We start from the raw sequence: 72,089 nt of genomic DNA on the forward strand, positions 1-72,089 counted from the left end.
TGATGGAATGCCAGTGCTTGCGGTTCCTATAGATGTGCTCAGATGCCCTGGGTGGAAGTAGTGCCACATGGGTGCATTCAATGGCACCTAGCACTTTGGAGAATTGTGCCACACCATAGAAATCAAGGGCGGCAGCCTGCCTTTCTGCAGGTGTCCTGGGCAAGTATATGTGCCTGCGGACTGATGGGCGTGCAGTGATGATGTTCAAGACCTGGTGTAGGCAGCGTGACTGCGTGGCCTGTGACACCCCACCCACTATGGCACTTGTCCGCTGAAATGATCCTGTGGCCAAGAAGTGCAGTACATTGAGGACCTTTTCCAGGGGGCTGAGTGCTTGGGAGCACAGGGTGGGTGATGTGAGGTCATCCTCCCACTCACTGACCAGGTCCAGTATTATGTGTGGTGGAAAGCTGTACCTCCCATACACCTGGTCATCAGGCATCCCAAAAAGGCTGGTTCTGGGAGTGAAAATTCGGGCCCTCACTATCCTCCTCCTCCTCCTTTGGTAACCCATGGCCACTGCTGCTAGGAACGGTATATTCATCCTGGTGTCTGAGCTTGTTTGTTGCTTGCGCGCACTTTTTTGCTGCGCGGGTCGACGTACGCCTGCTTCATGCTGGCGTACATGTTTCAGGATTGGACCATTTATTTTTTGGCGCGTTGTAGGCGAACGTGTGAATCTTCCCGCCCACCCCAGGAATACACGTAACACGCTCTCCCAGGCCCAGTCGCGAGTAAATATTCCCGCCCACCCCTAGAATACACGTACCCCACTCTCACAGGCCCAGTCACGTGTGGAAGTTCACGCGCACACCGAAATACACGTACCCTGCAAAATCGCATGTGAAACTTCACACGCACCCGTAAATACACGTACCCAGGGCAATCGCGTGTGGAACTTCCCGCGAACCCCGTAATACACGTAGCCTGCTGGTATCGCGTGTGGAAGTTCACGCGGACCCATAATACACTTACCCTGATGGTATCGCATGGGAGACTACCTGCGCACCCCAGGAATACATGTACCCAGGCAAATCGCACGGCTGGGGGGTGGGGGTGATGGGAGACATGAGTGGGGGCCTGGTGGAGGCTGCCCCTGCACTGCTGGGGGGTGGGGGTGGTGGGAGACATGAGTGGGGGCCTGGTGGAGGGTGCCCCTGGATGCTGGGGGGTGGGGGTGCAGGGGGACATGTGTGGGGTCCTGGTGGAGGGTGCCCTGCACTGCTGGGGGGTGGGGGTGGTGGGAGACATGAGTGGGGGCCTGGTGGAGGGTGCCCCTGGATGCTGGGGGGTGGGGGTGATGGGGGACATGAGTTGGACATGAGTGGGGGCCTGGTGGAGGCTGCCCCTGCACTGCTGGGGGGTGGGGTGGTGGGAGACATGAGTGGGGGCCTGGTGGAGGGTGCCCCTGGATGCCGGGGGGTGGGGGTGGTGGGAGACATGAGTGGGGGCCTGGTGGAGGGTGCCCTGCACTGCTGGGGGGTGGGGTTGATGGGTGACATGAGTGGGGGCCTGGTGGAGGGTGCCCCTGGATGCTGGGGGGTGGGGGTGGTGGGAGACATGAGTGGGGGCTGATGGAGGGTGCCCCTGGATGCTGGGGGGTGGGGGTGCTGGGGGACATGAGTTGGACATGAGTGGGGGCCCGGTGGAGGCTGCCCCTGCACTGCTGGGGGGTGGTGGGAGACATGAGTGGGGGCCTGGTGGAGGGTGCCCCTGGATGCTGGGGTGTGGGGGTTCAGGGGGACATGTGTGGGGACCTGGTGGGGGGTGCCCTGCACTGCTGGTGGGTGGGGGTGCTGGGGGACATGAGTGGGGGCCTGGTGGAGGCTGCCCCTGCACTGCTGGGGGGTGGGGGTGGTGGGAGACATGTATGGGGGCCTGGTGGAGGGTGCCCTGCACTGCCGGGGGGTGGGGGTGCAGGGGGACATGAGTGGGGGCCTGGTGGAGGGTGCCCTGCACTGCTGGGGGGTGGGGGTGATGGGTGACATGAGTGGGGGCCTGGTGGAGGGTGCCCCTGGATGCTGGGGGGTAGGGGTGGTGGGAGACATGAGTGGGGGCCTGGTGGAGTGTGCCCCTGGATGCTGGTGGGTGGGGGTGCTGGGGGGACATGAGTTGGACATGAGTGGGGGCCTGGTGGAGGCTGCCCCTGCACTGCTGGGGGGTGGGGGTGGTGGGAGACATGTGTGGGGGCCTGGTGGAGGGTGCCCTGCACTGCTGGGGGGTCGGGGTGGTGGGAGACATGTGTGGGGGCCTGGTGGAGGGTGCCCTGCACTGCTGGGGGTGGGGGTGGTGGGAGACATGTGTGGGGGCCTGGTGGAGGGTGCCCTGCACTGCTGGGGGGTCGGGGTGGTGGGAGACATGTGTGGGGGCCTGGTGGAGGGTGCCCCTGCACTGCTGGGGGGTGGGGTTGGTGGGAGACATGTGTGGGGGCCTGGTGGAGGGTGCCCTGCACTGCTGGGGGGTGGGGGTGCAGGGGGACATGAGTGGGGGCCTGGTGGAGGGTGCCCCTGAACTGCTGGGGTGTGGGGATGATGGGAGACTTGTGTGGGGGCCTGGTGGAGGGTGCCCTGCACTGCTTGGGGGTGGGGGTGATGGGAGACATGAGTGGGGGCCTGGTGGAGGCTGCCCCTGCACTGCTGGGGGGTGGGTGTGGTGGGAGACATGTGTGGGGCCTGGTGGAGGGTGCCCTGCACTGCTGGGGGGTGGGGGTGCAGGGGGACATGAGTGGGGGCCTGGTGGAGGGTGCCCCTGCACTGCTGGGGTTTGGGGGTGGTGGGAGACATGTGTGGGGGCCTGGTGGAGGGTGCCCCTGGATGCTGGGGGGTGGGGGTGTAGGGGGACATGAGTGGGGGCCTGGTGGAGGGTGCCCCTGGATGCTGGGGGGTGGGGGTGCAGGGGGACATGTGTGGGGGCCTGGTGGAGGGTGCCCCTGCACTGCTGGTGGGTGGGGGTGATGGGAGACATGTGTGGGGGCCTGGTGGAGGGTGCCCTATACTGCTGGGGGGTGGGGGTGATGGGAGACATGAGTGGGGGCCTGGTGGAGAGTGCCCCTGCACTGCTGGGGGGTGGGGGTGGTGGGAGACATGTGTGGGGGCCTGGTGGATGGTGCCCTGCACTGCTGGGGGTGGGGGTGATGGGTGACATGAGTGGGGGCCTAGTGGAGGGTGCCCCTGGATGCTGGGGGATGGGGGTGGTGGGAGACATGAGTGGGGGCCTGGTGGAGGGTGCCCCTGGATGCTGGTGGGTGGGGGTGCAGGGGGACATGTGTGGGGGCCTGGTGGAGGGTGTCCTGCACTGCTGGGGGGTTGGGGTGGTGGGAGACATGTGTGGGGGCCTGGTGGACGGTGCCCTGCACTGCTGGTGGGTGGGGGTGCTGGGGGACATGATTGGGGGCCTGGTGGAGGCTGCCCCTGCACTGCTGGGGGTGGGGGTGGTGGGAGACATGTGTGGGGGCCTGGTGGAGGGTGCCCCTGGATGCTGGTGGGTGGGGGTGCTGGGGGAAATGAGTTGGACATGTGTGGGGGCCTGGTGGAGGGTGCCCTGCACTGCTGGGGGGAGGGGGTGATGGGAGACATGAGTGGGGGCCTGGTGGAGGGTGCCACTGCACTGCTGGGGGGTGGGGGTGGTGGGAGACATGTGTGGGGGCCTGGTGGAGGGTGTCCTGCACTGCTGGGGGGTGGGTGTGCAGGGGGACATGAGTGGGGTCCTGGTGGAGGGTGCCCTGCACTGCTGGGGGGTGGGGGTGATGGGAGACATGAGTGGGGGCCTGGTGGAGGCTGCCCCTGCACTGCTGGGGGGTGGGTGTGGTGGGAGACATGTGTGGGGCCTGGTGGAGGGTGCCCTGCACTGCTGGGGGGTGGGGGTGCAGGGGGACATGAGTGGGGGCCTGGTGGAGGGTGCCCCTGCACTGCTGGGGTTTGGGGGTGGTGGGAGACATGTGTGGGGGCCTGGTGGAGGGTGCCCCTGGATGCTGGGGGGTGGGGGTGTAGGGGGACATGAGTGGGGGCCTGGTGGAGGGTGCCCCTGGATGCTGGGGGGTGGGGGTGCAGGGGGACATGTGTGGGGGCCTGGTGGAGGGTGCCCCTGCACTGCTGGTGGGTGGGGGTGATGGGAGACATGTGTGGGGGCCTGGTGGAGGGTGCCCTATACTGCTGGGGGGTGGGGGTGATGGGAGACATGAGTGGGGGCCTGGTGGAGAGTGCCCCTGCACTGCTGGGGGGTGGGGGTGGTGGGAGACATGTGTGGGGGCCTGGTGGAGGGTGCCCTGCACTGCTGGGGGTGGGGGTGATGGGTGACATGAGTGGGGGCCTATTGGAGGGTGCCCCTGGATGCTGGGGGGTGGGGGTGGTGGGAGACATGAGTGGGGGCCTGGTGGAGGGTGCCCCTGGATGCTGGTGGGTGGGGGTGCTGGGGGACATGAGTTGGACATGAGTGGGGGCCTGGTGGAGGGTGCCCCTGCACTGCTGGGGGGTGGGGGTGGTGGGAGACATGAGTGGGGGCCTGGTGGAGGGTGCCCCTGGATGCTGGGGGTGGGGGTGCAGGGGGACATGTGTGGGGGCCTGGTGGAGGGTGTCCTGCACTGCTGGGGGGTTGGGGTGGTGGGAGACATGTGTGGGGGCCTGGTGGACGGTGCCCTGCACTGCTGGTGGGTGGGGGTGCTGGGGGACATGATTGGGGGCCTGGTGGAGGCTGCCCCTGCACTGCTGGGGGTGGGGGTGGTGGGAGACATGTGTGGGGGCCTGGTGGAGGGTGCCCCTGGATGCTGGTGGGTGGGGGTGCTGGGGGAAATGAGTTGGACATGTGTGGGGGCCTGGTGGAGGGTGCCCTGCACTGCTGGGGGGAGGGGGTGATGGGAGACATGAGTGGGGGCCTGGTGGAGGGTGCCCCTGCACTGCTGGGGGGTGGGGGTTGTGGGAGACATGTGTGGGGGCCTGGTGGAGGGTGTCCTGCACTGCTGGGGGGTGGGTGTGCAGGGGGACATGAGTGGGGTCCTGGTGGAGGGTGCCCTGCACTGCTGGGGGGTGGGGGTGATGGGAGACATGAGTGGGGGCCTGGTGGAGGGTGCCCCTGCACTGCTGGGGGGTGGGGGTGGTGGGAGACATGTGTGGGGGCCTGGTGGAGGGTGCCCTACACTGCCGGGGGGTGGGGGTGATGGGTGACATGAGTGGGGGCCTGGTGGAGGGTGCCCCTGGATGCTGGGGGGAGGGGGTGCTGGGAGACATGTGTTGGTGATCAGTAGTGCAAGGTGACATGTGGGTTGGCTGGGGGGCATGGCCATGGTGGATGGGTTGCCTGTGGGACATGAGCAGGGGTGCAGGGTAGTCCCCTGTGGTGTGGGCTGCCTGCAGGGGCCGTGGAGGGTGTAGAGGGAACACCTGGGAGGACCCACACGTGTAGCATTCCCCGGCACCACCGAAATACACGTACCCTGCTGAAATCACGTGTGAATCTTCCCGCGCACCTCGGAATACACGTACCCAGGCCAATCGCGTGTGGAACTTCCCGCGCACCCGAAGTACACGTACCCAGGCCAATCGCGTGTGGAACTTCCCACGCACCCCGAAGTACACGTACCCAGGCCAATCGCGTATGGAACTTCCCGCGCACCCCGAAGTACACGTACCCAGGCCAATCGCGTGTGGAACTTCCTGCGCACCCAGAAACACACGCACACGTTATTTTTCACACAGTGGGTGTCCGTGTTTGTCGGTACCCCTTTGCACCTCATTTGTCCTAGAGGGCCACTGTATGGACCATTCATCATGGCTGTATATGGGTGCTTTTTGTTAGCGCACATTTTGGCGCACATTTATTTCAGGCGCAGGGATGCTACCGCCTGCTTTCTTGTGTCGTACTTGTTTGGCCCTGTGCGCGTCTTTCACCGTGCACTGGTTTGCCCTATTCGATTCCATGAATACGGGTTGTTAGGCGAGCGTGTGGGCGTTCCGCGCACTTGACTCCTGTACTTCCCCCGTGATGCCCATGTTTTCATATGTTATTCCCCATTCCGAGTGTTACGCCCCGTGTTCCGCCTACTTTTGTGATGTGCGCCGCGCTATGTGCAATTTCGCAGTGGCCGTGGCGCACGCTGTTGGATGACCTGTGTGCCGGCGTGCGCGGCGCACTTTTTCAGCGCACATCCAATGTTTTTCTCACGCACAGACTTCCATGAATCGATGTGCGCTGGTTTCCCTGCGATTTTCGCACTTGCACTGCGATTTTCGCACTTTTACTGCGAATCGCACGTTTTGGCACCTCTGCGCGGGAATTTTCGGCACACATTAATTCCATGAATCGACCCCTAAAAAGGAACAATTGGATTTCTTCGTTCCTTACATTTGATACAGGTTGTTCTTTCACCACTAGAGGGCCGTGGATATTTTGCCCTGTCTAACACTAAAAAAGGACTATAGGACCCAGATGTAATACGTTCACTGGGAAAGAAGAGCTAACGAGGGAGAGGACGTCTGGGTAGTTGCTCCGGCGTCCCACTTCAGTTTCGAATCTGTGAGGTCCCGTGCTGAGAGGACGTACAGTAATTTTGGTGTTTTCTCACCCCTACCTATCCAGGTAATGAGTGCTTGTTCATGCGCAGAACTAAACAAACTATTATTGCTTCGCGTGCTTTGGACGAGCTTTGCTATGAACGCTATTTTGAGATGCTCGTTCTCTTTCTCTAGCGATACAGCCGCGTTGTGGAATACTACCCGGAGTATCATTTGTATAACTTGGACCACTACGAGTTAAATATAACTTGAGCCATTTGGGATAAGACGTCCTAAAATTGACCTACCAGAGAAGGTATTTATTAGTGTTTGTATTTTTAAAAGATGTCCTTCATACTAATCATTCTCTCTGAATAGTCTAACTTGATACTAACAACGTTGCCCTAATCTAAGTAAAGCCTCAAGAAGTATTATTAAGTAAACCTTTTGTAAATTCCCAGATTGGTGCGTTTCTCAGATTTTGTCTATGTAATACATAGATTCTACAAGATGGTTGGCTCATGAAAAAGAAATTTCTTTGCAACCTCAGCAGGTTTTCTTAATGAAATAAACCTGACGATCCCCTGGTGACAAATAAAATAATTTGTTGTCCTAGGTGCCATGTTTTGTGGCTGTTCTGAATCAAATTGTATTGTGAATTGGTCCTACAGAGCCCTGGCTCCTGGGCATCTGTCTGATTTTTTTTATATGTATCTCTTTTAGATGAGACTATATTCAAAGTGGAAATATTGAAAATTGGCCGAATGTAGTAATATCTTTGCTTACTGCTGCTGTTTCAAACATTGACCGCTACAAACAGAGGTAATGACAAAAGCATTTACCTATGTTTTGAACAGATTGATACTGTCCCCTAAGAAGTAATTAAGTTTCTGAATTTGGGAATATATGTTTATCTCTCAACAGTTCTTCTGTACAATACACACTGGTTTTAATGCCGTATGGCAAGATTTCGTGTGGCTATTGCAAGTGACGTAGTTGGAAACCCTCCTGAAGAAAGTTCTACACTTATGGAAAAGAACTGAAACATGTCGAGGCAAATGACCAGGACTATTTGAAGACTTAGGTCTTTTTATGAAATTATATCTATAGAATAATAGAGTTTACCTCCATTTGCTGTATTGAGTTAGCATAGGGGTATCCTAGACTGACCAATTTTGGTACTCAGAAAATCGTGACTATTGTTGGTCGATTATGTTTTTTGTGTCACTAGCAGCTTGCCTTTTTACTATCAGCACTTTGTGTGTTTTCTACCATGTTGATTTTTATGATGTTTTTTACAATTGATTGAATACAATGTATACTTTTTATGAGTAATTTTGAAGGACTGTTGTTAGCTATTGTTCTGTTGACCCTGTTCCTTTGTATATGTATCTCTTTTTACCCCAGCTGACAGGGTGTTTGGAAAACTCCTCCTGTGAGTGGTGAGAGTGTCCACTTGGGGTTTCCCTCCATAAGTAGAATGACCTACCTCACCACGCCTCAATGCAGAGAACTGTCCTGGATATCTGCATTATCCAGCCTTCATCGTACTCGTCCAGGTGGGTGTGCACGCTGCCTGCATGAGATTTGCAGATCATTTTTAAGCCACTACAGAGAGTGAGTGATGCCCGATGCCTAGGACACAATAAACAAAACATGGTCTGGCCTGTTTTATAAAAACATACACCCAACAAAGCTACTTTCCTGCTTTTACCTATATAACTCCCTCAATGTGCATGACAGTGGACAAGCTCATTTCTGAGGTGTATTCACACATATTCAACTATATCATGTCGGAGGATGAGATTTCCTCGACAGTTGAAACACCGCCACTCAGAGTACCTCCAGCAATACGTGGTGGATTCCTCTCCCTGCAATTATCAATGGTTTTTGATTTAACGGATACTAGCGATCCATGGCCCTGACGGTCAAAGCGGATTCATGATTTCAATGTATATATAGAGATGCGCTTGGCCTTGGCAGAAGGCTCATCAGTACGTGATATACAGGCTCCCAGAAGACACTGCCAACACCTATGATAGCCTTCAGGCAGCTCAGACTGAGTACTTCACTCCACACACAAATGTGGATTATGAGGCTTATTTCATAACATATCAAAATAAGGCTGAGACCACAGATAGGTTTGTGATGCACCTTCATATGCGCATTATGAATTTCACTGTTGCTAAAAATAACGAAGCTCTCAAATCGTAGCAGACTGAGAATTTTCATTGTTCAGGAAGAAATGATTGCAGAAGTGTCACACGCTGGATGAAATATTAAACATGGCACGAACTGAAATTGCCATGGATTTACAGATTGAAACAATGAATATACTCAAAATAACTACACCTTCAAGGGCAAACATCAATACAATAACATCTAAAATAGCACCTAAGAGACAATCAGGTAGATTATTTTCCCCTGTGGGTATGACTTCCTGCACATTGGGCTATGTCCTGTGATTGGACAAACATGCACTACATGTAGCAGAGAAAATCATTTTTAAGGCACTATGTAGAGCTTTCAGAAACCCCAATTTTGCAACAATGGCCCTCGTTACATGTTTGCTGGAAAAATGCCGGTAATTGCGGCGTGCTGGTAGTACCGTTTCCGGCAGCCAGACCACTGGAATTACTGGCAAATTCTAAGGTCTGTCAGGTGCATGCATACCACCCTGCTGGAAACGGTAGTACTGTTGCAGTGGAATTACCGGCGAAGACTCAAAAATGGTGGTGTTTCCAGCAAAAATGTCACAGAAACAACAATACCGGCACCCAAACAGCTGGAATCACTGGTAGCAGTATTTCTGAAGCAAGAATTTCCGGTGCCGGAATTACCAACTCGGGAAATAGCATCATTGCAGGAATGGGAAGCTCTCAGGTGGCCATTTTGAAAAACTCAATCCTCGTAAAATCACCCACTTCCAGCTGCCATCCACCACACCTGAGGCAGCAGACATGCCAGGAAGTGGAAAATCAAGAGTCCCCGAGGTCCGCCTTTGCAAGCCCCAGTTCACAAAGCCAAAGCAGACTGCCCTAACGGATAATGTGGTGGCAAATGCAGAGGCCCTCTTCAAGGCTGGTAATCATAGGATCAGCCAGAGGAGGAAGATGGCCATCTGGCAGGGGGTGGCCAACAAGATGACAGCAGTACAAGACCCATTGATATTGACAATAACATGTGTGAGTAATGATGCTTAGCAGTGGTGTTGCCTATGACAGTGGAATCTCAATGGTCAGTCTGTGCATGCATGCCCACATGTCGCCCCGGGACGTACATGTCATGGCCTTAGGTGGCCTAATTTACTGGTTCACCTACATTGGAGGGGTGGTGGTGTTGCATTCTGGTACCTGTAGTGCATTGCATGTGGATGTTCTTTTGGGTTTGTAATGGCATGTTCAGTGACAACTACATCTCCAGTCATATGCCACTCCTGTGTGTTGTGGCCTGTCAATTGAGGCGTGTGCTGGTTGATTCTGCATGTGCAGGGTGCTTGTGCGACATGCATTTGCGACATATCCACCCCACCCATGCTGCAATGTAAGTATAAATGTACATGTACTCACCCAATATCTGGGTCCTTTGTCCTCTGTGACATATCATATAAGCCAGTAGGGTGCTGTTCTGCAAGACCATGGATTTGTGAGTTGATCCTGGGAACCGGGCAAAGCAATTTGTGATGGTCTGGTCGGTGTCACATGTCACCTGGACATTGAGGGAACGGTGCAATAAAGAGAAGGGGTACCTGTTTTAAAGTCCCTAGTTCTACAGGTCAATCTAACAAAAATATCACAGGATTTGAACTAGTAGACCAAATGCAAAGGTGACGGAGTACACACTGTTCCTCCTGACCCTATCAGGATAGGAGGTGAGTTGGTTTGTTGTTCTAGTGATTATAGAACACAGCATATTAATATGCAATCAAATAACTTGAAAAGGAGTGACGGGGATACACAATATTCATAGTGTTTTATGTATCTTTCTAGATGGTGTGGCCCATGTCAATACATGTGCCTGAAAAATGGGTTGTTTTGTCCTGAAGAAGGTTGCCATACAAAGAGAGCATTAATGTGGATGCTCGCTGAGAGCAACTGAAACACGTGTCGACGTGAGAACTGTGGGAATAACAGAACACAGACTTGTGTAATACCCCTAATTGGTGGGGATGTGTTTCACAATGAATTGTAAACATATGTAGAGATAACAGATGTTTTTACTGTTTTTTATATACAGACCATTTTTCCAAAGTATGAAGTGTAGAATGAGAGACTGATGAAGAAAGTATAAATGTGAATGAATGAATTAAGAGTATGGGCCACAGAATTATATGAAATGTTGAATATATATATTTTTTGATATAGCATCTTGTGCATAATTAAAGAAAATAAACTTGGGAATTGTAAACCAATCTAAATCCCCTTGTGTACTCCGTCACCTTTGCATTTGGTCTACTAGTTCAAATCCTGTGATATTTTCATTGAGGGAACGGTACTGCTTCCAGGTTCGTGTAGACCTCCTCTGAGGCGTGGAGGGGCACCAGCTCTACGTACATGCAGTCCAATGCTGCCAACACATTGGGCATGCCCACAATCACAAAGATGCTCCTGCACCATGTGCTCGGCCACATGGTGCAGGAGGGCCTCCAGTATCTACACTAGCACTCTGGAGAAGGCAGGCTCTGAAATGTCATGCAGCTGGCTCACAAAGTGCTGGAATATGCCAGTGCCCGGGACGTTCAGGACCAACACCAGCTACAACAGTGGTGGTATGGCTGTCCAGATGCAGATCCTGCTCCTAATGTCATCCTGGATAAGGGTCAGGAGGTCATGAATGGTTTCCCTGTTTAGGCGGTAGAGGGTGTGTATCTGGTTGGCTGTGAGAGCCTAGGGTCTGTTCCTTGCGCAATGGATCATGGTACGCCTATACCTTGCCACCTGCATCACCTGTATTCCCATGCTTATCATCTCCCGCCTCCTTTTGTCTCTGACCTCCTGTCACCACTGCTGCTGCTACAGCACCATCAGCTGCACTTCAACATGCAGCACCTCCAGGTCCATGGAAGCGACAATGAGTGGCAGCCTGGTTGTGTTGGGAAGTGATCTTGGTGTGGCCCTTTAGTACTGTTCCTGTGTGCAATGGGTGCACCTGGGTGGATTGGGTGTACCTGTGGTCTTATTTCCTTCACCTGGGTCCATTTACCGGCAGCTCTGAGGTGGTGGTGTCTCTGGCTTAGATTTGCCTTTTCTACCTGTAAGTCCATGCTAATAATGTGCCGGTGATATCATTGTGCAGGTATTACTGGCACATGTTTCTGGCATTACCGGCATTTCCATTGCCTTTGTTACTAGCACAAGTAATTCCAGGGCAAGGTGTTATCTTTGCCGGAAATTCCGGCAAGTGAGTTCTGTGAAACCCACACTTTGACTGACCTGTAAAAGTGCTGGTAAACAGTATTAGGATCTTTGACGGCATACCAGCAAACTTGTAATGAGCCCCAATTTCTACTTCATCACGGCCTCATAGGAAAGAGAGAGACCTCATCAGAGATCTGACTATTCCAGATACAATACCCCATCCCCGACGTTCCCCACGCCATCGACAGCAATCACCCAAAAACCGCTTACGACAAAGAACATGTCACAAAATCAGATAGACCTTGATGCAAAATCTCAATCAGATAGTGAATCTAGCTTTTCACTGAATACTCACAGAAAGAAAAGATACATATTTGCATTAGGTAATCAATCAGCACTTGATTATAGGCCCACTTTACCATTACAATTAAACAAACATGCCACTGAATTCCTGGTTGATACAGGTGCAACAGCTATCATCATAAGTGAATACATCTACCAGTAATTACTGCATGGAACAGTGTTGGGCCCTTCAGAAGTTGAAATATACCTCTATGCCTCACACACACCTTTACCATGCAAAGGTACTTTTTCTGCAACATGTCATTATGAAAAACACACTGCAAAAATACGGATTCATGTTGTGAACGTGGAGGCTGAGAGTGAATCTAACAGCTTCAAGTCAGCAGTGGGCATGAGTTTAGTGCACGTTCTGTATCAAATCATGTTACATCAATATTTCATCGCAGAAGATAATATCGACCTGTTTTTCTATCTCTGAAGGCCTAGGCAAGCTGAAAAATTACCAAGTAAAACCATACATTGATGAATCCATTAAACATGTGGCACAACATTACAGGGGCACACCAATAAACATTCAACATCAGTTTGAAGAACTGGATCACCTTCTCAGACAAGATATGATAGAGCCGGCAGTAGGCCCAAAGCCATGGGTCTCCTCCATTGTCCCTGTTCCAAAATAGGATCAGACAATAGTATTTGCATATGTGTCAACATGCAATGCCAGAACCAGGCAATTCAGTGAGAAAGGTACCAGACACCTAGAATAACAGACATGATCCACATTCTGAATGGTGCAACAATGTTTTCTAAATTAGATTTAAATAAGGCTACCACCAGCGGTAATTAGCACCAGAGTCCGGTACATTACGACGTGTGTCACGCATCTGGGCCTATTTAGGTATTACAGTCTCAGTTTCTGAGTCTTCTCAGCTGCTGAACGTTTTCAAGAAGAGATACATAAAATTATTCATCACATACTCAACTGTACAAATTACAGTGATGATGTACTAATGTTCAGTGCCATGCCTGAAGGGCAAGATGAAACACTAACTCGCATATCAATGGCATTGGAGGACCTGTGCCTCACTTTGAACAAAGATAAGTGTGAATTCCAGAGAAGAACATTGAAATATTGGCTCAGAACAACTCCTGATCACCTCAGCAAAAACATCATGTTGTACACCAGCAGAAGCCTTTCACCTGCTGATCAGACATACTCGCAGGCTGAAAAGGAAAGTTTGGCTGTTGACTGGGTGTGCAAGCATTTTTATCTCTTTTTGTACAGTAAGGCGTTTACAATCATCACCCATCATCAAGCATTACTGATGATATATGGCATTTAATCAGTATGAATGTCACCTTGCATTTCTAGATGAGGTTTGTGACTCCAAGTCTATGACTTTACCATCATACATCAGCCTGGGAAGGGCGAAATCCGGGAGATTTTCTTTCCGTTATTCTAAAAAGTCATTGGGTGTGAAGCTCCATCGAAAATACATCAACTGTGTTGCACAACAAGCTAAACCGCCTTGTTTGGACACATTACAACTGGAATCCAAACAAAACCCAGCACTGTCCATCATTAGTCAGTGTCTACATTCTGGAAAGTGCAAGCAAGCAAGGCACATGGCCCGGCATGAAGACTCACTCGCTCAAGAAGATGTCTCCAATCTTCTGCTGGTGAGATGTGAACTTTTGTTAACTTAAGCTGATATACTTCTCAAGGGTACCCAAGGCAATGTGCCATTGATCTTGCTCATAAAGGCCATCCGGGCATTGGGTCAATGAAATGGAAGTTAGAGCAGACGGTGTGATCTCCCAAGCTTTATGCGTTGGTGGAGGAGATGCTTAAAAACTGCCCTACCTGTCAAGTGATAACACCCTGCACAAATCTAGAACCTTTGCTCATGACATCCTTTCCCCGGGCCGTGTGGGAGGAAGTTGCAGTTGACTTCTTTGGCCCAACAATGGGGATGGGGAGGTTACATTCTAGATGTCCAGAGATGCAGACTATAGATTCCACTGCAGCGTCCTGTGCCATTCCAGCTCTTGACAGCATATTCACAGCCTATGTTAGTCATCCAATTGTCAAGTCTAACAATGTATTGTCATTCATGAGTCAGGACTTCATAATGTTCACTGAATACTGAGGTTTTATGTATCGAAGAATCCCACCACTATGGCCTCAGGCCAATGGAACAGTAGAGTCAATCACGTTTAATCCTAAGAAAAACTCTTCCATTATCACTTTTAACTGTTTGCCCCCTGCAACAAATGCTTTGTGTATTGCTGAGAGACTATCGCACACGCCCCACAGCAGTACAGGGAAATGTCCTTTTGAGAACATGTTTGCCGGGGTTGTTCAGACTGACTGCAACACGTCGTAACAGAACATGGCCGACATCCAGATGACTCTGAAATACGTGGACATGATGAAAGAACAAAACATCATACGAAGGCATGTGCTGACAAACGGAAAAGGGCTATAGAATCATTACAACAACTTCGTTGCATCCTGATGAGCTTATCATTACAGATCATTGATAAAGATCATTGATAACTGCCATGAAATGTGACCAAACAATCACTAAGGAACTCCTCCCATTTTAAAAGAACTCGCTAGTCCTCCCCACATCTGAACATAAGAATGTCACAGACAGAAGTAGAAATTATTCTGAATTTCCCTATTTGGGAAAATGTGACTTGTCAGATGCAGAAACTACTCGTCCAAGTCAGGAAGCTCTGAGTGATAACCCTGAACGGCCTAGCGTGGATCGCCCAGGTTGGGTGAAGAAGAAACCTAGAAGACTGATGGAAAAAATGGGGCAAAGAACTGCATATTTAAAAAGGGGGGAAGTTGTAATGTCGTACGGTTTATTTATTTAATCAGTGTTCCTTGTGTTGAAGGAAGGACGGGACTGCTTTGCGTCAGGAGAAGGAAGTGACGAGATGGGAAAGGGAGGAGTTAGGAAGGAGGAGAGGCTGGGCACTTAGAGTATGGAATGAAGAAGATACCACGTACTTTCATTTTGTCTCGGCGCCTAATTTCGAGTGGCCATTTCCTGATTACTTAGAACGTTCCAAACACCTGCAGCACTGGACAGGAGCTCGGAAATAGAAAGCGGATGGCAGTTTAATCCTAGGTGAATTTTGCTCAATTCTACGCTGCAGCATGAGAGTTACACCTATTAGTTATTGGTCATTTCCAACCCATCTACTTGCCAAGCATCCAGTAGATCAGGCTTTCTGGCTCTTTGAATGACCTTCTTTGGGTTATGGCCCTGCTGTTTTTCTGCTGCGCATTCACCTTCTTCCATTGATATGCTGTTTAAATACAAACTGGCCCAACATTTTATTTTTTACAAAAAAAAGAGCTGGCTTACTTCGTTCGGCAGTTCAGAAGATCTAATATTTTTTACATTATTAATTCCCTGCGCAGTCCAAATGTTCCTGGAAGGGCTCTTCCATTCTATCCGGTCAAGGGTCACTTTAGGAGCCCTTCCTATTGTGCGCTTTCAAGCAGCACCTCATTATCTGAAATTGGACCTGCGGCTCCAGGGGAGTTTTCTGGGCACACAATATGTACAGATTAGCATGTTACACAGAAAGACATTTGCGCATAACGGTTTCCTGTGATCTCTTTAACGTTTATATCAGCTCATTTTTCTCAGGTTTCCCAATGCTGGATTTACAACTGCGCACGTGTCTTTGATAAAAGTGGGAAACAGAGCTGCCCTGAATTATCCGGACAGGGCCCAATACACCTCGGACAGTAGAACCGACATCTGCCTCTAGTTAGGCTTCTCTTGTTTGCCTGGAAACTGTACCCGGGATTTACACTAAACCCTGTTTTCCCTCGCTTGTCAAATAAATTGTTTCCCCCAAGATTATTCGATAATTCAGCAACAATTTTCTGTTCGCTTGTCATAGTGGAAAGGCTGCTTTTTAAGAAAGTTTCATTTCCAATGAGAGCTCCAAGTACTTGCCGGGTATTCAAAATGGCGTGCCTGTCGCTTTTCATGACATTTCCTACTTTCTCCTGCATTCCCGTGCATTCACGTTTGTTTCTGCTCTGTCTCAAAACAGGCACCAGTCCTGGCATTGGTACAGGTTTCCTTTGCTCCAAAAGGCAAAATGATGTTTTGGGTCACACTCAGTTCAAGGTCTTATAGCACGCTGCTGCTAAGAAGCTCCTTCTTGTTGTTAAGAAGCCCCAAGTTTCGTTGCAGAGACAGGAAGCATCCGACGACCTCATTATCCTGCAGGGAAAGAAACGTCCCCTTGGTAAAAACAATATATGCAAAATCACAGCTACTTCTGTTCACTCATCTAATCGCTCATACAATCATACAATCAACTAAAAACTACCAGCATTCTTTTAATTAAATCAACATTTAATCAGATTTTATCTTCCAATTTTCAAGGCAAGAAATTCATGAACAGTGTATTCAAATGAGTGTTATTGACCTCATTTAATACATTGTTATTTCAGCAGCAGCAGCAGCTTAAGAACTGATGTGGCATGCACTAATAGCCTTGTTTGCCACTGGATGGGTCATTATCGCTTGCCTTAATGAACCATTCCCCAAAACGTTGACCACAGCTGGGTCTCCAGCAATAACTTGAGGGTGTGTGTTATCTTGCGATGAGGACCTCCTCCTCAGTCTTTAGGGCTCCATTGAAATTATTCTTGATATGTGCTCTAATTGTTTGGACTGATAATCAAACAATTTACCATAGCTATTCCTGCCTTCTCAAAATATGTAAGGGCAGGACAGCATTGAATTGTGGAAGAAACGAAGATAAGGGGGTTGTTGGTTATAGAGTTTGAGCAAAGTGATAAATATGTAGAAATTAATTTGTGGTGGTAACTTAGGGTAGGTTTGTAAGGATGCTCAGAAACATTTAGAAATTCTTCCCGGACCCCATTATGACCTTATATCAATGTCACCTTGATAATTCTATACATAGACAAAACCACTGTTTAATGCAAACCCCCCCTTAGATGGAATTGCCCTGATCATCCGCTCTGATTGTAGAAAGGTTATATTGCCGCTAAACCCTTCTCTTGTCTTTATTAATGGCTAGACCACAAGCTTATGATTATCAGATTGCTAGTAATGTGTATGGTTACTATATTTGTATGCATAGAATACTTGCATTTTGCACTCAGCAGCCATCTGTTTCCAGATAGAAAAATGAAAACTGCCATATGTTTGCTACACCACTGATATATTGTTTACTCTAAACAATTGTCCTGAGCTTGTTAGACCTAGCCCTCCGCACGCTGCTTAGAATCAGCTCATCTAGTATGAACGTTATTACTCCGCCATAAATGTATCAGCGTATGATATGATAACCACTACCATACGTAGTACTCCATTCTCAGCCTCCACCAGACAGTATTGACCCTACTCTAGATTGTTTAGTAACGCTCAGGAGACAATATCAGAAAAATGCATCTCAAATTGTATAAGTTAGTAGCCGCAATGCCAGGTGTTCTGGCAATAGTGCTACTATCCATAATGATCACCCAACAACAACTCCACCCCACTAGGAAACCCACTACAGTCTCAGATCCATGCCCACCTACCGCCTCCATAGCAAGGCTCACCCATACCACAGACTCCACCTTATGTTCTAGAGGCAACGTCATCCAATAAGGCGCAGGCCTAGTGCACATATATTGCCCCAAACACCACCCTCTACCATGTCCACCTCATTTTTACCTAACACACCAGCCTTTATGACTTTACCCACCACTATTCCCATAACACTCACGACTACACCCATCATAGGTGCATGACGACAAGTCAGGCTTTCCACCAGTACACACATCCCCCTCACATGCACGAAGCCTGTACTAGGCATCCTGAGAAAAACAAGACTCTCCTCCCGTACTATTATTAAATATAACATCTCACATCACCGCAATAATACAGGTGCTCAACATGGTGTGAAAACAAGGAAATAATATGAGGCAGAGTAACCAAAAAGGAAACACACCAAACACAGGTTACAAAGGAACATACAAAGTACTTTATTTTTTACTGAATCCAGTTACAAAAGAATAGAACAAAATTCAGATAGCTATCGACCCTCAGTACAACACAGCGAACTCCGGCGTGGTTCGGTGTGCTCAGTGAGTGCAAATATTCATTGAAACAGTCAGGCTTTTATACATTTCTCCAGTTGTCCAGCCTTTCTGCAGGTTAATCATTCCATAAATAAGTTACTGCTCTAGGGTCCCTTGCCAGGTCAAATCTAGTTCATCTTAGGTTTATACATTAACAAGAAGAAATGGTAATAATGTATGCTCTAGGCCTAACATTACAATGCGGGACTTAATTTATACAATATAGTTAAGCAGGTGTTCTCATTCAATTATAGATCAGTTTCGGTGATTAGGCGAAGTTATACATTAGCTGTACAGAGGTCATGACAATCAAGTTCTGTTCTGAATAACATAGGCTACCATTTTAGCTCACATGGTGACTTTATAGAGCAAGAAAACCTAAAATGGCGGCTTGACCCAAAATGACAGTTTACATGGTTTCTAAGGTCAGGACCTTGCAATGCGAGTTTATTCACATGTAGTTTATAAGCAGCTTGTTAGCAGCTTGGCGTAGGCCAATATACATATATTCATAGCAATAGGAGGCACGATATAATTTCTAGTTTGACCAACCCTCCTTATGGTCTATGCCAAGTGCTAAACTACTTCTGATCTCCCTGCAAATAACTCCATGTGTCATCGTCCATACACCCTGAATAGCTGTCAGAAATATCTATCGCCATTAGATCTTTTACTAAGATCTCTTTCAGTACATACTCCTTAGAGGTGTTACCCGGGGCATACACTTTATGTCCTATTGTACCTATTGCCTGAGCGCAACATCCCCCTAGCATTGAACATATACTTGGTAGACATTGGATACAACAACAAAGAAATAGCAGAATTCCCAAAATAATCAGCAAGACTGAAAGCACTTTCCAAGCCCAAGACCGTAAGAAGTCCCAGAACCAAGCGCTAAGATCCCAATTTCCCTCGGGAACATGCACTTTTGAACTAAGAATGTGCAGATTCTGTATTGCCTTAAAAATAGTTGGGGAGGAATACGGTACGAAAACACAGCAAGCGGACCCCACTAGTTTACATACTCCACCACGTTCAGCCAGAATAACATCTAATGCCATCCGGTTCTGAAGCGCCACCAATCTGATCGCTTTCTGCTCTAAAGTCATTTTATAGAGTATATCTGTGGTCCGGTTGATGGTTCTCTCTCGCTAGTTTTCTGATATCCTCGGAATTCGCTATCTGCCCAAAGAATGGAAGGAATGATTTCGCTACATCTCCTAAAACCTGTGCTGGAGTGTCGCCATTCTCGTCCCGCCGTGGACGAGCCTTCGAAACCTCTACAGTACTTGCTATAAACACCCCAGGTAACAGGATTCCTAGATAACAAGTTCCCTGCCAATCCCTGGGCAACCATGGAAATGCTACATTACCGCAAACAAAATATATAGGTTCGCCTACATACAAAGGTCTGTCTTCCCCAGTCAAATTTGCAACGTTGGCACAACCTTTAAAATCTCCCATTGACCGGGTGCCATTCCTCTGTATGCAGAAAGAAACTGAATCGGGGCTATGGTTAACAGTATAAGAAGGAGGCACGGCATCCTTATTGCCTATCAGAGCCATTTTAAAGGGAATCAAAGATTGGAAAGGATGAGACAGTCTATCAGAAGGCCTAATAGAAGCAATATTGAGCTTACTCCTATTTGCGAAAAGCGAGCATCCCAGTGGAGTCAGAACACGTTTCTCAAAACTATTCAAATTAGTGCCATCAAAGTTCCCTGAGATGCTATCGTTCCATCGGCCAAAGAACAGTGCTCTAAGTGAAGCATAACAAGCAGTTGTCAAAGGTCAAGGGTGAATATACCAACCTATCCCCTTATCCCCATGTTGCGGTAAATGCGAGCAGATCCAACAATTGGTTCTGTTAAAGATTGCATGGGTAGCATTCATAATTAGAAGTAGAGTGTTATTTTGATAATTCCGTCTATGCAAAAGATCTCTAGGCGACAAGGTATGTAGTTGCACAGAAGGAGTGGGAACAACAGTTATATTTTCAACAGGTAGGAAATCATTCAAAGGGTACATTCTCTCCAAATACCAAAACCCACAACCAACAGTTACTAAAAGTCCCATGATTATCACCAGTAGACAACAAAACGTTTTCGGGGCCCCCATACATATCTGCTCATTGTCTCTCCTAGTCACATTTTTGTCCAAAAGTTCAGTACGAACGGTAGCGGATGCGGGCATTGTCGTCTTCAATCGAGAAACACCAATTGTTCGTTTGCTGGCGACTCCGGTCGCGCGTCTTCTTAATGTCTTTTCCCACAACCCTTAGCCAGCAGAACCCTTTATGCAATTGGGCCAAAAAAAGGCAAGCCCTCAAATTCTTTCAATTGTACAGCAAGAGCCGTATTGCAAACCTATCTCCTTGGCGGAGATTATACTTCACAGTTTCCGGTGCAAAAGAATCAGCAGACAGGATGTCGTCACTTCCCACAGGAGGTGGCGAGTGAACGGAAGTTGGATCAGAAGATGGATGATCCATAAACGATGCAGTGGGAGAGCAAGGAGGCAAGATGGCCGTTTTATCGGGCCTTACAACTTCCGGAACGGCCTCCGATACTCTCTTTCCACCGTCTGCCGTTTCGGGTACGTTGGTTTCAATGTCAGAAAGGGGTTCTGCGTCTTCTGTATCGTATGGCACTGGGTGTGGGATCCGTTTGGTGTGGCTGCCGTGGATCCAGTGGCGACGTCCTCCTACCCGCACCGCAGTCTGAGTGACCAGGAGCACTGGTAGGGGCCCCTCCAACGTGGTGCGAGGCAAGACGCTCTATCGAAGGATTTAACGAGGATTCAATCCCCTGGTCGTAGACTGTGACCGGGGCCCTCGTACCTCACCGGCAATGCCTCTTGCACCTGGTGATAAATTGAAAACAGGTTTTTAGTCAATTGGTTACAATAGTCGGAGAGAAGTACATTTTCTACATCGCGTAATGTGCAGCTTTTAGGCAAACCCCAAATATTAGCAGGTCTCCCCATTACCACCTCAAAGGGAGAGAGCCCAGTCTTAGTTTGAGGGGTTGTCCGCATTGAAAGTAACACGATCGGTAAGGCGTCCGGCCATTTTAGTTTGGTGCCGGCACACGTCTTAGCGAGCTTGTTTTTTATGATACCATTGTGTCTTTCCACTAATCCGGCGCTCTGAGCATGTCTGGCCGAATGGAATCGTTTGTCAATTTGCAATGCCGTACATATCTGTAGAATTACAGCAGCGATAAAATGCGGACCATTATCCGACCAGATAACTCTCGGCAAACCGAACCGTGGGAAGAATTCCTTTAACATGGTCTTTGCAGTGGTGATGGCTGTAGCGTCTTTAACAGGGAAAGCCTCGACCCACTTACTAAAGGCGCAAATGACCACAAGGACATATTTTAGATTGTTACATCGCTCCATTTCAATAAAGTCAAAGTGAATCACTTCAAACGGGACAGAAGGAGGCCCAAAGCTACCTCTTGGAGTTGCTGTCCCCTTTCCCACATTGTGTTGTAGGCAAATCATGCAATTTTGGACATAATGCTGGGCAATTTTTGAAATCTTATCATTTACCCAGACTTTCTCTAACATTCTCGTGATCTGTTGAGCGCACACATGTGTGGGACCGTGTGCCATGGTAAACATCATTACTATATAGGCATTAGGAAGCAACCATTTCCCTTCAACCATGTCCACCCAACACCCATCATCATCGAGTTTCCCCAAGTCCTCAGCCCACCTCTTGGATTCTTCTAATGTGGCATCGGCTTGGATATCCCGTACAGACCCAACACCCTCATCCATTGCATAGGAATCTACAGTCTCCCTTGAAACATACATCTCCGTGAAGAGATCAGAGGCAGTTTGTCTAGCTATTTGATCAGCGAAAGCATTCCCTTTCCCTACATCATCTATAATCTTGCGATGTGCTGCGCACTTAATGATTGCTAACTGACTAGGGAGCGCAAGCGCTGAAAGCAATTGTACTATCAGGGAGCCATGTTGGATCTTGGTGCCATGCGAAGTTAAAAACCCTCTCTCTGACCAAAGTCTCCCAAAGTTGTGAGCCACCCCAAAAGGCATACTGGCTATCAGTATATATGTTTACTGTTAGCCCTTCGGAAAGCTCACAAGCTCGAGTCAATGCTATAATCTCTGCGGCCTGCGCAGAGTTATGCGTAATTCTCTTGGTCTCCACAACCGTACTCAATGTAGTGACTGCATAAGCAGCTGTGGATGTACCATCCAGTAGTTTGAAGCAGGAGCCATCACAAAACAGCTCCCCTTGTGGCTTATCCAAAGGAGTGTCCCTCAAATCAACTCTGCCTTTTGTATCTTGTTCAGTAGTATACAGGCAGTCATGTGACTCTTCGTCACCGCAAACAGTATTTTGCGGGAAAGGTAGGAGTTCAGCCGGATTAAGAACGCAGCACCTCCTAATTTGAATGTGGGGAGGAAACAAGATTAATTCATATCTTTTCAGTCGTGCAGAAGTGAGGTGTTGCGTTTGGGTTTTGTTCAATAGAATATCTACAGAGTGAGGCACCATCAGGGTTAAATCATGGCCTAGGACCATTCCCTCACTCTGTTTTACAGACGCAGCAGCAGCGACAGCGCGCAAACATCTTGGCAAAGCGCATGCAACAGGATCAAGGGCGGAAGAGTAGTAACCGCATGGCCTATTCTTCCCTCCATGTTCCTGCATTAATACAGCCAAAGCACATCCATCACATTCATGCACAAACAACACAAAGGCCTTCTCATAGTTCGGTGTGCCCAAAACTGGCGCCGAACATAATGCAGTCTTGAGCAACTCGAATGAATGTTGATGCTCCGTATTCCATGTCAATGGTGAAGAAATACCCTTCTTCGTCAAGGCCAACATCGGTTTTATCACTAGTGAGAAGTTTGGGATCCATAACCTACAGTAAGAAGCCATACCTATCAAGGCTCTAACTTCCTTTTGTGTATTTGGGACAGACATGCCAGAAATGTGTTTTATTCTTTCAGGTGTCAATCTTCTTCCCTCCTTTGACAGGAGATAGCCTAAATAGGCGACCTCCTGGCAACAATATTGAAACTTTTTAAGCAAGGCTTTGTGACCATGCTTAGCTAGATGGATGAGCAACAACACAGTGCCTTCTTTGCAAGAGCTCTCAGAGTCAGCAGCTAAAAGCAAATCATCAACATATTGAAGCAACGTACAAGTAGGGGGCAATCCAAGGGTATCAAGCTGCTCTTTCAAAGCCCTACTATAAATACTAGGACTCTCAGTATAACCTTGAGGTGCACGAGTAAATGTGAATGAGCGGCCCCCTAAGGTGAACGCGAACAAGTATCTACTATCCTCATGTATAGGAATACTGAAGAAAGCATTCTTTAGGTCCACAACACTGAAGTGAGTAGCCGTAGCTGGAATCATGGTTAATATTGTCGTCACATCGGGCACAATTGGAAATTGCGGAGCAACGACTTTATTAATGGCACGTAAATCAATTATAAAACGAAATGGAATTGCATTATCACCTTTTTTGTGCACGGGTAAAATCGGACTATTGCACAAACTTCCTGCAATCTCCTCAATCACCCCACAATGCACAAAATCGGAAACAATGCTCTTCAAAGCTCGCTCGCCTTCAACTGAGATCTTATACTGTGGAATACGGGGCAGCTTAATTCCATGTTTCAAAACTATTTTAACAGGCTCAATCTGCAAAACACCGACATCATTGACATCAACTGCCCACAAACACTCTGGTACATTACTGAATTCTGGCGGCAAAGGTCTAGTCAAGAATTGCGAAACAGAACATTGCTGTGGTGAAATCGTCAAACGCACTCCATCAGAAGAACAATGAATTACCGCATTTAATTCCTTCAACAGATTCAACCCCAGCAAATTCTCTCCACAATTCGAAGTCAAGAGAAATGGACAGTGGTCCGTAAAGGGACCCAAAGAAATAGGTACCGGTGAAGAAACCGGACAAACAACTGGTGTGCCAGAAAACCCTACAGAAACATTGGTTTGCCCTGACAGTGGAATGTTTGGACCCCGAGAATGATCAATGGAGCACTTCTGTGCTCAAGTGTCTATCAAAAATTGATGTTTCCTATTTCCCACTACCATTTCAACGTAGGGACCTTTCTGATTAACGGGAATAGGTGTAGGTTCCAAACCCTGCTTCGGGCAATCCTAACGAAACAAAATATCATCAAAAGGAAGCTCTTCAGATAGATATGCAGCAGAAGGATGATCAAATATGTTTCTAGTATCCACACTCGAAGTCTGATTATCCTGTGAAAAAGGTTGTTGGGGATCCTGCGAAAACTGGCCTCTACCAGGACCCCCTACACCCGGGCGACCTCTGGATCGGCTTCCCATATTTCCAAATGTGTTATTCGACCTCTGTCGAAGGACGGGGCATTGTGCATGCCAATGACCCTCCTGGCGACAATAGGCACACTGGTTAATATTCACAGGACCCAAGGGCACATTCCCTTGTGGAACATACTGACCTCTAATCTGCGAACTACCCCCTCTGGGGCCTCTAACAATTTGCTGTAACAATACTTTAGTCTTCAAATCACCTTTTCTCTTCTCGACCCTATCTTTTTCATTATTGACTCGGTTCTCGTAGTACTGAGCCATGTGCAGTACTTCTGATTGGGTTTTCGCCTGCCAAGCACTCTCAGAAGACATAATTTGTGACTGGATGTCAGGCAGCAATCCACGTACAAATTTGACCACAAATAATCTTTTCCCAGACTCTGTGCCTAAGTCTTGTCCACTGAAATCGGAGAATACCTGTTCGAACCGATTAAAGAACTCGGTAGCACCCTCAGATTTTCCTTGGACACAGGCCGTAAGCTTGTCCCAAATAATTCTTTGTTCTGGAACCATAGTTTTCAATTTCACAATAATTCTATCAGGCAAGGTAAATATCACTTGAGGTGGTCGTTCTCCAGCTGGTCTTTCTCTGTCTAGCCTAACCATGTTATCCCATGTATCTCCCAACCCAGGTATGTCATCTATAGTCCTAATCTGCTTCCACAAATCAACTTGCAGGAGTACGGGAAATAATAGGTCAATATCACTTAGAGTGAATACCGACGACTGTAAGACCGACTCTATTTCTTTATAGAATCCGGTCGGGTTCTTTCTTATATCGGGAATAGATTGCTTTATGGTGTTCACTTCCTGTCTTGAAAACGGGACATGAACAAACTGTGATACATAATGTGCAGGAATGTTCACAGCGAGTATACCCTGTGCAGCATCGGCCGCAACCTCAACCTTTGGGACAAATGTCAGAGGGACCTCTCTCATAGGCACCTGAGAAGTAGGCAGCTCCGAACGCTTACTAAGCAACAGAGCTAAGTCGAGCGCTAAAGCAGTTGAAGAAGTGTCAAGTGAAAAAGCTCTCTTATAAATGCTCAATAACTCTGTGGGACAACTAACCTTTCTCTTTAAACATTCATCCTGCAGGTACTCTACCATTACCTGTATCACTTTCCTCTGCATTTCTAGCGTATATTGACTGTATGTGTCATATACCTCAACTGGAGTTATCGATATGTCTGAAATCCATCTAATCGCATCTTTTGTACAAATTCGCGCCTCCTCAGATGTCGATTTACGACACGGAAGAAATCGTTTCTGTACATACATACTTTCTTCTTCGTCATCCTCATTCCGTAACCTTTCCAACTCCTTTCTATACTCAAATATCCTCTCAACATGCTCATGTACCTTCTCCACAGTGTCTCTTGAAAACGCTAAAGTATTCAGGTCCCTCAACCCTTGTGGGAGGTCTGCATTATTTAATTTACCCCACATTACACATAAATGAATCCCTAAACCTTCAATGAAAACGTTTTTCTCAGGAAAATTATCCATATTAGAAAGAGTGGCAAGAACATTTGCTCGATCATCTCTCTCCATACAATGCTTAGCCCATGCAAACAAATCCTGTTTCTTTTCTGTAGGAACAGTATTACGAGTAACAATCCTCGACCCCGCACCCTGATCAACTACAAGCGGTACAGAACTACTTGGGAGTGAGGGTGCAGGGAAATTCAATGGAGGTACTATTACTGGTGCAATGGGAAGAGGCAGAGGAGCAGGTGGAGGAACAACAACCGGAGGAATAGGAACAACAGGTTGAGCAGGAAGAGCAGGAATAACGGCAGGAAGAGGTACAGCAGGAGGAAGAGGAACATACGGAGGTGGTGCAGAGGCACCAGGCCTTCGTTCATTCAACAATTTGTCGATAAACTCATCAGAAACATGAAGATCTTTAGAAGGATAGATTTTCTGAATACCGAGTGAGAAAGCCCTGTCCATATTCCTAACCGACTCAGACTGTTTGTCCTGATCATATAACAACGCCTTTTCAGCATTTGTTTTATGACGGCGCACATGTTTTTCCCTACTTTTAAGCTGCTGCAACGCTTCTCTTTTCCAATTTTGCAAAACATCAAATGCTGCAGGTCTGGCCTTCTTTTTTAACAAGACTGACTCTAAATATTCAATACGAGGGATCTCAAAACTACCATTGACTGGCCACTGAAGTTCAGAGGCATGTCTGGTTTGTCTGTGCCAAATTTTATTAAATACTACACTTCCAATGCCATGCTTAAAGTACATAGTACATGCCAGTGACCCCTCCTGTGGTGCCGGATGGCTAAATTCCAAAGATTGTCTATCGCTGCGGAATAATGCCCTAAAGCAGCTAGACAATTTCCCAGGCATTTCTCAAATACTCGGTGTTACCTGGTCAATAATTGTGTCTGCAGATACAATGCGCCAAATTCAAATTGTCAGGGTTGAATTAAGAGTCGGGTAACGACTCATCTGACCAAACCTAAGGAGGACCGATCGGTTTACAAAGGACTTACCTAACAAATTTTACCTTGTGTATGGTGATTTTGGCAAATCTGCCCGCCTCAAAAAATGGACCCTCGTCAAGATGCCATCTCAGACCACACGGCTATCGTCCAGGGAACGGATCGTGCAGCGCTGTTGAGGTGTCGCGTCTCGTTCAGTCGGGCCCGTTATGTCACACCCTCCGATCCCGGTCTGATAGCGTGCGTCAACCTTCAATAATCCGGCATCAATCTTGAGGGTCCCTATTCCGGGCGCCAACTGTGAAAACAAGGAAATAATATGAGGCAGGGTAACCAAAAAGGAAACACACCAAACACAGGTTACAAAGGAACATACAAAGTACTTTATTTTATACTGAATCCAGTTACAAAAGAATAGAACAAAATTCAGATAGCTATCGACCCTCAGTACAACACAGCGAACTCCGGCGTGGTTCGGTATGCTCAGTGAGTGCAAATATTCATTGAAACAGTCAGGTTTTTATACATTTCTCCAGCCTTTTGTCCAGCCTTTCTGCAGGTTAACCATTCCATAAATAAGTTACTGCTCTAGGGTCCCTTGCCAGGTCAAATCTAGTTCATCTTAGGTTTATACATTAACAAGAAGGAATGGTAATAATGTATGCTCTAGGCCTAACATTACAATGCGGGACTTAATTTATACAATATAGTTAAGCAGGTGTTCTCATTCAATTATAGATCAGTTTCGGTGATACAGGTAATCCATTGCACACAGGTCAGCAGAAGGACAAGGTCTCAGCTCATGACCCTAACAAGTGGCCTGCAGGCAAGTTATACATTAGCTGTACAGAGGTCATGACAATCAAGTTCTGTTCTGAATAACATAGACTACCATTTTAGCTCACATGGTGACTTTATAGAGCAAGAAAACCTAAAATGGCGGCTTGACCCAAAATGACAGTTTCCATGGTTTCTAAGGTCAGGACCTTGCAATGCGAGTTTATTCACATGTAGTTTATAAGCAGCTTGTTAGCAGCTTGGCGTAGGCCAATATACATATATTCATAGCAATAGGAGGCACGATATAATTTCTAGTTTGACAATGGGACCATTACCTTCAAAAGCACGAATACCAGCATACCGAGGACCGTAAAGGCTAGTTGCAAACAACTTGTTAGACATAACCCTGCTGCACAACCACCAACAGAACACCCCCCAGCACCACAACACAACATTCCACCACCATCCTGAACACACCACCGCTGAAAGTCGCACTGATCAATGTAAGATCATTAGGAGCACATGCCATTAATATACATGATCTCATCCTAGAATACAAACTTGACTTCCTAGTCGTATCAGAAACATCGCTGCACTCAGCTTCAGTCCCATTACTCACCATCGCCATACCACCTCACTACACAATATTCAGAGCTGATCGGCAAGATACCACAGGTGGCGGAGTAGTCATCATCTCAAAATCCTCACTCCAGTTTAGAGAATGCAATACCAAAACCCTACCAGGGTACGAACTCCAAGCTCACAAACTAGCAACTGACCCAAAAACCACCATCAACTTTTTAATATTCTATAGAGCCCCCAGCTCTACCAATAGTCCAGATACAGAACTACCTTTCCGCATTTCCCCCTCTCTGAAGCCTAACACCAAATTCATTCTCCTAGGAGACATTAATTTAGGGTTCAATGATACCTCTGACCTTAAGGCAACACCTTTCCACAATCCATTCCTAGAAATGTAATTTTCCCAAATTGTCGACGTCCAAAGCCATTCAAAAGGTCGAACCATTGATTGGATCCTCACACTGCATACTACAATTCTACTAGAAGAGATTCTAGAGATCTCTTGGACAGGTCACCTCCTTTTCAGATTCAATATTTCAATATTGTCCTATCCAAAGAACCCACACCCCCCATTACACCACCCGCTCCCATACTAGCAAGAAACACTAAGAATCTCACTAGTGACAACCTATCTCCCATGTTAGACAGTTTACTCTATGCTCACCCCATAGTTGAAACTAACCCAGATGACATCTTGCTGCACTATCACAACTGCCTCAAAACAGCCAAAGATGAATTAGCACCTCTCAAACTTAAGCGCCCTAAGTTTAAACGTAGCAATACTTGGTTCAATGATGACCTCATCGAACTTAGAAGAACACTTGAACATCTCTACAGGAAAAAGGCGACTAATAAATCCAAAAAAACAACTTAAGCACATACCTAAAACTTATAAAGAGGAAGTATTTACGCAGAAAGCCAACTCCCTCAACCTACGCATCTCTAATGCCACTTCCAACAGTAAAGAGCTATTCTCCATCATTAGAGAATGAGAAACCTGCATCCTCCCTCCCTGCCCAGTTAACGTGAACAAGGAATGGTGTACCACCATCCAGGATGCACTAGCATACAAGATAAACACTCTCCAAAACAAAATTGAGTCACACAGAATACTCTTAGCTCCCACCACTGAACCAATCTTACCAACATTGGCACATGCTACCACCAACTCTCACACATTCCATTTCAAACGGTGAACACTGATTCCATGCTCAAAACCATAGTTTCACTCAAACCATCCAATTGTAAAGGTGATAGCTTCTCAGCCAAACTAGTTAAGGAGTGCACACCCACACTAGCACCCATCATTATCAACTTCATTAATGCCTCTTTCAAATCCAATACTGCCCCAGCTAATATCAAAGAAGCCTGGGTCACCCCACTCCTCAAAAAAAGCCACATTAGACCCCACCACTCCCATCAGCTACGGGCCCATTACCAGAGTACCCTTCCTCCTCAAAATAATAGATATAATCGCATATACACAAGTCCGATCCCACCTCGAAAACAACCAGCTACTAGGGGAAAGACAATCAGGCCTCCTCCCTAGACACAGCATGGAGACTGCTTTACTGTTCCTAAAAACACAGATGGATGCCATCAGGGATTCAAGTAAACTATGCCTCCTACTACTTCTAGATCTATCTGCGGCCTTCGATTTAGTAGACCACAACAAACTCTGTCTTACGCTTGCCACTTCTCTAAAGAGGCCACTGCTTGGATCAAGCCATTGCTTGCAGACCGCACATCGAGAGTAGCAATAGGTGATGTTGCTGCAGACCCAATCACAGTTCCTCTGTGAGTCCCCCAAGGTTCTTGCCTCTCCCCGACACTCTACAACGCATACACTAAATTACTCTTCGGAGCACTTGATGCCATGGGAGTAATATATACCAACTTCACGGATGAAACACACAAATACTCATCCGCATCTCTGGCAATCTCGAACAGGACACCATCGCTATAAACAAAATTTACACCATCATCCAGAACTGGATGGCAACAAATAGTCTCTGCCTAAATGGAGAAAAAACAGAGATACTGATAGTAGGATCCCCAGACCGACTAAGTAAACTACAGCCACACTACACAGCCATAGTCATCGACGGCACACCAATAAATATCTCCAAACAAGTCAAAAGCCTAGGGGTTTATTTAGACTCCAGTCTTACTATGTGCAAACACATTAGTGCGCTCCCGTCATCCACAGCTTACACAGCCAAACTTATCTCCCTAAGCAGACCCTTTCTCACACCCCAAAATTGCCCCACCATTGCCAGAGCTCTCATACTGGCAAAAATCGACTATTGCAACATGCTCCTACTAGGGACTTCTTAAAAAAACCTGAAAAAAATTCAACTAATTCAGAACAAAGCCCTCCTCCGAGCAGCACTAGGCATAAAAAAGAGAGACCATATTTCTCAACACAGGAGAGAAGCCCACTGGCTTCCTATACAAGCTAGGATCTTACACAAAACCCTCACATAGCACACAAATGTGTAACAGGCACAGCACCAAGCTACCTCAACCAATCCCTAACCCGCAAAATCTCATCCAGAACACTCAGATCAAACTCAGACACACTCCTTTGCATCCCCCGATTAAAAAATGTAAGAACAGGTAACTCTAGCTTCCCAGTAGCAGTCCCCAGAATTTGGAACTCACTTCCAACCGCCATTTCCAGTGAGCCACCCCTCCCCAAATTCAAGAAATCTCTTAAAACCTGGTTATATAATAAATTCTAAAACCCCCAAATTCTACAGCACAATAACCAAAGCTGAAAGTATAGACTCGTTTGCAAGAATGTATACATATACCACTGTACCCTTACAGCTAAGCCCTGATTTACTCTGTAACTCTATGAAAATGAACTGTATAAATAACTAAAGAAACAAAACTGCATGTCTACAAATATGCTAACAAATATGCTAACCTTGTTTCATTGCACCCTTACAGTTAAGCCCGGCTTGACTCTATAACACTATGTAAATGAACTGTATAATTCGCTAAAGAAACAAAACTGTATGCTTACAAATATGCTAACCTGTACCCACTAAGCACTAAGTATTCTTGTAACCTACGCTGTGATACCCGAGGGTTATGACCAAATAAATAAATAAATAAATAAATAAAATGTACAGTTCTATGTCATTTGTTCAATTTTTGTAGGTCGCCTGACCAAAAGATTTTATTTATTTTATTTTAGGCAGCCTACAAACATAGCAAAAAGGACATTTCTTAAAACCCAACCCTACTCTTCCCCATTTGATAAAAAAGGGTGTTTCACCCCCCCCCCGAACTACCCTACCTCATACCCTGCTGCCTCCCTCCCCTCCTAAGACTCCCCCCCACCATTACAAACACAAAAACACACTCAAACATGTACACCCGACACACACACAACACACGTGCACACATGCACTTTCCCCGTTCTCTCTCTTGGCTGCTTCGCGCCCTCGTGGTGTTCATCGCAGGGGCTGACAGTTCGATTCAGAAAGACCGCTCTGTGCGGTCACGGAGCTGTCTTTCTAAATCCTTTCTTTTTTTTTTTCTTTCGTTAATTTTAAAAAGGCCATTTGACCTAATACTCATTTTACACCAATGTGAACATGCCGATTATAATGCAATAATTTCCCTAACAACATGATTGTCAAACCCGGATACACTTCTTATTGCAGAAGTAAACAAATGAAGGGTAGTTTAATATTAGCCCATTTGTAGATTCAAGTTATTCCATTAATTTGTACATGTGGATAGAAGCCCACAAAGAGTGTATGGGAAACTTGCCTGCTGATGTCTCTGTCTTGCAATGGGTTGCATAACGTTCAAGCAAGATGGACGGAAGCACTATCCACAAAAAGAACTGACCGGATTGACCTCAATTTCTATGCTTCCCAGAGGTTTCTCAAACAAGGCTTTTCTTTTGCATGTGTGCCATGGCCCCAAGGTGTCTCATTGACAAAGCACATTTTAGCAGGTGCGTCACTGCCAAAATGGCTAAATGTATTGGCTCTGTATCGTAGAGGGGGTGTTATTGCATTTTTCCAGGGCCGTAGGGCCATCCCTCTCTCCCTCATCTATAAAAGCGCGTCCTCCCTAACCCAGATGTCCCTTTCACCGGGTTAGTAGACACTGAATATTGGCTCCTACTATCTAAGATCGGACTGGTGCTGAGGGTGAGCACCAAAAGGCCAAAACTCCTTGTCTAGCTAACCTCCCGCAGGAACTTTCTAGACTGACCGTGCACTATTCCTGACTCAGTCTCTTTTCTATCACATCCACCTTTTCCTCTCCCTCTCACTACCTAATGTCTTTTCTTGCTATTCTCCCCTTTCCAATTTTACCCATCTCTCACTCTTATTACTCTGCACGTCTTCTTCCTCTGTCCCTCCGATGTCTCTCACTCTTTTTTACGCCTCGCCTCCACCATTTGATGTGACTACTTTCTCCTCAACACTCCTACTCACTCCTTCACACTACTACTGCCTCCTCCACACTACTACACCCTCCTCCACACTACTACTCCCTCCTCCACACTACTCCCTCCTCCACACTACTCCCTCCTCCACACTACTCACTCCTTCACACTACTACTCCCTCCTCCACACTACTACTCCCTCCTCCACACTACTACTCCCTCCTCCACACTACTCCCTCCTCCACACTACTACTCCCTCCTCCACACTACTACTGCCTCCTCCACACTACTACTCCCTCCTCCACACTACTACTCCCTCCTCCACACTACTCCCTCCTCCACACTACTCCCTCCTCCACACTACTCCCTCCTCCACACTACTACTCCCTCCTCCACACTACTCCCTCCTTCATGCTAGTACTACTAACTCAGCCCGACTCCTAATCACACATTCTCCTTTCCCTTACACAATCACTTCACAATCACTCCCTGCACTTCCTCCTCTAAGACCACTTGCCACTCATTCACGCACATGCACCGAACAATACTACTTGCACTCCCTAATCAATGCCTCATCTGCTTCACAAATCAACTCCACAATCTGCTCCACCATCCTTTCAGCTGCTGGTCTCTTGGTCTGTCGCATTTACCTCATCTGACCTCACCCAAACAACTGACACTTTCCTGTTTCCTGGTTCCATTTTTATCTCCTACCCTATCCTCCAATTGGTTCTCTGTCCCTGGCCAATCTGGCCTTGCGTCCCCACCCGGGAGGAGTCCAAATTATAGAAGATTTAAAAATGTGGGTTAAGCCCTGCACCCTTTTTCAATGCAGGGCCACGTACTGAGGAACGGCAGCCACGCTGCAAAGCGTCCACATTCACGTTAGGGGATAGCAGCATGGTTCCCCCTAATGTAAGTGTGTCCCGTGGGAGCTGTTGCCAGTTCATTTGAAGTCTTTGCTGTTCTAGGGGGCTCGTCCTTCCCTCTTCTTCGGACGACCTGAGGCTGATGTGTGGACAGGGTTTTGATGACTGCTGCCAGCGTAGGAGCTCCAGCAGCGTTGTCTGTGGCTTCCTCTCCAATGGCTCTAGGTGGGGATCACAAGTGTAGGACACCTAATGGGGGAACCGGTTCTCCATCTCTCTCTCTGTTGAGTCTCTTTCCCTGCCAGTGTTTTCCAGGGTCTTTGCGTGGGCTGCTGTTGACCTTTTGCACTGGTGATTGTTTTTCTGTGGTTTCTCTGAAATGAGAATGGAAAACCTGACCAGCATTTGTGGTCATAAGCATGGGGTGATGCAAACTGGCACTGCACAGGAAGAGACTGGCACATGGGAGGCAGGAATTGTGGCCCTCTCAACTGCCACCATCCCCTTCTGAGGAAAGACTGGCTCTGGATTTCGCTCTGGTAGGCCTCCCAACCCAGGCTGAGAGGAGTCCCATCCCCTCTTGACAAGGGCAGGGTAGTTTCCTTATCACAGTCAACCTCTTGTGCCACATGGAAGCATAGAGAATCAGCCACGGAGTCCTGCAGTAGCTTACATTTCCCTAATATTTCCCCTCTGGCTCCTGGGATACTGCTGCATTTCTGTACATGAGCAGATGTGGTTAACTCGACAAACCCATTCGTTGGTGCCTGAAATCGGTCGGGGCAGATAAAACAATGAGGTGTAGTAGGAAAGCACTGGAACAGTAACAGGGGAAGGCACTGACACATGGTTGCAAACTCACATATTGAGGATGAATACTTAGTGTTGTACACGTATGTTAAAAGATCATCAGTTGCATCATTTATAACTATGAGCAGGTAAAATGAAGGATCAGGGTTCTGCTGGGGGCGATGCCTCCAGAAAGCTCTGGTATTCCTTCTAGGGAAAAGAGAGGCGATTTCAGGGCAGCCTGGGAGGCAGGTGGAGAGGGGATGAACTTGATGTCAGTGGGTAGGAAGTTCCATTCCTGAGGAAAGAGCAGAGTGGAGGAGCAAAGTCGAGCAGTACCACTGGGAGGACAGGGGACATAGAGGCTAAAGAGGGGTTGGGATCTCAGAGAATGACAAGGTTTGAACGAGAGACGAAGTTAGGCAGGAATGGGGGTGACGAGCCCATGGATCGATGTGTAAAGAATACGGAATTTGAAGAGAAATCATGTGTACATGGATAACCCCCCAAGTGTTGAGATGAATGTGTCAGGTGCACAGAGGAGGTGGGGAATGCAAGATGTTGAAAAGGGTGGAGATAGTACAATTAAGTACCTTGCAGAGAAGGGTAAAGGATTATGGACGATGTCACCTGAGGAGGTCAGAGTGAAAGATGGAAAAAGGGAGTTTTTTTGCGGTTCCTGAGAAGGTTTTACCTAGGAGATATAGCAGTAGAGGTAACCAATTATTTACGTTTCAGAATTCTTTTAAAGAGAACCCCAAGCATGCAGGCTAGGGTGGCTATGTTGAAGGGGATGAGAGGCCCGGAGGTAAGAATAGAATAGCAGTGGTGTGATGGGTGAGGTTCAGGGAGCTAGGAGTTAGATTACCTCCGTTTTGGAGCAGTAAGTGATCAGGCAGTGAATCACTTTCCTTGGGGGTTTGGAGGGAATGGCAGTCAGGTAGTCAGTGATGCGGGGGAAAAAAGTACCAGGGTAAAGGAAGGGAAAAAGTAAAAGATGTGGGTGTCTTCAGGAACAAATATGATTTAAAAAAACCAAAGGAGGAGGTTAGCTTGAAAAGAAATGGGATCACAAAGGACAGACCAGACCCGATTGGAAGAGAATTTGTGGGGGATGTTCCAACATTCCAGGACATGGAGAAGGATCAAGCAGGCAAGAAGGACTCCAATCATTTATCTGGTATCCGTGGTGGGAGAATGTGTTTAGGATGGATCAGGGTTTGATAGTGTTAAAGACCACAGAGAGATGAAGCAGGATAAAGATAAAGGGTAGCCGGAAGTGGGGGGCAGTAGAGAGGACACTAAGAGACCTGGGTGAGCACTGTGCCTGTGGGCTGATGGTCCACTTTCTGGAGAGAACCACACACATACATTAGTTAATCCCAAGTAGACCATTACTAGCGCAGCATCCATGGGAATAGCGAAACTATACACACACACACAGACAAAAAGAATCCTGTTCCTATTCAATTAAAAATTCATCCTATAAGCTTTTTCAAAGCAAAATACATTCATAGATTTGGGAAAATAATCTAAGCAGGAATAATTACACATTGATTTATTAAACCTTTAGTTCATAATACACACACTGCATAGATTGCCAGTACATAATAATATAAGGCCCCAAGTAATTTCATTAAACATTAATCCTCACAACCTTCTAACCCTCACGTTCTGTAAAGCACAATCAGCGCGTCACATGCAACCACTGCAAACATTAATTGTGCGATCCAGGAAGTGTATGGTGGTGGCAGGGGAAGAGCTAAGTAGGGAGTAGGGAGGAGTAGGTCTGGAGAAAGAGGAAATGGACTGGGGACGAGATGGGAGTGGGTGGGTTAAGGGGGGAGAGCGGAGTGGTGGAGGTTCCGGGTGTGTCCCTCAGAAAAAGACCAGGGGTACTAGGAGGAGGGGAACGGGGGTGTCATAGTATCTGGGGGGTGTCCCCCGGAGAGTACAGAGTGGGAAGGAGAGTTGGGAAGAGAGTAGGGACAGAGAGAGAGAGATCCATTTGGGGACTACCGTTGCTGAAACAACAGTACCGTATGCAATGAGAGTCTCAACATGGATAATTTCAAAAGGAACATACACAATCGGATTTATAACTGCTGAACCACGAATGGCTACAACCACAAGAGTGAGAAGTGAGGCGTGTTGGTGATTAGAAGGGTTGTTGGGGTCAGCAATAGTATTTCATGAGCAGGGTAAAATGGTGGTTACCTTTTTGTAGACTAGGGCAAAGAAAGGTTGACGAGAGGAGAGGAGTGCGTGCAGACAAAGGTGTTATTTTCTTCATAGTCTGGTGTGAATAGTGGTTCATAGGAGTGCAAGAAGGCTTGGCACACCAGACGATGGGTGTCACTTCTGCCAGAGTGATGGGGGACCTTGGGGAGAATGGTGTGGGAAGGCCGGATGGGAGGAGAAGGAGGGTAATGAGGGTGTCACGGACTGCAGCCATTTTGTAAGAGACATCTGTAAAATGTTAGGGTGAAGAACCATATTGTTAGTGCCAAAAGTATGCTTAAATCATGTTTGTTTGCTGGCTGCAATGTGAGTACACTTAAAGTGGTTATGCCCTTAGCCAACCAAAAGTAGTACAACAGAGTTTTCCTATCTCAACCACACTGCTGAATGATCAATTAATGAGTAACCAGCAGGGTCGGACTGGGACAAGAAATAGGCCCAGACACCCAAGAAAAAGTGTCCCACCCCTCGCCTCAAAAAAGTGGCCCACCCTTCGCCTCACGACCCTTACCTCGGACGACATCACCCGGAAGTGATGTCATTTGACCCCACCCAAAAGTGACATCCTGGGAAGGATGATGGAACACGACCTTTCACCCCTTGACAAAACAGGAAGTTGCATCAAATAGCATTGTTCCTACGTACACTACGAAAAATATGGTTATGATTTCACTAATGTGATATACATTTCATACAAGAATGGATCACCATATGTATCATTAATATCTGTGTGTATAGATCCATATTGTCAAATTACTGTGAATGCAAGCAGACGTCCAAGGCCAAATGATAATATGTTACTGTATAGCACTTACGCTTAAAAAATACGCACACAATATCACCCAACCTTTGTTGGTACACATTTATTGACTCCAGAAGAATGAGAGGCTGAGATTCGAACCTGGAACTTGCAGATCACACACATATCTGAGCAGCAAGCTCTCAACCCACTGGGCTACCATATCGGCTGTTGTAAAATGAGCAATTATTCTGTAGTGGATACCATCAAACTGGTAACTGAGATTTAACAGCAGACCAGTTAAGTTAATCTGCTGGTCTGGTGCAAAGTTTTCTGCATGCTGCAACAGCATGTGACTGATGCATGCATCATAATTTATGATACACACATCATGCATGCAAATCAATCATCAAAGCAAGGTAACACGTGTAATGACCCTTCCCATTTAGGCAAATTCCATCACCCTGGGCTTGCTCTTAGTTTTAAGAGCATTGACAGAAGCATCCATTTGAACCATTGTGAGGGGCATCTTTTTGGTCACCATTACATCAGCTACAAAGCTGGGTGAGATTTGCTCTCTGCTTATTTTAGTCTTATCTTCACATTTTTCCTGACTTATTGACTCTATGAAAAAGCCTTCTTTTTTGCCTAAAATGCTTCAGGTGTTCAGGTGACCCATTGGGTTGCTCTGCAAAGTGATAACTCCATCTTCATCCTCAGCTATGGAAGACGCCGTGCGTTTATTGGATGTAAGAAGGGCAGCCATGTTTTACTTAGAGAGAGTTTCTGCATTTCAGAAATTGGAATCCTTGTTTACAAATGATTCTTTCAAATAAGAATAATTCCCTGATGCCCGAGGGCTTAGGTGCTTTACAAATGGAATAAATAAATAAATAAATAAATAAGGCAAAAAGCCTATCGCGATTGTTGTAGTGGTGCTCAAGGAGGAAGACTGAAAGCACAGAGAAAGGCCCATAGAAACAGGCCCAGCAGAGGCTGGAGGTTAGGTTGCCGCCCAGTGACATTTTAGAGCAGTACATTTTAGGAACATCTATAGACTTGTCAGGCCAACCATCTATACCATCCCACGTGATATTTTCTAGTTATATTTATTGAAGCACAGGGGTATAAGTCTGAGAAGAAATTACTTCCAAAGTGAGCAATAGCAGAGCAGAGGCAGTACTTGGGTAAGGTGTGTTTACAAAAAGCATAAATTGTACTGAAGGAGGAGAACCAATTTGGGAAGAGGTAACAGTGGGAACATAAACTAGGGCAGAATGAAAAAATACACATATTATTTTCATAATGACCCTATGGCGGGTATTTACGTAGAAAAACATTACATATAATTTCCCTGATAGTCGAAAAGAAGCAAGGTGAATTGGGCAGTCAGGTAGGAGTGTAAGGTGGGTGGGCAAGAGGGGCTCCTTCTTTTGATAGCAGATGGAGCAGGTGCCTTGATTAAAGCATTTCCACTGATTGGATGGCTTTGATGGCTGGTGGTGGGAGGCAAGCATTCCAATGGAGTGGGGCAAATAGTTGAAGTGAATGGAGGTGCAGGACATGCGGGGGACAGGTATGTGACGGAGACGTGGAGCAGAGTCCGAGGGGTAGAGGACAGTGAGATGAAGTTAGCAAGATAATGAGAGGCTAGTCTATAGAGGGATTTAAAGAGGAAAAGAAGGAACTCAATGGGTGAGCATGTTTTCATGTAGAGCCATTTAGTGTGGTGACAGTGTGAGGTGGTGTGTAGGTTTTAGACAGTGTGCGCCGCAAAGTTGGGCACCTTGTTAATTGGAGGAAAGTAGTAGAGGGGAAGTTGAAGACATAGGCTTGCACATTAGTCCGTCTTGGTGAGCACTAGATTGAGGGATTAAGGTTTTGGCTGAGTAGTGTCTGAAATGTGAACAGATTGTCCTAAGGTTTAGGAGGTTGTGTCTGGCTGCAGCGTCCATAATGAACTGGAAGAGTATTTAGGCCACTAACAAAGAGAACCCAAGGATGCGAGCCATTGGCGAGGGGTGTGAGAGGTACTGGGGAAAATGACAGGGGAAAGTAGAGTGTAGTTGACGTTGGACACTGGGAGAAAAATACCCTGCAATTTAGAATAATTCAGCATGAGGTACTGTAGGATAATCCAGTGACATATGGTGGGTAGTTGGTTATTCATTCAGAGATTGCAGGAGTGAAGAAGGGCAAAGATAATAAGATCTGTCTTCATCAGCAAGGAAATGATAGTTAAAGCCAAAGGACACTATGAGTTTTCCTACGGAGGAGATGTAGAGGGTGAAGAGGAGTGAGCGTAGGGCATGGACGTTGGGATCACCCGCCGGGTGTGTGGGGAGGAACCTAGGGAGGAAGAAGCTGAAGAGATAGGAAGACACCCAGTCAAGGGTGGTGCCCTCGAAGGACAGGAGGGAAACCGTGTGAAGGAGGGAGTGATGATCAGTAGTATCGAAGGCAGTGGACATCCACAATGACCTATAGCCTAGCCGTACCATCTCTAATGGCATCTTTGCCCTGCCACATTTCTTCCCCAACGAATCAGCATGGATCCCAGAAACATGGGCACCAAGGGACACCAAAGTATAGCCATGTCTGCTTGAAGCTGCACCATATGCGCAGAAAGGTGCCCCTTGGCATGGCATTGTGCCATGTAAAGAAATAGCAAAATCCAATAACCAAGAATGCATATAAAGCCCGGCATCTGAAGACGGGTGACATACCAACGGAGCGCCCCGGTGACAATGTAAGTCCGAACGCAAGTAATGTGTACTCACATGAAAAGGAAATATTGGAGAACTACAAACACACACAGAGATCCCATATTTAAAATTGTGCGAGATTTAAATAATGAGAAGGGGCTCAACAAGGTGACAGTGATTTGCATGTAGAATAGGAGATAAAGGGAGTTTTTTTTCCTTATAAGTATATACAGTTTAACATCAGGATATGGCAGAGGCCTGTTTAATGGTAGAAAACGTTTTAGAAAATGCGGCCAACGATTAGGTGGGAAGGTTTACTTACTGTCGTAGAACATTTATTTTCAGTGAAAATAGAATGTAGAATGTTGCTCCCCAAGCCTCAGCGAATATTTTTAGGACAGTTCAGATGGGTCCCTTTTCATGCCATCGGGGAACCACTTTCCTGAAGTGTTCTTCTGGGTAATGTGACACAGTATGTACAGGCGTGGCAGGTGTGAAAGAGCTCTGGGAGCTGTAACATTGGGTCTGCAGTCTACTCTGGCCTGTGCTAGAACACACAACACTAGGCAGGCAGCCATTTTGAGTGCTGCTCTGGACATACATGTCACCAATCAGCAGCACAGGAATGGAGCATAGTCTCGTGGGATCCTGCTGTCACCTTGCCTATGACAACAAAGTAGGGTAAATCGATGCACACACATCCCTATAGCCTATGTCTTCACTGCCTTCACACTTCCAGTATCTGTATAACAACATTTTCCTGTTTAATTCTACTGAAAATGCTGGTTCCTCTGTGAAGCATCCCTTGCGAAGATACCGTCCTCTGCCAAATAAATATAACAATTTAAAAAAAAGAAATATATTTAAAATGTTATCATGTAGGCCCTGGGCCATGTGCCAACACCACACATTATGAATCCCTTTCTTTTGACATGTGTAGCTTGATATAATCTTCAGCACCCACAGCTCCTTCCAGAAACCAAACTCAGGCCGACCTTTGCTTCACTGTAAACGAGGGAGCTGTATTGCCTAAAGTAAATGGCATACAGATAAAATACCAGATGATAAGGGCAAATACAAAGACATCCTTAAACATAGAACATGATAAAGGTATAATCCGAGGGATGAACAACTACCCGGTCTTGTATTCTCCCTTACCTCTCCCACAAAATGCTTTCTGGGCCTCATGCCATCAATTACTTTGTGCAATAATCTTCTTCATTTCTTCTAGAGAATATCAGGACAATAAGGCATACACTGGGTTACATTGATAAAAGCTGACGTGCCAAATGAAGCGCCCATCACCTGATCTTCTACCACTCTCGGGTACAGTTATCAGTATTTTTGCTACTTCCAAGTGGTGCTCAAGAAGGAGGGCTCATTCTCCATTCTGGGACAGCCACTGACTCCCAGGCTGGACATGCCCCAGGGAAGCTTTGCCAGAAACATCTCTGGTACTTTACCCCACTGCTATCTGCAATGATTAGCTTCTGTTTCACTTCACGCTTGATTCCTCCCACCTAGAAAATCATTGGAAAAGCCAATTAGTCTGACTTTGCAAATTGGCTCTGTCAATGCTTGTTTTAAAAAAAACACATGCACTTTACAGACCAACCATGCCTTCAAGGCATCCCTTCAGCTGAAGGGTGTTTATAGATAGATCATCTAGTACAGTACCCCACTACTGAGAATTTGATTTTAATGAAGCATACATTTTACCTGTATCAAGAGTCCCACTATTTTAAGTTCATGTATTTCCTTCCTGACATTTTCAAATGGCAATGAGGTAAAGGCGTAGAAAGCAAAGAGGATAAGGGGACTTATCTCCCCTCCGTTTCAGAGTGGGGGGGGTGTAGACGAAGACCGAATCACCTCAATTTACTGAGCAGAGGATTCACGTCAAAACAGCACATGTAGCCATTGAAATGCAAAGGTTGTCCACCTGTACCCTCTCAATTAGCACATATGGAATTATCAGTGGGAAGGACAGACACACAGGTTGTCTTTGGATTTTGTGGGCAGGTCCGTTTGCAATTTCCTGTAACGTTTCTGTATTCAAATTGCGCAGGGTAGACTTTCTCTGCAGGGAACCACATGCTTGGGTGAGGATGATGTTAATGTGTAATTATGAACTACAGTGGTGATTGTACTGTAAAAGAAAAATTACCAGTTTGAAACAAACATGTGTTCAAAATTGTTATTACGGATTGTGCAGTATGCAAATAAATTGAAATTCAGAGAGTCATTATGCAAGACCGGCTTACTTTGTTTCCCCCCAATACATATTGTATAACATAGGCCTTGAAGACACAGAAATGCCGAATTTGGCTTGGGTTAAGGTGTGAAGTGTCAGTAGCAGATCCCCTGGCGTTCACTACACCTCAGAATATTTGTGTCTCCTATGCTCCTGGTTTGCAGCTGCCATTTCTGGAATTACTTGGAATAATATGTACAGGCACAGACGGGTTTAAGGAGTTGACACTAGTGTTCAATGGTATCCATGTTTGTGTAGTAACCATCGTATTTGGAGAAACACTTGAGTGCCATGATAGATGTGGGAATAGTAGCAAATAGAAGGAGAAATTACTGTGAATTAGCAAATGTATGTATAGGAACACTTGAATGTCGCTTTCCAAACCTGTTAAATGACAGCAACACGAAGAGGACATTAAGTGTAGCCAGGCTGCGACAAAAAAGCCCTTTGACAAAAAAGGAAGCAACGATTCACAACTAAATATTTCACTGTGTCAAACGGAACAGAGGCACACTTTTAATTTAGATGTACCCCCAATACTTATGGCAACCTGCACAGTGGCACCTACTGCCAGCTTTTGGTAGTGCATTCCCATACATTCAGTGATGGTGCTCAAGTTCAGAATGCTGACTATTTTATATTTTTTATTTTTTTAATGTTGATTTAACCAAGAAAACTCTTGATTTTACAACAAGACGTTAAAAGGTTCCAAAATAAACTTAACAATTTCTTGTTCTAATAAAATCATTATTATATCCAGCAAATAAAATACATTAAAGGTAAAAATAAAAAGAAAATGCATTGATACAATTGAGGTAATATAAAAAAATCACATACTTCAAAACCAGAAAAATATGCACATAAATATTAATATTCAATTCCAAAGTAATTAGGTTTCCTGTTTAGATAAGCCTACACTAAAGAGACGATTCCAATTCAAATATTTGTAAAAACATACAATCCACCAAATTGAATAATTAATGGCTGACTCGGGTCAGTGAGTATCTTTAATTGATGCAAATCATAATTGACCTGGTTAGGTCAGCATCTGAGGTTACATTTCTGCCTGCTCAGCAGACCCAAGCCATAAAGAAAGTTTAGAATTGCATATCTTTTCTAGTAACTCCCAGGCCCTCTGCTGGGATATCTCACAATAGCCCTCAAAGAGAGGTTTAAGGTGGATGGACTGCCGAGAGCACAAAATAGCACAATCAGTACACAGATGTTGAAGAGTGTCCATCACCATTTTACAGAACTGACATTGAGCATGACTTAGTGGAATGAATTTACGTATATGAGATAATTCATGTGTAGGCCATAAATTTAGGCGAAAACGCAAATAGTCATTCCTCTGTCATGAATCGGGAAATTTAACAAGATGACTTTATGCATGACCATAGCGTTTCAGGGCAAATGGGTTGTTTTTGAATTTCTGATAATTAAGGCATGCCCTTCTCGTCTTAATCCAGTCCCCATAGGCGAGTCTTCGCCTTGTCTGGATTCTCACATAGTAACCTTAATGAAAAACCTGTGTTATCAATTATCTTTAAAACTTGTGTGCGCCATTTTACAGGAAAGACATCTGATGATTTTAATAGGTATTCAGCAAGTAACCATAGGAGACCAGATTTGGAAGTGGCCATAACACATTTGCGGTAAAGGCCACACAATTTCCATTTGTGTAAAACGTATGGAGAGAGCAAGCCTAATTCGTGCCTTATTAGGCAGATGGGTTCAGAAGAGGGTAAATTGAGTGCTGATTTCCAAAATCTGCTTTCTGATTTTGTCGAGAAGTGATAAGTTTTCTCTATGAGGGCTTCGGATCCATATAGGACCACAGGGACCAATTTTTGCCTGTAGTAGGTCAGTAAGGGCACAATCGAGTATTTACAGTGGCCCTCATTACAACACCGGCGCTAAACCGCTTCAATGGGGAATTACCACCCCATTCCAAGGTTGGCGGGGCCATAATTCCCCATTGAACCATGGCCCTTCCCCATTCCCATTTTCGCCCCATAGGGCTCAATGGGACTGGGGAAGGCGCTAAGTACGGTACCGCAAATTGCGGTACCGTACTTAGCACCAAGGTCCCTTTGCGGGTCCCTACTTTAACGGCTGGTCTAGACCAGCCGTTCAGGTCGGGTCCCTCAAAGGGACCTCGTAGTAAGGCGCTAAGTGTTTAACGGTGCCGCAGCCTTTTACGGCGCCATTAAACACTTAGCGCCAGGGTCCTAATGAGGGCCAGCATCTTGATTTGATGATACGAGCTTGTGAAAGGGCTGTATCTAGTTTGCCTTTGATGTGCATTTCATATTTATTAGAGCCTGATTGGTTTGTCACAAGGGTGCCCAGATAAATATAGGTTGAGACTGAGGTTAGCGATACATTTTGCAGATGGCCAATAGAGTTTAGCTGCACATTGTCTCTGATTGCCGCACTGAATGATTTTGCTCTTCATTACATTTATTGTAATACAGTTTCCTGTGGTATACACACCCAGAGCATTCAAGAGAGCACAAAGGCCTTTGGGGGTCTTTGAGAACAGGACCATATCGTCCGCATAGAGAAGAAATTTCACCTGAACTCCATTAATTATAAGGGCATCAGCATTCATTTTCGAGAAATATTCGCCAACATCAGAAATAAAAAAAAATAAGCATGGCCGACGCCAACAGGCATCCCTGCTTGAGGCCATGGGCAGTCCCTATGGGGTCCGATAACAAACCATTGTTAGTTAATTTGACCTGTATTGAGGTATCAGAATGGAGATCAATTACCCATTTTAAGATATGCCACGGGCATCCTCTGTCCATTAACTTCTTGAACAATAATTCACGGGGCACTGCATTAAACGCCATACAAAAATCTAATGAACGCTAGATAAAGTGGCTGATGACGTTGTTTGGGTTGGGATCGGATGCTGTTCACAGTTATGATGTTTATGGCTGTGCGTATGCCTGGCAGAAAACCTGTTTGAAAGGGATCGCGCAAATTGTTCGCGTCTAGCCATCGATTAAATTCTTTCAAGATTAAACGGGCAAAGATTTTCCGTGGGCAGTCTAAGAGGGCGATGGGACGATAAGATTTAGCTTCGCCTCTATCTCCCTTCTTAAAAATGGGTAAAATGATGGATTTTCTCCATGAATGTGGAATACGCCCTACAATAAAGACATGCTTGAAGATCAGGTGGAGAATTGCGGCCCATTCGAGAGGATTGCCTTTAATCGTACCGTTGTGCAGACCATCAGGGCCAACTGCTCTTGATCTGCTCAAGGTGGCAATGCAACAAAGGATGTCATCAACCTCTATTGGAAACGTATACAAGGTTCCTTGATCATTAACACTCCATTTCAAATAAAAAAAAGGGGAGGTATAAAGGTTGCTAAAGTAACATTGCCACACCTCCTTAGAGATCGCATTGATTTGCATGGCTCCCTGAGAGTTAAATGTGGCCATGATCAAACAGGCCCAGATGCCACTTGTAGATTTTAGTAAAATTTTCCGGAGCATATACTCATTGACGCAACGGTAATGAATCGATCGCCGTTCTCTTAACCTGATTTTATGGGCCAGTTTGAACTGTTTGGCTATCAGAATTTTTTCAGCCTCTGAGTGATGCTTCAACTTACGAAGCATCTGCCTCAGTCTTGTTTTGTGCTGATGTACTTCCAGATCGAAAACATGCTGATGTTTACTTATGCAGCTAGCATCAGGGAGTGTATATTCCTTGAAAAGCTGCATTAGATGGACATACCAGTTTGACCCATCCATACAAGAAGACATACAGGTTTGATCAATGCGATCTCTGAATAAGAGTCATTTGCGGGGGTTCCACCGTAGACGGATGCCTCTGTTGTTAAAAATAACATTGGATAAATGGACGTTCCTTTGGGCCTCATTCTGTGACACTGGGAGACTGTAGCAAACCTGCAACATATTGTGGTCACTGTGATCTGTATCGATCACCTTTAAAGAAACGATATGGTGCAGAGAATTTGCATTCATAAAGATGTAATCCAAAATCGATTGTTGCAACCCTCTACCCCAAGTCGAGCGAAGAGGAACATCCCCTCCATGGCACCATTAAGCATTACAAAGCCCCTCTCTTTCATCATAAGAGCCCATGTTGCTTCTGCACCAGCAGGTTCTGCAAAGTCATTAGTGAGTTCATGTAAATTCAGGTCGCCCATGATAAAAGTATACGACAAAGCTTTGTGCAGGAGTAATGTGTCGACATAACAGATGGTCGAAGAAGTATTCAGCTGAGATTGTTTGTTGGCTCCAATATATGTTTAAAATGGCAAAAGGAATAGCACCTCTGTTAACTTTCACTACTTGAAAATAGCATTCGTTAAGTGTATTTGTTGCACTGTCTCGCTGTCCTGCTAACCTGCACTGCTACTGAAAGCGCCTTTTACAGAGGAAAGAGACACGTGATTTTGCTGGCGTTTCCTGGACACGTGACCTTTCTGCTGCAGTCATTGGATCGGTACGCTGCTATTTTACCATCTTCTACTGATACCAGAACCAGAGACTGTCCCAGAGACTCTCCTTGACTGTCCCTTACCGATTATTACCAGGGATTACTGCCTGTTTGCATTAATATTCACGTAATTTACCACGCATCTTTCTTTTTTTTTGCAGTGGTGAGCCCGCCTGCAACCCAGAACAAAAAAAAGCACTGTGCACGCGCATTCGTGCGCACGCATTCGAGCAAGTGCATTTGTTAAGTGCATTTGTTAAGTGTATTTGTTGCACTGTCTCGCTGTTTAGCTGGCGAAGGTGGCGGCAGACTCCCACTGCATGGTATTGTATTCTGTTTAAATATACTTATTGTTCCAGTTGCCAGCCAGTTATATAACCTTTAATTATGGTCTCAAAGAGGTATACTTTAAAAACAGGAATGCCGTCTTCGGCATCACCGCGCCCATTATCGAAAGATCACTCAAAAATGGCGCTGGCGAAACCTCCTCTCTCAGAGTGCAAGCAAACATCTTTGGTAGAGCGGGGTGCTGGGCAAAAGGGGGACCCATACAACGCCCTTGATGCCCGACATTCGCTCATTTTATTCCAAGGAATCTTATCCAATCCCGAGTGCAAACATTGATTAGAATAACAGTGCTGGTGAATCCCTTGCCTCCAATTCATCAGTGGTGATCCCTTTAAATGTGACACCATCGAGCTCTGTGCTAGCTCAACCTCACATGCCTAATGTTTCCTAGAATTATACCGACGACATTTTGTCTTCACACATCGCCAGTGCTGTTAATCCATCCCTAGCCGTTGATGAAATCACTGATACCACCCTCGTCGCCTTTTGCATAGACAATGAACATCAGTCTATAGCTGTGGTGCCGACTTCATCTAAGTTGACTCCCTGTAAATCCTTGGCACCCATGCTTTGCTCGGTGGCCGCTCGGCAGCGTCTTCCTGAAGCCCACGAATCACTCACCTTAGCCGGTGAAATTGACAACGACGTGCTTGATTTTATGAATACCTCAAACAGGTCTAGTTCATCTAGTCATGAAATGATGTATATTTGTTCAAATTCCGGGGATCCGATCCAATTGTAGGAAGATATCACTCATAATATCACAACTACTCAAACAGAGTTTGTAAATCTTTCTAAATCACAGCTCGTTGATCCAAGTCCAAACCAAAGAAATACCTCAGGTTCTTCCAACAAAACACCTATTCATTTTGTAGATGAATCGCCATCCTTTATTGCCCCAACACCGAGACGCTCTAAATTCAATGAGGAGATTTATGACGCAGAATATTTTATCCAGAAAGGTCGCTCATCCCGCTTTTCCTGCCCCGAGGCCTCGGCGCACAATCTCAATAATACTTTGAGCGCCATGTACACTGCCTTGCTTGCGGTAGCTAAACTCTATGAAGTTATGGAGAGTAAAGTAAGTCATCAAACAACTTTAATCAAGCAGCTCATCGATAATGTTAATAACCTAGAGAAGCTAATTAATGCCAATCACACACCTCAGCAGAGCTCTTCCGCCTCTGCATTAATAGCCATACTACCGAGTGGCACAGCGAGTGAAATGGTGACCTGTCTATCTCCCCAGGAGTTGTGTGAAGAATCCACCAAAGTTAACAATCCTATTTTAGAACCTGTGCCTAGCAGCAAGGAGGTACCCCCGCTACATCATCATAGTGATCCAATAATTCCCCCTGATCCTTGCCCGGCTGTAAAAACGAACATATACAATTCTTTTAATGTTTTTCAGCCTCCAACATTAATACTCTTGGATCAGGTGATTGCTTAGCGATGCCAGATAACTATTCCAAATCTGTCCGTAAGCTAGTAAAGAAAATGCGGAAAGCTCCTACCCGTGGACAAGCTCGGAGAATCATGAAGGCTGTGAGCCAATTGGGGAAGCAAGATGAACTTTCTTCCACAGCTCCTTCTCTAAGTCTATCGCAACCACCGCGACCACCTCATGTACTCCCCCGAGTTACCAGCCTCTCGATGACCCAGTAGCCCTTTCTGGCAAAATGGCCCCAAGTGTAAACGGTCGTGCAAACATTCTTAAAGCTGTTTTTCTAATTCAGCTGGCAGCCCCCCTAATACCATCTATTCTAATGTGGCACCCTTAAAGCGTGCTAAACCAGCTTCGACTCTCCAAGCCCATCCAACAATTGCCTTACTAAGAGATGAAATTCGAGCATCCATAGGGCCTCATTACACGGTAGGCGGTGGAGCAAGGTGCTATTAGTAAAATACCGGCACCGCCTTGGAGGAAAGGGGAATTACTGCCCTATTCCAAGGTTGGTGGGGGGATAATTCCCCCTTCCCCCATTGCCCTTCCCCATTCCCATTTTTGCCCCATAGGGCATAATGGGAATGGGGAAGGTGCTAATTATGGTACCGCAAATTGCGGTACCGTAATTAGCACCCTGATCCCTTTGCGGGTTGGTTTTTAACGCCTGCTAAAAAGCAGGCGTTAAAGTACCAACCCACAAAGGGACCTCGTAGTAAGGCGGTAAGGGTTAACGGTCACTGGTACCATTACCAGTGACCGTTAACCTTTACCGCCTTCCGTGTAATGAGGCCCATAGACTCTTATGTGACCCAAAAATCACTTGAGGTTGATTTTTTAAGGCCGTTGCCGGCTCTCTCTAGTGACTTGACGGGTGTGGCGCCATTTGTTTCTGTACAGACTAATTGGAGCCAAGCCACCCAACAAAGCGCCCCTAACAAACAACAGAGTGCCAAGACCTCTCCATTTAATTGTTTCAATCCAGAGGTGAGCATTTGGCGAAGAGGTAATTCAACATTACCCGAATTATCAGCAATTGATCTCCAGAGCATCACTCGCCAACATCTCAAGATTTGAGGGAGATTATAAGATCATCTATGGATGCTTATTTTCAAAATAAAACGCATAGGGCCTCATCACGACTTCGGCGGTAACCCTTAAATCCGGCGGTAGCACTATTGCCGCCGGATTTAAGGGTCTGCCGAATCAGGGTTTCGGCGGATTTCGCCCCAGCTCTGAGCTGGGGGAAATCCGCCAAAAATTTGCGCTATTACCGCCGGCGGGAAATCCACCAGTGGTATTAGCTCGAAGATTCCCCATTGAGCCCAATGGGGAATGGGGCATTCCTAAATGGGCTCAAAGGGGAATGGGGACTTACATTACCGCCGAACTTGTGATCCGGCGCTATTAGCGCCGGGGAGTTCGGCGGTAGGGCTAATACCGCCCGCGCTAATAGCGTTACCGTTACCGCCCAAGTCGTGATGAGGCCCATAGTACGGTAATAATTCTCCATACATTTTTCCGGATGTGAGTAAATTGCTCCAAGGCCCCTCAGTGGTGAGACGGTCTAATCAGTTGCTGCAAAAGGCAAACCCTTTTATTGTGGGAAATGATTCTAGATTAACATCTCAGAACAATTTGTTGAAACCTCGAGTAATGCTAATAACCAAACAAAGCTCCACTGTCTAAAACTAAAATGTCGAGAGCTCCCCGATACACAATATGTTCTCAATCGAGCAAGCATTCTGAACCTTTGCGCAGAGATTCCATTATTACGGAGTTTGACAACTACCGATATTGACCTAGTGGAATTCAATAGCAATCATAATTTATCGGAAGTCAAGATATAGGTGCGGTCTGGGCTTGTAGCCAATATCCTATGGCAAGCGAGAATGGCCATGTTTGACCTGGGCTTCATTCTAACTCAAGTCTCCGTATCGGGGACACCCCAAGGCACAAAAACATCAATCAACATCTACAACCCCAAACTGAATGCTGCTTCTACGAACACATAATCTCCTTCAAGTCACTTTCAATCATTGCAAATATATGACCCCAGCTCATAACAGCTTGTGAGTCAAGATGATCATATTCACAAGACGTGGTGGAATAGGAGAGGTCATTCCCATTTCATTAACGCTTTGGGTGATAGCTTGGGAGAGCAGGATATTCTAGTATTCCAGGAAACCTGGTTATTATCTGCACCGGTATGGGCCACTCATGTCGTCCACTCTATCCCTGCCACTAAACGTCTGTTAGGTCGCCCAATGGGTGAGCTGCTTGTAGCCATTAAAAAAACCTCTGGTCTTAGTTGTGTATCCTGTTCCACTCCCTATTCAAAGTCTGCAGTGGTAGATTAACTCAGCATGTGCAGAAGCCTGTGAAATATCAAGGAGCACAGATTCAAAGCCCTATCATTCACAAAAGTAACACAAGATCGTGTTAGCAGGTACATTACTTCTGCAAGTCTGTACAGTGCCACCTATTAATGACAAGAGGTACTCAATTGCCTAGGCATGTGTTAGTGCCAACTTGCATTGCACCACTAATTACCAATGTCACCCTTTTTTGCTGCATGGAATCTGACCAAACATCCAAATTGGAAAGTACAGGTTATTCGGGTGAAGTCATAGGAGAAGGAGATGGTGGACCAAGCGATCAGGAGGAGAAAGGATGATGTATTAGAGCATGAAGGCAATTTAGAGAAAAGGTGAGGTATTGGTTGATGAACGCAAGTGTTACTGTGTGGTGAGTGAGCCTGCAAGGGAAGTCAGAGAATGAGTGTGAGAGTTAATGGGGGTTACTGAGTTGGAGGAGGGAGTATAAGTGTGAAGGAGGGAGTTGTAGTGTGGAGGAAGGTGTAGGACAGGAAGGAGTAACATAGAAGGGAACAGGTAGGTGGTAGAAGCAGAGTGGGTTCTATGTCATTCCATTGCCAGGTGAAACTCTATGTACTATCCTGGGGGGCGGCGGGGTAGAAATTCCTGGACTGGATGGAAAATGTTTCATCAAGATGAGAGAGTCATGACAGCCCTAGCGCCCTGCCTAAACATAAAAAAAACCTTGAACCACCTCTGGGCGTGGGGTGTTTTTGAGCGAAATTGGCCAAAATAACCAAGTTGAAAAGCCTGAATGCCTGATTTGTCCGAATTTCGGTTGTTCGAAAATTCCAAACGGTCGAAAAGTACAACCAAATCACGCATTCATTGAAGTGAAAGGGAACAGGTGTTGCAGGTACACAGCGAGTTGACAGTAAGGTAAGTAAGGGGTGTGGGTAGGGGTGTGGGTGAGGGTGTGGGCCAAGTCGGAAATGTTCAGGGGAGAAAAGACCACAAACATTACTTCCTCGTTCTTTCAACCCTGATCCTTTTTGAGACATCTGTGACAGCAGACAAGTCACAGTGATATAAAAAGATTTGCCCTGCAGAGCACACTTTGGTTAATTGGTAACACATGGGTACCTATCTTCCCAGAAATATTGATTCGCAGAGGTCTTTCCAAACCAGTGGCTACATAGTTTCCACTTCACATGCCCTGCCAAACCAAAGAGAGTGAAAAGTAGTGAACCGTTTGTGAGGCGCCTGTGGGACGTGTGTATCAAGGCATTGGGAGTTGACAGCACGGACTCACTGGGCCAGGCAGAAAAAAGAGCCTTGGTCCTGAAAGCAGCGCAGGTCTGCTCGAATCAATCTGTATTAGCTGGTAAGTATGTGGCAGCTGGTGGATGAGGGCCCCCTTTACTGTGGAGCCCTGGGCAATGGCACAGACTGCCCATACACATTCACAAACACATGCTTTGTGCTGTTTTGCCACGCTTTGTTATGAGTGGGTGCAGCCAATAATCATTGTAAATATAGGCAAAACGGACTGACCAAGGACACACCTTGCAATGTGGAACGCCACAACAGAGCAGATTGCACCTGCGCGGGAGATCAAGGCACAGGTACCTTTGCCAATTATTCCATCTGATAGGACGAGGTGGTGGCTGTCTGCCATGTTGCGGGTGCCAGAACCTCAAACGCGGCTCCACAGGTGCAGCCAGGCCAGGTATCCAGTCTAGCAGAAGTCCAAGGTGCAGGGCAAGCAAACTTTGCCACACCCTTTCCCGAGCAACTCCGGCATGAAGTCAAAATAGTCCCTGATCATGCAAGCTCTTTAGTGCTCTTTTCAGAATGCTCTTTTGCCTCCCTGCGATCTTTCAACACTTTAATACGATAACAATACAAATGTCATGTTTTTTTACATTGGTCTTCATTTTAGATTTCGTCTACTTGTAAGCACTGTAATAACTGCCCTTTTATTTGCTTAGTGGTACTTTTGGTTATGATACTGTGCTTTTGTGCTGCATTGAATCACCAGCATAGTTGCCCCCCCCCCCACCTGGGGAAACCATACCATAATCTGCTGGGAAGGGGAGAGTGAGCAAGGGAGAAGTAAGAGGGAGAGAAAGAGGGAAAGGAGTTTGCAGGCTGAGTAAATGCTCTGGAGTAGCATGGAGTGTGTCCTTCCACTTTATTTGGACTATCTTCTTTGAGAGAGGCAGCACAGAAAGCTATGTGTTGAATGAACATACGCTTTGAGATTCCATGGCAACTTTGGCGCGTTATGGGAGAGAGCTTGAGTAGTGGTGGGCACATGAGTGGCTTGGGAGCGCGCCCATGCAATTCACACAGACATGCAGGCTTACAATACCTGTAGTGCCTATTCCTAGTACCTCAGGAAAGTTCCAGAATAACAATTCAGAGACTGCAATGCCAACTCCAGAAGGCTGCCTAATCCAAGAGTAGGATGTGTGAGAGGGGAATACTGTTGGTAACACATGGCAGGGAGGTGAGATAAACAGAATTAATAAAGTAAATGTATGTTTACACACTAAATGTGAAGAAAATAACGTATGTTTTTCTGTTCTTCCAAGGTTGACTCATGAGTAAATATCTTTATGCACAGGACCAAATATCAGTGGAATCTGGAATGGATGCACCTGCTTGTGCTTGCATGCTGTTTATGATCCAATAGTATTGATAGCTCAGTGGGTTGAGCTCTCTTCTGTGACTTGTTGCTGATCTGCAGATCACGCAATGCCAACTCAGCCTTTCATCCTTCTGATATCGATAAATGCGTAGCAACTTTGGTTGGGTAATATTGTATGTAAATATGTCCCATGTAAAGCGCTTTGGCGAAGGCGCTATATGAATAACACATCATTATCATTATACTAGCTGGGGTACCCGGCGTTGCCCGTGTCCTGATCAAGTGGTGTCTCATATGCCCTGGAAGAAGTTGCGCTTGTCCTCTGGTCGGCAAGTCGTGCTGCTGTTTGTTGTGTTTCAGAAGCTCTTGATATTGATTTTCGCTTTGCATCAGATGGGGCTTTTCCAAGTGATGTTCGTTTCAGTCACTCAATAGCTTCAGCAGATTTGAGAAAATGTCCAAGAAAGATTGATTGATTGTGCTCTCTTCTCATGATTGAACTTAAGTAAACTGTAACCTCGCCATTTCCAATATTTGGAGTGGTGTGATAAAAAAGTTTTAATTTATTTTTAATTCCCTTTGAAAATGCTTTAATAAACACATTCGAACTATATACAGTAGTAATACATTTTAAAGCAATAACACACCAAACATTTTGCTTCAGACACTTTTCCAAATTTTGCCTCCTTTTAGTACTACTACTGTAGTGAATGTGGGTGAGCATCAGTAAATGAGGGTGTCTAGAGAGTGGATTTTTTGCATCTAAACAGACTACAATCTTGCCCCAGATAAATGAGGAATCCATGCAAAATTTCGTAGCAGTGGGATCAACATTGTGGATTTGTATTGCCAGACAAACACACACACACGCATAAAAAATCTTTTTTGCATATAGGATGTTTGCATCCAAACATAGACTAAAAGAGGAATCCATGCAAAATATGGTAGACGTGGGTTCAATGGTGTGGATTTTTATAGCTGGACAATCATACCCACATACATTGAGCTTTATATATTAGATTGATATTGAATATTATCCTCATGTAGCTTAGCATTTGGTTTTCACTAATTAGAGGCAGAGAACACTCTTAAAGAGCTAGGCAGCAGAGAGGAAGCCTTTGGACCTCGTATCTGAAACCGAGTAGTTCCTTGATCATCACAGTAAAATGGCCAGACACTCTCTCATAGTCCCAACCCGGTTTGCTAGCTATTGTGCTGGTGGATGTGAGAATCCAACATCATGGTAGTGTATGTCACTTCCTTTCATATGGAATACTTTTAAGGTTCTTGAGCAAAACAATATGACGTAGCAAGTGTATTTCACGCATGAAGTTATTATTTTGCTCAGTCCCTGCATATGTGGGTCTACCTGTGGCGAGTGGAGCCCTAGGTCCTCATGCAGGCTGCCAATCACGCAGGACCTCTGAACTGGATGATCTCCAAACAGCCCTTTAAGATGAGTAGCAGTACCCTCGAGATAGATGGGGATGCAGATTCATACTCATGCATCAAAAAATTAAGAGAACTCAATAGTTTGGCAAAGTGAGCCCGTTTAATGACAATTTCATAAAATGGGGAGTACAACAAACATCAGCAATCGCTCGATCTTCTAGCTCTCTTCACTTTTAGAAAAAACACAATATTTATAGCGTAAATTCATCATTGCTGACGTACAACCTGTGCACGTACTAACATCATTCTACGTGGCAACCTTAGAAGCCTAACATGCAATGTGATTGATTATAGGAAGGTAACTTATCATAGGTGCTATATCTGTATATGTTAACGGGGAGAGGGGATTGGATAATCAATGTCAGGTGGGGCAACTAAGCCCTCCCTTCAAAATGGCCACTATGAACGTCACTAAAAGTACGATGTCCCATTGGCTCTACTCACTATAGGACCCTAGATTACATGGTCCACTATGATTGGGTTGGCATCAACCCCACTCATACTTTTCCACCTATGTCTAGCAGCACGCAGAAAGAACATCCAGGTGCAGAGAAGCTTGTCTGCACCCCAGCTTCCCACCATTTATGCTACAATCAATCATCACCTCAGTAGTCATGTGACAATTACTTCTTTGTAGTTTGGCCTTGAGTCTGCTCTGTGCTCTGATAACTTTTAAGGAGTATGGGCATGGTGGGGATCCATGCATAGGTGTGAACGTTTCACCCTTCCAGCCTTCCTTTGTCACGTGACTGGACACCGTGAAATCGGCTTTTCTCTCTGTCTTTTTCGCATATTTGATTTAATTCTACCAGTTCTCTGACGTCTGTGGCTTATCTTGACCTTCTTGAACAGGATCCTCTGTTCTCTTTTCTCCTTAATTGTATCCAATGTTGGCTTATTCCAGCCAGATAAGACCTCTGCTTCTTGGCATGGTCATCCTTAGCTGAGTTTTTCTCTGTCTTGATTCTCGATTTGCTTTCTGCGACACACTCCATTTGAGGCCCTTTGTAACCTTTGTTCAATTCTGCTCATATGCATAGTGTACTTGCATCTATACATAAAGTGCTTCTTGAGGTATATACTTGTAAAAGTTGCCGCTTGCCGCAATCTATCTACTATTTAGCATAACCAAGCTGCACGATTTCTTTGCCTCTTGCAGTTACTTTATTCAAACAACCATAATATTGTTTAGAATGTAGGTATGGCTTTTTTAATGGATACCTTACTGTCCATGTTTTCTTAGGTGTCGGTATATTAATAGGTGCTGTCATCCTGATAGGTACTGGGCAGCGCCCATATGCTGCTCTCTACTGATTTCACTGTTCTTCATACGCCACATACTTTGGTGTGAACTCAATAGGCAATGGGAGGGGGGCAACTGGAGTGGGAAAGATACTCAATACTTCCTCTTCACCTCCATCTCAGAACTCTCATCACTCTTATATCAGCAATGATATCAATGCGACAGACTTGCCCCTCCTTCTTAACTCACTCAACCTGCTTATGTCAACTCTAACTCTCTGATCTTACCACCGCCTCCTTCTGCTTCTTAGCTTCATCCATCTCCTTTTCTCTGCTCTCACTCTCTGATGTTACCACTTTCTCCTTGAACTTTGCAAGCTCTCACTACCTTCTTTCCACTCCTGCCACCTTCCTACTCTTCCATCTCTCCAGCCTGCTTCCTCCTCCACTCTCTAGTCTACTAACCCAAAGGACTGGTTGGTTCATGTTGATCGACCCACAGATGACCTGCAACAGTTCATCAGGATCCAAAAAGGGAAGAATTGTCCTTCTCTTCACTGTCAGAACTGTAATGCTGTGATTATAGTAGATTAGGTTACACATCCACCAAACAGGGGCAAAGATCAAACCTAATACTCAATATGTCAAGTCACGTCATCTACTCCATAAAATACCCTGGCAGACGTTTATATGTTGGAATGACTAAGGCATTTGTGGGGGGAGATATACATTACATGTTCCGACAGAGAAACACCTTTTGTATTGACCAGTCACATACATTGTCTCCTTATGGTCTGATTGACGAAATTAGCTTTTATAGCTTTCTTTAATGAGATTTGCTATGTCCTGCTCCTCTTATGGTAACCTGCACTATGCCTATATTTTAAACTGGGCGATTTATAGCAGCTGGGATCCTGTCGGAACTCAGCTGAGACTGTCACCTTTTTCAAATTGTTTTCCAATTATTTGTTTTTTAAAACTTTTTAAGTTTATTTTATGCACAGTAACAATCATGTTTTCTTCATAGTCCAGCTTTTTGTCTCTTTTTTCTAAGCAATTTTGAACTATTTTTCTAGAAAGCTTCGCGCTCTCCCATTAGGTAAGATGGTGCATAAGCATTTCCCTGCAGAGTCCTGTCAGGGTTCTGGACAGAACCTACACTTACAGGGCAAATCGCCCTTGATGGACCCCCAGTCATACCCTCAAGAATAGCCTATGGTGCACTACTGTGAGTGTCCCCTTCCATTTGGTAGGGTGACCTTGTGGACACATTATGTGGCTACCAGGTGATAAAGAGGCCTTGTGAAAAAATATCAGTGAGACTATTGAATGCAAAGGCATTCCACCATAATGGCATGTTATTTCCAATTACTTCAAAAAAGCTATAAAAACAGGGATTCTTGTGATTGAAAAATTTAAAATGAACATCGAGTGCACTGGGTGAGGCCAAGTCCACTGGAAGGGGGATGTTGGTGGGGTTCTCCAAATAAGATATTTGCTTTATGGCAGCTCGGGGAGTCTTTCAAGGTCTCCCCCAAGCTGGCATGGTGGGAGAAGACGCGGCAGACGCCCTATTGAAATGAAATGCCCCCCACTCTTGTGCTCCAGGCTTTCCAGTGTGGGAGCGGGTGCATGTAATAACAATAGGAAGTGATTACCTCCCTGCTCCGGCACGGGAGCGGGTCGGTTTTCATTAGAATAGGGCACTGATGCATTAGCACCCCATTCCAGTGATTAACTCCATGCTCCGGCGCAGGCGTGGAACTTAAAGCCAGGGGCGCTCCGGGTGGGGGGAGGGGGAAATTTTAGTTTCACTGCCTGGGGTGCTGCCACTGCTAAGGCTGTCCCTGATGGGATGGCACTGCCCTAGCATCCATTATGGATGAGGCACCATTGGTAAAGGGTATCACACGTAAAGTACGCAAATGGTAAATCCACTGTAATACGCGTGGTTGGGCATCAGTGGATGTTCATCTACAAGTGCACACATTTCATTAGATGCCGCTTCCCTGAGACAGAGTGGAAAGGAATGGCCTGCCTAGGTGGCAGTGCATCCCTTATTTGCAAAGGAATGTGCTGCCACTAGAACACTTCCACACGCTTCCTTCACCTAAGCCAACTTGGCTCTGCTCTAAATGTTGCTAATTGGGTTGTGAATCTAGCCTTTTCCATTTCCTGTGATGGGGGGAGTGCCAAGAGTGTCGAACGTTTCAAAAAAGCGAATCTCTCTAAACCTTGAACCTCATAAACGTTCAATAAAGTCAGAGTTTGCTCCAAACATGTCACCCAGTCACAGAGCTCCCTATATTCTATAAGAAAGGCAGATGTCAAACCTTCACCTGCAGGCTAGTAAAGTCATTTAATCTTTGTATGTTTGCTTTGCTGAACAGTCTGCCCAGAACTAGTCTAGCAGCCATTTTGTAACTGGACTGTTTGCCTGCCTGATGCAATGCATTACTGTTCAAAAGGAGCCTTACGTTCGGACTTGTTGATGCAGATGTTTTTTAAAGGCGCAAACTTTGGTTTAAAGGCAGTTCTGCACACACGAGCCATCCCTATGTATTTCACTTTTTGGTGCGAGGACCATGATTCACAAGTGATCTGCCATGAGGGAGCAAAGAAAAGATTTGGTGTGGTTAACTCTAATTGTATACGGAGAAGTATTGGGAACTACCATTTATGAGTGAATTGCCGCTTGTGTACCCAGTTTTGTTAGTTAAGAGAAAAGGGGCACAAAGTTAATTGATTACCTCAAGATTACATAATGGCTGCCATTTTCGAAGTGTGTGTAATTTAAGTTGAAGGGACCTGCTACATTTGCACTTTGGTGTAAACAGGTCGCGCCCATGTAATTTCAACATTTGTACATGGAGTGCAAAAAGGGAGTGCAAAATAGTGGTGTACTCCCCTTTACACCACCCATTTACACCCTGCCATGCAAATTGAGAAAACGCTGCCTGACATTTATGTATGGCAGGCAGCATTTACAATGGATTCTATGGAATCTGCTGGCTTTTTGCTGTTGTAAAAAGCAGACAGATTCCATAGCAATCCACATCATTCATGCCTGCGTGAAAATGTCATGCTGGCATAAATGCTGGAGTATTTGTATGATAGAAAGGAAGAGGGAGGGCAGAATCATAACTTAAGATCTACACCGTCTCGGTCTTGGATTTTAGTGAGATCATATTGGGGAGTGATGAGTCTTTGGATGATCTCACTCGCAGTGAGAAGAAGTGGTTGTTCAGATGGGCAATGACTGGTAAAAGAATTATCTTAAGGAACTGGAAGAATGCTTTGACATTGAATGTTGAGACATGGTTGTCTGAGATGCATGAATTGGCAAATATGGAGAGAGTGATGTATAGGAGACTTGGTAAATTGGCTTTGTGATTTTTGCAGCTATTCTAACATTATGGTTGCTGGATTGGGGGTGATTGAGAGTTTTGTTTGATTTATTGGGGGTTTGCGGTATTGTATATCTCACTCTGTACATTGAACTGTGTAAAATGCTGTGCTTTTCTTGTATTGTTTACCATGTTTTATGTGTTGTACATTGATTGTCTTGGGTTTTTGTTGTACATGTTGTGTAAATAAAGTTTAAAAAAAAAAAGATCTACACTGTCTCTCCACGTACAAATTAATGATAATGAGTTCTAAGGTAAATTCAATGCATAAATGTCTTTGGAATGACTTTTGCGCATTACATTTACATTACGGCTCTTTGAAAATGAGCTGCAATATGTCAAAGGGAAGGCTGGATTTGTGCTCTGGTTTTCTAGCTTAAAATTCTATCTAGACAATAGAGTAGGCTGCATCTTTTTCTGTTGCAGCTCCGGTTTTAGAACCAACATACCGTTCTGCCAGTGTTCTTGTCTTACAACAGCAAAACTAGTACTCTCTTCAATAAAGGTGACTTGCAAAACACCAACTCACATGATAAAGGAGGCTGGTCATAAATACAAATGTTTACTAGAAATATGTCAAACACAGGTATGATTCAACTCTTCAGAAAAGATATAGGGGTGGAGTCAGCCCCCCTGCAATCCATGCTGAGGGCCCGCCCACAAGCTTGGCAACAAAGCATGGGGCACGCCACACTCCGAGCCGGCCTGGACCACCATGCATGTGCAATGTGCACGATGATCATGCTGCTGCAGGGGCACACAGCGTACTACACTAAGTGAAAGATATAAATATGTGTTTTCATTAAATCTTAAATCTTTTACCTAGAGGTCAAACAAGGGGGCTGTGCCTGGCTCCGGACACCCAAATGTACCAGCTAACTCTGTGCGTAACAAGTAATATTATGCACTGTAATGATACCATAAGAAAACATGTTCATGATGGCTCTGACAGTATATGCCGGCATCTCCAAGTACAAATATTCCCTTGTTGGCTTTGCCCTTATAGCCAGTAAAACTCTCCTGCCACAGGAAGAATACATGTTATTGCTGGGTGCAAACATGCTTGCCCAACTCCCTCACCACCATGTAAGAATACTCTTCATGTTGACTTTGCCCTCAACGCCAGTAAAATATGCAATGCTACAGTAAGTAAACATTTCAATGTTTGGCTGCACAAATGCCTACACCCACAATGTAAGAACACATATCCTAGTGGTCCTCCCCCTTATGTGAGTAAGAAAATTCCATACCCCAGAAAATATCACGTCTGCCTGCCCCCTTATGCTGTAACCCTGCACCCAATACTCTCTCCATTTCATAATAATAATGCCAGTAAAACATGTAAGAAAACATCCACGTTCCAATGCACCTTGCCCTGGGCCCAACCTTGCAAATATTTCATACAAATATGCCAGAGTGACCGTGTCTGATGAGGGACCTCAAACTAACCAAAGTGTAATTGGGGTAACACATATTATTTTATCACAGATGCCCAGAAAGATATTTCATGCCATGCCACAATAAGAAAAGGCTGGACTGACTGCACTCAAATGCCAGTCTAGCCAGGTATTAACACCCATCATGCTTGCTTTAGCAGAGATGCCCAGTAGAAAATGTCAAGCCTCAGTAAAAAATGGCTAGACTGGCTCAGCCAACATGCCAGTCCAGCCATGTAATAACACTTATCATGCTTACTTTATTATAGATGCTCAGTAAAAAGTGTCACCTCACAGAAATAAATTACTAGGCTGGCAGCACCAGAATGCCGGCCTAGCCACTAATAACACATATCATGCTTGCTTTATCATAGATGCCCATTGAAAATGATGTTTTAGTGCCCCCCTTTCCCACCTGCCACCACTCTCCTCCACCTTTCCCTTCTCTCTCTCTCCAATGTGTCCCTTCTGCCGTGCCTCCCCTTTCCCCAACCATCCCCCACAATCCGCACCTCGGAGTAGTATTAAACACACACACAAACATTCACACACCATTCACTCAACACTACTCCCTCACTCATTCATACGTGGACCTATTCACCCATACACAGTGCTTTAAGTGGCATGCAGAATAGAGACAGAGTTTTTAAAGCTGTGTGTGGCCAAAAAGGAGCATGGCCTAATGGAAGGCATTTAGGTCAGGTAAGTGTTGCCTCTCTCAATTGTGGTGACGACCCTCTGCCAGGTGCCCCTTTGCAACGATCATCACCCTCTCTCGTGGGGTGCGAGGGTGATGATCCCTGAATCTCTAGTTAAAGAAGTGCCTGGGGAGAGGGCACAACAAATCAGGTGGAAAAGGGGAGGCTGCTAGAAGCCAAGGCCTCTTTTTAAAGCCTGACGCTCTCGCCTATGGTCAAGAGCTTCAGGCTTTAGAAGAAAAGGCCTTGGCTTCTACCTGCTGATGGGTTGGGTTTACCAGTGGTCTTCAGGGAGGCCCAGCAGAGTCCTGTCTCAGACATAATTTTGAGAGACTGCTGGGGCTCTGTCTCGGCTAGCCACAGCCCACTGGAAGCCTGGCTGATACATCACACAGGTACTCGTTCCCACACGCATTACATAATACATAAACATTCCTTTACATGCACACGCACGTACATTATCACATACAAACATACATTATGCACATGCAATAACCTTTGCACACACTTACAAAAAATACATGTTCTTTTCTTACCTTTATTGATGAATCCGTCCCTCTGATGGACTCCTCTCCAGGCAGGCCTCTGGCTCCTGTGCTCCACGCAGACAGGAACCAGGACTATCCTGGTTCCTGTCTTGTGCAGAGCAGAGGAACCAGAGGCCTCCATCTCACTTAAATTTCCCTTCAGAAAGACATAATTTCCGTTCCGGTTTAAAAAGAAATGATTTCTTTCCAGAAAGAAAGAAATTATTTCCACAGGAAATAATTTCTTTCTGAAGTCAGAGTCACTTGAGAAAGAAATCAGGTCTCAGAGGTCCACCCCTCCAAGGACATGGCATGACTGTGCCCCCCACAACACAGGGTTTGCGGGGTCCCCCACTACACCAGTGCATCTGTCCACTAAATGTCGACCTTACCATAGAAGTACATGTTGCCATCTTGTATCTCGTGGCTGCATGTCCATTGCAGTCCAGGTACTGGGTTGCTTATCAGTGCAAACCGCTCAATGACAGGTTCCATTTTTGGATGAAGCAATGTTTATTGCAAACAAAGCAGCCTAGTCTCAAATCCTCCTTTCTTTCTCTCTACTGCAAACGTTGCTTTCAATAAGTACACAATGGGCCTCATTACGGGTTTGGAGATAGCCATGCCACTTTTAGCGGCATGGCTACCCCCAAACCGGGTACCGGGTCCGGGTTCCAGGAATAGCGAATTACCGGGCCATTCTGACCTTGGAGGGCCCGGTAATTCCCTTTCCCGGGACCCGGACCCAGTACATCCCCATTCCCATTTGAGCCCCCATAGGGCTCAATGGGAATGGGTAGGATGCTAACAACGGGTCTGTTAATGACAGGCCCTTTGTTAGCATCCTGGTCTGCCAGCTGGTCCCGTTAAGGACGCCTGGTCTGACCAGAGGTCCTCAGCGGGACCCACCATAGACCTCGTAATAGGGTGGCCCGGAATGAACGGTGCCGGTCCCTTACCAGCACCGTTCATTCCGTGGCCGCCTTACTCATAATGAGGCCCAATGTGTTACTTTATTTAGATTTTCCTATTGGATGTGATTATTCCTATTCTCTTCTCGGCTGTCCCCATCTCTTTGTTGCGCACATATCTGTAGCCAGTATTTGCAAATACATCTATAGGATGCACGTCTTAATAAGTTGTGTATCTTGCAAAATACAATATTGTTTCTTGAATTACGCCCAAACGTCTGCACAGCAAATGTCTTGACTTCTACAAAAAACTCACACTCAGACTGAAAAAGCAAACAAGTTGGACGTATGAGAGAGCACTAAGTGTGAGTCCTGGCAAATAAAATCATCACCAAAATCATCAACGCTAGAGGAGGTGGAGCGGCCTTCATCACAAAAGAGTACCTAAATATTAGACCAGTAAATACCTTTCTCAACAACAACTGTGACATCCTCTCACTCAAACTGACCACCTCTCGCTCGAACACCATCTTGGCCCCTCTTGTATACCGTCCACCAGGTCCCATGCTCACATTTGCTGAAGAACTCCTTTGCATCTTAAGTGACAACATTAAACCCTCCTCACAAGTGCTTCTTCTAGGGGATCTCAACTTAGGATTTAATGTTCCCACCGACCCCCCAGCAACCTCACTAGCCAACCGCCTAACCACTATGGGCTTCAACCAATGCATTCATAACCCGACGCACAACAAAGGGCGCTTGCTAGACTGGTTAGCTGACCTCAACTGTCACATATCTGTCATAACCAGTTCTCCCTGTCCATGGTCAGACCACCACGTCATCATGATGACACTCCCCATGGGCCTGCAAGCAAACTACCCACTTCAAGGTCAACGTAGGCTTGCCCGTAGTTCTTGCAAATTAACCAAAGAGAACATCCTTCCATTCCTCAACACCCTCCAACTAGAGACCCTTGACACCCCTGACCCTAAGCTACTAGTGAACCTTTATACCCATACGCTGACCACGGCCATCAACGTCATTGCTCCATTAGCTCCCAAAAAAGCCAAAGCAGTAGCCCATACCAGGAATTAGGTACACCCAAGAGCTCACGACTCTCAGATGTGAAAAAATACTGGCCGAAACGCACTGGAAAAGTAATCCCTTCAAAGTCACCAAATTACATTTCTCGAACCTCTCCAAACAATATAACAATGCTATCATTCAATCTAAAGCTCTACCTTTAACACCAGAATAGCCAATGCCAAATGAGACACTAAGGGGTTATTAACTTTCCTCAGATAAGTGGAAACCCCTATCTGAGACGCCTCTTCCCTAACCAAAGATATTGCGTGGTGTGACAGTATCCGGAATGCCATGATCTTCAAAATGGAGTTGCTAAAAAAATGAATTATTTACAAAACAAGCCGGTCTTCCTCACCCATGCCTAACGACCAACACACCCACTACTCTTGCCCCGGGTATCCCATTGTTCAGCTTCCACAATATCTACCCCTAGAAACAATACGCATCCTAGAGAAGCCTTAAGCCATCTGGATGTAAAGGGACGTCTGCCCGCCCCCCCTGATTAAAGAGTGTGCTGAAGTTCTAGCCCCGCTTATCACGGCCATCATCAAAACATCCTTCACTACTGGTGTGGTCCCTTCCAGCCTTAAGGAAGCTTGGGTACTCCCCCTCCTAAAGAAACAAACACTCAACCCGGCCTCACCCAATAACTACCGGCCCATTACCACAGTCCCCTTCCTCCTAAAAATACTCGACAGAGTGGCCTACATCCAAATACAACATCATTTAGAAAAAAAACACATTCTGGCAGCATGCCAATCTGGTTTCCGCCCAGGTCATGGGACAGATTAGGCACTCTTAGACTTGAAAAACCAGATGGATGAGTTCAGGCGATGAAGGGGAAATTGCCCTGCTGCTCCTAGACTTGTCTACAGCATTCAACTTAGTTAATCACAGCATTCTTTGCCACCACCACACATCCACAGCCTACTTCCCACAGGAAGCTGCATCTTGGATCATCTCCTTCCTTGAAGGTAGAGTAATTAAGGTATTTGCTGAGAAAACATGTGCAACCCCGTCTGCGATCAACTGTGGTGTACCGTGTACCCCAAGGTTCTTACATCTCGCCTATGCCTACAATTTATTCACAAAACCCCTTTTTGACCTCCTAGACTCCCTAGGCATAGCCTACACATGTTATGCTGATGACATGCAAATTCTCTTCCCCCTCTCTGGTTCCTACACCGATGATGCTGCTAGGATGATCTCCATCTACGCCACCATCCAAGCTTGGATGGCGACCCATGGCCTCTGCCTTAAAAACGAAAAAACAGAACTTCTAATTATTGTCCCAACCGCGTTGTTGAACAAAATTGTCTCTCATTACTCAGCCTTTCATATTGATGGCTCTCTGATCCCAGTTTCTCCTTTCGTCAAAACACTTGGGGTATAACTCAACGCCACCTTATCCCTTAACGGCCAGGTCAACGCTATAGCCCTATCAGCAGCCTACTCAACTAAACTACTAAATGTCGCCAGACCATTCCTCTCCAGTGACAGTTGCCTGACGAATGCCCGGGCTTTAGTGGGCACCAGGTTTGACTACTGCAATGTCCTCTTTGCGGGGAAATCATCCCAAAATATAATGAAACTCCAGATCATTCAAAATAATGCCTTGTGCACTACCCTGAACATCCTTAGATCAGAACACATCTCAGCAGCCTGTAGAGCAGCACACTGGCTACCTGTCCGTGAGAGAATAGTGTTCAAGATGCTCTCTATTACCCACAAGTGCATCGCCAAATCTGTCCCCCATATCTGGTGGAATAAAATTAACAAATCTCTCGATTAAGGCCCACCAGAACCCTGTACACTCACAGATTGGTGCAGCCTAAGTTCAAATGTGCCAAAGCCAGTGGCGCCAGTTTCCCAGTCATTGCGGCCAAGGAATCCTACTGGGCTTTCCATAAATCCTTAAAGACTTGGGTGTTTGTCCAACCGTTGCTGTAATTGATTGTACCCTGATGTAACCATACTTGTACTCTCCTGTAACTACTATATATGCTGATTTTGTTCTTTAGCTGACAAGCTTCATGTAACTGGTTCTCCCCAGCGCCCAGATTCCTCAGCGTGCTATACAAATGGAAACATAAATAAATAAATAAATCATAGCTGTCCACCCATGCCACCTTCACCGATGGGCACTTGTCATCCTGTGCCCCTTCTGGAACAATCTTCAAAGCTTCCTGTGTGTGGCAACCATACAGCATTGAGCACGTTATGAAAGCTGCTGTTTTATTTAGTTGCACTACTGGGCTTAAAGACACGAAGACAGTTTCTGTTGACATGAGCTTCTGAACTGCAGGAGGCTGTTGAAAGTAGAAAGTGCCAACTGCTGTTCCGAGGTAATGAGCCTCGCAGCAATGCCACATCTAACAACGTTCAGATAAGAGGAATAAGTGTTGCTAATTGCAAAACACAGCAATAATTCACTATAGGATACCCGTCCATAGATTGCGATGAAGGTGCTAGAGGATTGTTTTTACAGGCAATCAGCCACAGTGCCTGTGATGCTTTAACAACAAGTAACTTAGAATATTGATACCTTTGAACAAACAGAAGAGGCTCATATAGGTTTCTGTTTGACACAGAGCTGGGGTGACTTGTATCCAGACACTTCCATAGGAGGGCGCACACCTCACACATTGATATTCTCTTTATTGAGGCCTCTCCTTGGGAGACTCCACCCCATTTCAAGGCCTGCAAACGTTGGTGGCAGCTGCATAAGTGTCATTCCTGCAATGCCAGCCAGCCCAATACTTTAACAGGAAGGTGCTGTTCCTTCTGTTGATGCTCATGTGAAGGGTTTGATGGGACAGATGAGTGACGGTCATGAACATGCTGCTACATCTGGCATAGACAGTTCAGTTTCTCCACAAAATGTTTATTGTGGGCAGCTAAGGCATCTAACCTGGCACATGTTTACTCACTGGCTTTCTGGGCTTCATTCCGAGTTCGGAGGTAACCACGCCGCTATTTGCGGCATGGCTACCTCCGAACTCGTCCAAACTCCGGCCTGGTGAATGGAGTAATTACCGGTCCATTCCGAGGTCAGAGGGACTGGTAATTCCCCATTCACCAGGGCCATTCCCCATTCCCATTTGAGCCCCCATAGGGCTCAATGGGAAGGGGGAAGGCGGCAATAACGGTACCATAAATTACGGTATCGTTATTGACCCTGGAGTCCCTTTGCGGGTCCCGTCCTTAACGCCTGCTAGAAGCAGGCATTAAGGAAGGACCCACAAAGGGAACTCGTACTAGGGTGGTAAGGGTTTAACGGCACCGGTCTCATTACCGGTAACCGTTAACCCTTTTGTCTGCTGGGATAGGCCAGCAGCAACATAACTCCAATAGTCAATATGGTCAGGCACCGACTGCGGATACAAGACACCTTCTGCAACAGTGCCGTCATTTCCTGTAACTAAGTTCCTGGTGACTGACACCTATATTTTGAACCGTGGACAACAGAATACCGTTCCTAAAATATGCTCCTATAACCAGCACAGAGAAGGTAACATGGACCCTATCAATGGTCCAGCACTAATTGAAGAAGACACATTAATGTAGCTGCATATCCACACAAGCAAGAGATGTGGCAACAGCAAGTCAGCAACTATTGATGATGATGATGATGATGATAGGTTATTTTTAACACGCTTAATACCCAAAGTTTTCTAAGCGCGGACCCAGGGATCGATTCGAAGGTGAGCGCATTGCTGCTGAGCTATCCTCTCGAGACTATTGGAAACTAGATGCAGCTAATCACACGCTCGCGCTTAACATTCGTGGAGTTAACCAGGTTTGAGAAGATGTAAACATACCATTGACCATTGTAATAGCCTAATGCCCTGAAAAAGCCCTTATGGGAGAAACACACATCAGCAATGGTACTGGCACTGATACTGTCCCAGTGTCTATTTTAGGCTGAACAAATAAAAATAACTAAAACAAAAAAACAAAGTAAGCTATCAAATGTAGTTGTAGATTCTAAATAAGGATTATATGTCAATTTCGAGTTCTGTTGAAGTACATAACAAATGTGATTAGTGAAAAACACCTAACCCGAGCAGAATAGTAAGTGCTGCTCTAGCAGCCGCAGGGCAAGAGTGTCTTATTCTGGGCAGAGTGATGCTGCTGTTACGCAATCCCGATTGATGCAAGAGAATAATGCTACCTTGGCAGGGGGACATGCTTTTGGTATTGTCCCACCAAATTACTATATCTGCATGGGCCTACAGCATTGTCGAAAAGCCTGTGATTATTATGGTTCCTTAAACCTAGTCAGAAGAGGCTGTGCCGACCTTGAACCAGACTCATATTCTGCACTCCCTCACTTGCCCTTGGCCAACTGCGCACAACCTCTGCCACACGCAACTGTGGGCTGCACCAGCTGGATCCCACTCTGCCCACCCCAGCCTAGACCTTCAGGACGGCTTCTGATGTCAGGGCCTACTCCAACGGGTAACGAAAAACAACCACAGTGAACTTGTGCGGTCTCCACTCGCCCATGAGATGTGTTGGCAATGGCTATACACAACTAGCGTCCATGTCATAGATGGAAAGTGTGGGTCATCATACTGTGCCTAAGCATGTTAGGGCATTTTCAATTTAAATCTCCTATATGTGTACCAAGAAGAACCTCACTGAAACTGATTCAGCAGCATCCAGTAAGCCACAGAGCAAATATTGGCATTGTGAAAAAACCCAAGTAATGTTTTATTTATACAAAGGTGTGCGTGTTATCAGTTTCCGTTTTTATCATCTGGGGTGTGTTAAAAGCTACACTGGTATGTTGCAACACTCATTTTCCTACCATATTGAACTCCTTTACTCCAGGCTTGGTCCATGCTGCGCGTCCAACCTTTCCAACACCTGCCACCCAGTTTGAGCTGTGTTATTCTACAGCCCACTGGCCCCACCCTACTTACAAAACCACAAGAAACGGTGTTCTACCTGTGACAGGATGAAGTGTAAAATGTTTCCGCTGTTGTGCTGCAGGCTCCTTTTGGCTGCAGCCCAGCCACTGGACTGGAGCACTCACTTGGAGGCGGACGGATGACTGTGAAGTCAATATAGCCGGTGGCCGTAGCTACCTTGTGCTGAGCTGCAAACCCCACTGCGGCCACGTGCAAGGGCGGATTTTAATCTAAGTTCTTGCTGGAGCCCAAACAAGGAAAGAAGTGGGCAAACCAGACTATTTGTGGTGCACCCAGGAGAATGGTTGCGTCAAGGTGACCTTATCTTAGTGTAGCGGGCTGCATGTCCGGGTGTATAATAGGTTGTGCCCTAAACTTATTTGAAATAGAGGTGAGGGACCATGCATCCGCGCACTTGCTTTAGTTCATAGCCATTCTCTTGGCATAATATTAGTAATAGGAATTACTTCAATGATATAACTCAAATTGTAAAGTTTAATGTAACCTTCAACTCTTTCATTCTTTAGTCATTATATAAACAATGGGCCTCATTCCGAGATCGGAGATAGCCATGCCGCTATTTGTGCCATGGCTGCCTCCAATACCGGGTCCGGCACCGGTCTGGCTCAATGGGGACTTACCGGTGCATTCCAACCCTGAAGGGACCGGTAAGTCCCCATTGAACCAACCATTCCCATTCCCACTTGAGCCCCCATAGGGCTCAATGGGAATGGGGAAGGCACTAATTACGGGCCTGCTATTAGCAGGCCCGTAATTAGCGCCCTGGTTCCCTAAATGGACCCATAAAGGACGTGTGGTCCGACCACACGTCCCTTGCGGTTCCCGCTAAGGGACCTAAGAACTGGGCGGTATCCCTTACCACCCAACTTGTAATGACCCCCAATGTCTTTACATAAACCAAACCATAACTTTGCCCTGGCCAACACGTGTTTTGACTCTGTCTGGTCCTTTTCAAGGCTGTCAATATGGCATTTGGTTTGAATGACACTTCTTTTCTGACCTTATCAGGTCCTTTACAAAGCTGTCTATTGACTCCTGGATAACACTTCTTTTTTAAAAAAAATAAATTGCAAATCACACATGTCATGCGAAGTCAAGTTCTTGCTGGAGCTGCTAGCGGCATCTCCAGAATATATGCACTGGAAAAGAGGCAAAGTAGGTCGGTTTTGCGTTAATAAACAGAGCTGTGAGGTTTTCCATCTAGCGGCAGGGAGCAGCACACTCGTAATAGGTCTTGTATTTGGATTGTTTTTGTATTTGGGTTTTATGTAGTGTGAACGTAGCTAGGAACCGTCAGAGTGCTGCACATGATATTGGGGGTAATATAAAAGGTCATTAGGGGGGGTTACAATATGTGGCATGGGATGTTCTGGTCATGGGGGTGGGATGTGATGTGGGGACACAAGGAATCAATTTGGCACCTATGTATTGACTGAAGTATAAGGTCTCCCTGAACTGCAACAGCTTTGTAGCGTTCAAGAATGCTACCAGGAAGGTAATCCTGAAGGCAGTGGCACCGTAAGGGAAGGCCTGTTTCCTGTTTTTTTTCCCCTTGCGTGTCAGTTTCATCTCAGGTCTAGCAATGGCCTGGATCCTAAGGCACGTGATTCAGCTGAGCTGCAGAGTTTCGTATCTTCTGCCCAAGAGCTGTAGAGTAGACATGGCCACCTTTGACCCCGACAGTGAGTTCAGATGGGACTAACCTTTGGTGGCAAGGTAGTTATATCTGTGATGTGGCAGGTTCCAGAAAGCAAACACAAGCAATGTAACTTGTTCAGAGAATCATTTCAGTAGTTGCCCATGTCTCATGGAGAAATTACTATGGAAAACTCGGTTTCAGGGCACTTTGCAGCTTCTGCGACAGAGTTCCAGATAGAAGACAGCTGCAGGTATTAGGCGGCAGGCAGTTCGGCGAGCGAGGCTGGACAGACGGCTGCAGGTTGGCCTACACGGCTGTCTCGGTCAGGAATCGTTGTCTCAGTGCTGGTCGGTGGGTCTGAAGTACTGGTCGAGGCATCTCAGATGGTGCGAATGACTGTGGCGTAACAACAGTCAGCAGTGCAGTCGGTTGCAGGTCGAGAGCCGCGCCTAGCACGAGAATGTCCTTTAAGGTGGACGTTGGTAGATGCTTGTCGATGCACTCCTCCTAGCTTCTTCACTGGACTTGTGCCATCCTTTAAGGCAGACAGCCCAAAGCTCAGGAGAGTGTTGCAGGCAGCTGCCTTGTCCTTTGTTTGGTCCAGCGACTCTCTGGCACTTCCCACCTAGGAAGATTGCTGTAGAGCCTAGCAGGGCATGCTGTGTGTTGGCTGGGTAGCGGTTCTGGAGCTGCGGTTAGGTCTTCTAAACTCAGTATCTCCCTCTGTTCCATGCGAGATGTTTAGAGGAGGGATCTTGCTTCCCTCTTGGAGGTCCTGGCCTTCTGTCACTGGTGGAAAGATGGAAGGCAGACTGACCTTCAGCCAGGGTCCAATGCTGAATTCTTCTTGCTACTCCTTGCAAAGTCTTCAGATTATCTTCCCAAAAGGGGGACTCAGCCCTCTTTTTAAGCCAAATGGGCCACAGTGATTGATGTAGGCTAAGCCTACCTCAATGAACCAAACCTGGGTCTCCACCAACAATCTCCTGTATGCATGAGGTCACAACCAGAGTGCTTTGCAA

The sequence above is a fragment of the Ambystoma mexicanum genome, chromosome 5p (genome assembly GCF_040938575.1).
Source record: "Ambystoma mexicanum isolate Mex_15411 chromosome 5p, UKY_AmexF1_1, whole genome shotgun sequence".
Classification (NCBI taxonomy): domain Eukaryota; kingdom Metazoa; phylum Chordata; class Amphibia; order Caudata; family Ambystomatidae; genus Ambystoma; species Ambystoma mexicanum.